Source organism: Pelodiscus sinensis, chromosome 4 (assembly GCF_049634645.1).
Source record: "Pelodiscus sinensis isolate JC-2024 chromosome 4, ASM4963464v1, whole genome shotgun sequence".
Classification (NCBI taxonomy): domain Eukaryota; kingdom Metazoa; phylum Chordata; order Testudines; family Trionychidae; genus Pelodiscus; species Pelodiscus sinensis.
Genome location: NC_134714.1, coordinates 132756082 through 132826612, shown reverse-complemented (window position 1 = coordinate 132826612; position 70531 = coordinate 132756082). Strand labels below are relative to the sequence as shown.

Below are 70531 nucleotides of genomic sequence, written 5' to 3'. Positions count from 1 at the left end.
TGGACAGAAGAGGGGGGGCGGCTCTATCGTTCCAGACCGATGCTCCAGTCTTTGGCAGGACCTACGTCCCAAATTATGGCAAAGCAGCTCCTCTTTATAGCACTTTTCCTGCATTGCGATCAGTGAGTTTAGCCCCACCATGCTGTTTTTCTGATAGATGTTTGTTATCTCTGGTTGTCTCTCTTGCGCCTTCTTGCCTCTGTTCTGCCAGGCTAAGGTGGCTTTGATCACAAATATCATGTGTCAGTTGATAAACGCTCACCCTTTCTCTCAAGGTCCAGGGTTATCCAAAGAGGGCAGATTGACATGCAGTCATCTTTGGCACTACATAGTCTATTGCTGGATCCTCCCATTAGCGTCTCTGGTCTGGTGGTGGCCTTCACACTTACCTCCCACACATGCCTTCCTCTCACACATAACAAGGGTAACAAGCCGAATTTCACAAGAGCAGATCATGAAATTCTTTCCCTCTACTATGTTACTGTTGTCAGTTAGGATTTACTACTGTGGTTCCTGGACAGGTCTCTGGCTCTGTCGATCATGACAGATCATGTTGTTGCAAAAAAAGCAAACCTGATTCTGGGATGCATTAACAGGTGTGTTGTGAGCAAGACACGAAGTCATTCTTCCACTCTACTCTGTACTGGTTAAGCCTCAGTTGGAGTATTGTGTCCATTTCTGGGCACTGGATTTCAAGAAAGATGTGGAGAAATTGGAGAGGGTCCAGAGAAGAGCAACAAGAATGATGAAAGGTCTAGAGAACATGAGCTGTGAGGGAAGGCTGAAAGAATTGGGTTTGTTTTGTTTAGAAAAGAGAAGATTGAGGGAGGACTTGATAGCGGTTTTCAGGTATCTAAAAGGGTGTCATAAGGAGGGGGGAGAAAACTTGTTCATCTTGGCCTCTGAAGATAGAACAAGAAGAAATGGACTTAAATTGCAGCAAGGGAGGTTTAGGTTGGACATTAGGAAAAAGTTCCTAACTGTCAGGGTGATCAAACACTGGAATAAATTGCCCAGGGAGGTTGTGGAATCTCCATCTTTGGAGTTATTTAAGAGTAGGTTAGATAAATGTCTATCAGGGATGGTCTTGACAGTATTTAGTCCTGCCATGAGGGCAGGGGACTGGACTCGATGGCCTCTCGAGGTCCCTTCCAGTCCTAGTATTCTATGATTCTATGACAACCAGAAGGCTGCTTATGTGTTTGCTCGGTGATGTGAACCAGGTCGACTTGTGCACTTAGTCTCCACAGCAGATCCCAAGAGAGCCCCCAAAGACCACAAATCAGATAAGGATCGAAGGTGCTCATCCAGGCTTATTGTTAAGCAAAGTACAGTCAGAGTTGTCAGTAGATTCTACTGAACCACTACACATCTGTACCCACAACAATAGACTGACTCAATCAGTGGGAGACCCCCCATTAAACTTCCAGTCAAAGACTGTGCCCCCAAGACACGACCGTACTGGACTAACAAGTTACACGTAGCTTCTTAAATACCACCCATCACCCTGTACCTTGTGGTTTGATTAGCTCATCTCTATCCCTCATACTGCCATTTTAGACTCTTTCCTGAACCTGGGTCTGTATCTGTGGGGAGCGTGGGTACCGAGGTCTTTTTTGAAGAGCTGGTGGTAGCATGTGATTTCAACTTATGACCAATACCAATTACTATTCTGCACCTGGGCCTATTCCCAATTATTGTTTTGCACTCTCAGCCCTGTTTATGCCAAGTTCTGTGAGCAGGGGCCTGCCTGTTGCTTACAGCTTAGCTGGTCTTTATGTTAGCCATATTTTGCCCATTGTTAGCTAGACCTGAGGCCTCTGACCAGGCCTGTGCTACATGGGCTTATGTTTTAGGCCTTCCTCCTACTACAGTTGCAATATCTACTCCAAAACTACAAACACAATAATAACCATACGAATCTAAATATCTTTTTACTTCCAAATAGTTTGGCAGTGTATACGGCAACAGACATATAAAGACTTAATACATTAAGACTTGAATGCTTAGAATGTCATTAAAAACAGGAAATAGGAATGTTTCTACTACAATTTCAGCAGCCGATCACAGAGAGAGGGAGCGGTATTGGTATTCCTCTGCAAATTTGACCCTGGTTCCCTGTGCTTGAACAAAGACATTAACAGGATGTCACATTTTAAAGCCTATCTCTCCTGCCTTTTACACTGCGTCGTTACAGCAAAAGCTAAGTATGGGACACCACCAGCCCTCTTAATTACCCTCATTAGCACCGGTCCTACAATAGATAGGCACCTTTTGTGACAAATCCCCTCCCCCATGCTTTATGAAATGGACTTACGGACACAACTACACATAACTGGAAGATGGTTGGGACAAATTACTTCATGTAACCTATCAATCTTCATAACATAATCCGCTGGGTCTCTTTATCTAATTGTGGTGTATGTATCATTCTTGAGCGCGAAAGGAGACATATGGAGTACGGAATGATTTACAGTTTTACATGTGCAAAGGAAAGCCATCAAGGGTGTTTCCATTGCCTCCATGTCTGGGCAGTCATATGTAAACATCCTCTTTTGTCCTTTAAGTCTTGGAAGTGGTTGGTCTCAGAAAGTCATATGGCCTCCCTAACTGGTAGGGACTGGCCAGGTAACTTCCCCAGAAAAAAGGGAATCTATAAAACAAAGAGAAGCATAGCAGGGTCTTTGGCTGGCATGACACACCCAAGAGAAGGAACCAGGGACCCCAGGGAGAGGCAAATTCTCTCCTTTTGGAGGCTTACATGGACTAAGAATAACTTTAGAGTGAGTTTGTAATACGTTTGCACTGAGGACTTAGTGTTAGCATTAGTTAAATGTTTTCCGTTATTTTAAGTTGATAATCTACTTTGCTCTGCCTTTTCTCATTTATTAGCACTTCAGTGCTACTGCCTGTACTTAATAAAATCACTTTGACTTACTATCAAGCCCAGTGAAAATAGTTATTACCCGGGGGAGCAAGCACTGTGCAAATCCCCCCTTTCTTTGCTAAAGGGGACTTCCCTAATTCAGTTGGGGTTTGATCCCATTTGGAGAGGGGTATCCCAGGAAGCTGGACCCCAATCTGCATTTTCCTTGGATGGACCTGAAGAGTTTCAGTGTCTGTAGTGCTCCTCGGGGGAGAAGGGACAGTGAGTTCAGTTCTGTGCCTTGACTAGGGGACAACAGGGAGCTGGCCCAGCAAGACAGGGTGGCAAGGAGCCCAAGAGAGTAGGAAGGCGAGTGGTAGGGCCTTGTTAGCCCTCCAGGAAGCCCCCCAAAGGGGTCCTCTGTGATTGCCCCCTCATTGCACCTTTTTACTGTTATAAATTACATGGGAGGTGGGAGCTCTGGGACATTCCAAACTGCCAGACCCCAGGGAAGATGCCCCCTTTGCCCTCTCTGCCAGTGGTACTAGAGGCACTAGATGTGATATTAAAGCCGGCAGCAACATACGAGCATTTCAAAGAGTGTAAACATTAAACGCGTCCCTACAAGGCTAACACCTAGTTGAGCCTTAGCAACACGCTGGAGAGCCAGACGGGTTCCAGCTTTGTATTGATCAGCGTTCACCACCAATCGAGATGGCTTGTGCTCTGTCAGCCTCCCAAGGCAAAGTAACATCGTTTGACGTGGCCAGGTTGGTCTCATAGTTTGAGCATGTGATGGGTACATGGCCAGGGCTCCTTAAGGGCTGAGCCAGAGCAGGCTTTTGAAGACCAGTCTGATCTGTTTCTATTTGAGACCTTAGAGACGTTTTTTTGTAGATCAGTGCCCATCCCAGCTACACATTCAGTGCAGCGAGTGTGTCAGGTCTGGCAGGTTTTGCTTCACCTGACATTGGACTCTTTGCCAGTAGGCACTAATGGTCTGTTAGGTTACAAAGGTACCCGTAGCTCAGTGGTTCTCAAAGTAGGGTCCGTATTCCCAACCCAGGGCTAAGGCTGCCTGGAATTTTTTCTTCAAAAGGTGATTTTCTTAAGAGTTAAATTGGATTTTCATGGAATTCTTTTCCATCACAAAACCAAATTCCCCTTCTTGCCAAACTGTGGCTGTAAGACTCTAGTGATGTCCCAGGACAGTTCTGCAGGAGGACAGACCATCATGCATCAGAGTGAATGAAGTCCAGTCTGGGAGCCAGGCCCATGGCAGAGAAGGATGGGATATGGTAACTGGTGCACCTCCATGTGTTTTTTTTCTGAGCTGAAATATTATGTTTTGAGCTGAAAGATATTGGTCTCCCTAAACACACTCTTTCTGGCCCAGCTCTACACAGGACCTGGCTTGCAGTGACAAGAGCAGAATGAAATAGCCCTCAGGCTTGGACTCTGCAACTCTGATAGAAATTGCACCATTTATTGACAAAAGGGAAAAGAGGAGCCAAATTAATCCCCAGGAAATAAGTTCCATGGCTGAGATACACTGAGCTCATTAATTTGTTGTTTCTCTCTGAGCTCAGGTGTTCCCAGTTGCTCTAGGGATCCTGTCCCATCGATCACAGATCTCAGTATAAAACTTCCCAATTGCACCAAAGTCTCACTTTTGGTCAATGGAAAAATGCTGCCACGTCTCTCTCTCCTGTCTGCAGGTACGTGCTGTTGTCCCGTGTCAGAGTCACACACCCTCACAGACACCATGGTGATTGGCAGGTGCTGACCTGATTCTCCAGCACTACGAACCTCATTCCCAGCTCCTACCCACTGAGCTAAAAGAATGAGAAATTTGGTTGGCCGAAATAGTTGTGTAGTCACAGAGGTTGGTGCGTTCATTTAAGTCTCAGACTAATGAGTAATGCTATTATCAGATGCCAAAAAGCTAAATTAGCACAGCACAACAGCTTTACTCAAACCGAGATGCTGAGCCACAAAGCTCCCCTTGCCCTAAGATAGTAGAGAGATTGACACTTGTTTACTCTCAGCCCTTCTTGAGTTAAGAATTAATCTCATCACACTAAACTGGTTTCACTCTGACTCTCTTACAGGAGAGACACACGTCGCTGTTCGCTGCTCAGAAAAAAAACCAGGAGCATTTGTGTATGGCATGATTAACCTGTGTCCTTGTATGTGTATAGTGTGTGAAATTGATCAGAGAAGTGGAATGACCAGCTGTGATCATCTGGTTTTGTTGAGTAAGCCTTTCCCTGAACTGGTACTAGTACCTTAAGAAACTGACCTCTATTTTTCTTTACTTATGTCATTACAGCAAAGGGACAAGTTCCCCAAGACATCCACCTGCCCACATTCCTGTAGCTGCCTGATCTTGGCTCAGAGAAGATGGAAGAGAGAAATCACTCGGAAGCAACTGAGTTCATTTTTTTAGGACTGACAGATAATCCAGAGCTGACGGTCCCTCTGTTTTGGGTATTTCTCCTGATTTATATCATCACTCTGGTGGGAAACGGAGGGATGATCTTGTTAACTACAATAGACTCAAAGCTCCACACCCCCATGTACTTTTTCCTCAGGAGTTTGTCTTTCTGTGATCTCTGCTATTCCTCGACAATCGCCCCCAAGATGCTGCAGAATTTCTTAGCCGAGAGGAAAAGCATTTCTCGTGCTTCCTGTGCTGTGCAAATGTATTTCTCGATCTCCCTTGCAGATATTGAGTGTCTCTTGCTGGCTGTGATGGCGTATGACCGTTATGTGGCCATCTGTAACCCGCTGCTTTATAGGGCCACTATGTCCCGGCAGCTTTGTAACCTGCTGGTGGCTGGGGTGTATGCCCTGGGGTTTGTGGATTCAATGATACACACATGCCTGACATTTCGGCTATCCTTCTGCCGCTCCAACATCATTAACCATTTCTTCTGTGATGTCCCTCCGCTGCTCATACTCTCTAGTTCTGACACCCGTGTCAATGAGGTTTTGATAATTGCCTTCAGTGGCTGCATTTTAATAAGCAGCATTGTGACCGTCCTCCTCTCCTACGTCTATATCATCTCCACCATCTTGCAGATCCGCTCTGCCGCAGGCCGGCGCAAAACCTTTTCCACCTGTGCTTTCCACTTGATCGCAGTGCTTATGTTCCATGGCTCCCAACTCTTCATGTATTTACGGTCCACCTCCAGCTATTCCATGGACAGGGACAAAGTAGTCTCGGTGTTTTACTCGGTGCTGGTGCCCATGTTGAACCCCCTCATCTACAGCCTGAGGAACACGGAGGTGAAAGACTCCCTGAAGAAAGCTGTGAACAAACTCCTAAACAATTCCTGAATCTCTTTAACTGGCTTAGTAGTGGGGAATGGAAACAGGTGTCTTCAATTTCCAGTCCATTGCAATGTCATTTCGTACAGCCTATGGTGTTATTGTTCATTATTATACTGTTGTTGTTATACATAAGTCTGTATTCCAACACGGGCTGCAGGTCCCCACTGAGATCAGGGCTTCCTTTGGCTATTGCCCTTCTGTGTACATAAGAATAAAGTTAATGTACTTTGAAAGCTGGGAGCTGTTTGTTTTGGGAAGGAAGGGGGGCTTCAAATCTCTCTCTTTCTTCTCTCTGCCGGTGTTGATTTCAATGTGCGCTTCCAAGATGATGCGTGATTTCTGTGGGTGACCCAAAGGGAGAGTGTCCACCTTCCTGCTACTCCGCTGGCCTTTCTGTGCTCTGTGGGATTCTCGTTCCTATTGTCACCTGATTTGTGTCCATGCATGAGCAGGAGAAACGTGATTTCCAACACACTTGTTGTTATTTGCTTTGTTGTGACCTTCCCTTAAAGTATAGGAAACAACAAAGCAAATAACAAGAGTAACATTTACAAGAGAGCATGGTGTGTGTGCCTCCTTTGCAACAGTCTGCACTGAACAGAACACAGAATAGCACAAAAAGTGTGAATTTTCTCTACCATGTGCATTAAAGAGAATGAACAATTAGTATCAAACACGCAATATTTTTACCCCATCAGCAGGTTTGCGGTGAGTTCTTCCTCTTGAAGCTGTTGCCAAGTATTATAGACGCTGAAGAACAGGGTTTGTGGGATTGGTAGGACTGCGGGGACTGGGCGTGAGAAATGGGAAGAGCTAGGCCAGTAACTGATTTGGGAGTTCACAGGCGGTTACAAAAAAATAAACAAAAATATTCCAAGCAACCTGACCCACACCTGAATATTTCCTACATATTTGGCCAAATGCACCCCTGGAAAACCTTTAGCAAAGAGGTTCGGGTGGGGAAGAAAGCAACGGTGCTTCTGCCCTTCTGGAGTTTCGGTCAATAGTTGTGTGGGGTGTGCCAGTAACTTCTTTTTGAGTTCACAGATATTTGCAAAAAAATTCCCTAAAAGTTTGGCCAACTGAATTCTTATAAAATATTTACAAACGTGGTTTGGGTGGGAGAGGAGGCGACAATGCTGCTTCCCTTGCCGAGTTTCACTCAATGGTTAGATCACTCATGTGGGATGTGGGAGACACGGGTCAGTTCTCCTTCTGTCTGATGGGGAGAAGCAATTGGGCAGTGGGTCTCCCACGTTGTCAGACAACGCCCTGGTGACAGGGCTCTGTTCTGTCCTGAATCTTTCTCTGGGCTGGTCTACGATTGTCCCACAATACTTCAAGTCATCCTAATTCAGTCTGTCAAAGAGGTGTTCACACTGAGCTAGGGCAATGGGAGAGTTACATCACTGAGGTATAGAGCCTTTAAATTTTAAGGTCCTTCCTATAGCTTGGCACCAATCCCTCCCCACTCCTAGACGAGGTGATGTTAGTGTCTCTAGGTAACATTGCAGAACTCATAAGATGCTCCAGTATTTGCTGATGCTCGCTGGAAAGGCAAATAGATTCTTCACTCCTGAGCTCCCCTGTCATTGTCTTTGCTATCAATACAAACTGTTTTTAAAAGGATCCTTTGTGTTTGCAACTTTATTTTTACTTTCCACATCCAGTGATGCTACTCCTTTAAGAATGGAGGAAAGGGAATGGAGCACCGGCGTGGGAAAGGATTCTGGCCAAAAGGAAGCCAGCCAGTAAAACTTCCAAAGGGGGTAGTGAGAAAAATGTTTGCTTGGAAATCATTGTGCTTGTGATGTTAAATATGAGTTGCATTTGGCCTTTTATTTATTGGTAATACATTCACTTCTGACTTTTATGCCTCATGACTTGCAATCCCTAAAAATCTCCCTTTTTTCCTGCCGTCAATCAGTGTGGTCTGATTTTTGTATCTAAACCAGCGTGGTTCTGGATTGGAATATTTGGGACCTTCTGTTTCTGAGTGCAGAGCTTGTCGGCTGTTTCTACTGGTGCTCAGGGAAGCGGGACTTTGCATACGTTCCTTGCAACGCCTCCTCCATGAATTGTACAAAAGAATAAAGCTGACTTGGACTGTCATTTCCCCCACGTCGGCAATCAACTCTGCAATACTTCACTAGTTGGCACCACGTAGAACAGGGCAGGTCCAACATGCAGAACTAATGCCAGTGAATCCTGCAATAATTTTGCTACACCAGTGAGAAGGGTGGAGTCACAAATAGGCCTGCCGTGATTCTCCTTGGAAGTAGATGATGGTCATAATTTCCTTGTGCCTATGCAATGTGCTTGTGCGTGTGCAGCTGTGGAGAGAGGCTGTTCTCGGTGGTGGCAGATGGCAGAACAAGGAGCAATGGTCTCCAGTTGCAGTGGGGGAGGTCTACGTTGGAAATTAGGAAAAACTATTTCCTTAGGAGGGAGGGAAAACACTGGGATGGGTTCCCCAGAGAGATGGGAGAATCTCCATCACTAGAGGTGTTTCGGTCCCGGCTTGAGAAAGCCCTGGCTGGGTCGACTGAATTGGGATTGGCCCTGCTTTGGGCAGGGGGCTGGACTCAATGAGTCTTGATGTCTCTGCCAGTCCTAGGGTTCTATAATTTTTCAGCTCAGTGCATTGGCCTATTCCTGGGAGGGGGTCTCATCCTTTCCTTTGAATCAAGCACTGCAATCAGTCAGCATCACGCATCTGGTTCTCAATAGGATATTTTCTAGCTGGGTGGCTATGAAGTTATCCAGGTACAACAGTGGATAACAGTGGATAACTGTTAAGGAACACTGTTAAGGAACTGTTAAGGAACAGTGGATAACTGTTAAGGAACAGTTGGGTTGCCCCTACCGCCAACCTTCACGCCAGGCAATGCCTAGATGGACCACTAACAACCAACCTTCTAGCGTGCCAGTCACCCCGTAAATATCTGTGATAGAGATGCAGATGTGTTAGTCTGGTGTAGCTGAAACAAAAAACAGGACTATGTAGCACTTTAAAGACTAACAAGAAGGTTTATTAGGTGATGAGCTTTCGTGGGCCAGACCACTGAGGAAGTGGGTCTGGCCCACGAAAGCTCATCACCTAATAAACCATCTTGTTAGTCTTTGAAGTGCTACATAGTCCTGTTTTTTGTTTCACATTTAAGCATGAATGACAATTCTGAAACTCCTTGTTGAAGTCTGGAGTTAAAGACTCTTTGATGCAATATGCATGTTTTAATCATTGAGGGAATGGTCAGCGGGTGGCCATGTTTATGCTAATGAGGTGCTAGATATTTAAATCTCAGCTTCATTATCAATTTCGACTTGCTTGATTTGCATCCCTCTGTTGACAGAGAGATGCAGTCTACACGTAGCCTCAGGCACTTCAATTTAAATTCACAGGTGAGACAAAGCCCATAACACAAGTGTATTGCCAACAGACATAGATTGTGCATGAGGACAAATAATGAGAAATAGAAACCAGGCACAGTCACAAGATGCTAAAATGCAGCTTGTGCCAAACTTGACAAAAAGTGGAAATTCAAGAGGAGAGACCATCACTAGGGGTGAAATCCAGCCTGGGAGCCTGGACCATGGAAAAGAATAGTGGGATGAGGGACTCCTGTGGTATTTCAGAGCAGCAACATTTGATTTGTAGACAGACATTAAAGTCTCCACACACACAGGAAAAAAACCACACAACCCAAATCAAGACTTAGTTGTCCATCTCTGTTCAGTATGAGCCTGAACTGAAAACAGCAGGACAAAACATGCCCCTAACTTCAAACTCTTTAACTCTGGTAAAAGTTGCATCATTTTGTAACACAGTTGGAAGGAGTGAGGCAAATTATTCCCCAGGTTACGAATTACACAGACGATGGGGTTGATTCACCGAGCACATTTATTAGTTGTGACTCTCTGAGCTGAGGTATTCCCAGTTGCTTCAGGGAGCGTGTTCCGTAGAGCACAGCTATTGGTATAAAACATCCCACTTGCTCCACACTGGCAGTTTCTGCCTATGGGAAAACACCACGTCTCTCTCTGCAGTCAGCAGGTATGTGCTATTGTCCAGCATCCCAGACACATGCACGTACAAACACCGTGGTCTTTGGTAGGTATCAAATTGAAGACTTTCGGCATTAAAATCATCAGGTTAGCTCCTACGCCTGGCGTTAACAGAACTACCTCTTTGGTTGGAAAAAAATAGACTGACATGGAAGCCATTACCCTATATGATACGTCTGGGTTTTCATACAGATTAGAGCAAACACCATCTTCAGCTTTCATAAAGCTTAATTAGCACAGTGAGTGAGCTTTACCCCAAACCGCGATGTGGAGCCATAGAGCTCAGCCTGTCCCAAGTGGGTAGAAAGACTAATGCTTGTTTACTGAACAGGAGTGTTGGTGTGTGTCTGTGTAGAGGAGCAGGAGTCACCTGGGGGTCATTGTATTTGTACACTGTGCGCATTTTAACGAAACACTGGAATGACAGTTCTGTGGACTACACCTTTCTCTGAGCGGGTACTGGTGTCCATTAGGAAACTGATCTCCATTTTTCTTCACTCACTTCATTACAGCAAAGGGTTAGTTTTCCCCACACCATCCACCTGCACATATTCCTGTGGCTGCCTGATCTTGGCTTAGAGGAGATGGAAGAGGGAAATCACTCGGTGCTGACTGAGTTCATTCTCGCAGGACTGACAGATCGTCCGGAGTTGCAGGTCCCTCTTTTTGTGCTGTTTCTTCTGATCTATGCTATCACCCTGGTGGGGAATAGGGGGATGATCTTGTTAATCACGACTGACCCCCGACTCCACACCCCCATGTACTTTTTCCTCCGGAGTTTGTCTTTTTGTGATTTCTGCTGTTCCACAGTAATTACCCCTAAAATGCTGCAGAATTTCTTACTGGAGAGGAAAAGCATTTCTCGCGCTGCCTGTTCTGTGCAAATGTATTTATTCATCGCTTTTGCAGATATTGAGTGTCTTTTGCTGGGTGTGATGGCGTATGACCGTTATATGGCCATCTGTAACCCGCTGCTCTATACAGTCACCATGTCCAGGCAGCGGTGTAACCAGCTGATGGTGGCTGTTTGTGCTGTAGGGTCGGTAGATTCTATGATACACATGTGTCTGACATTTCGGCTGTCCTTCTCTACCTCCAACGTTATCGGTCATTTCTTCTGTGATATCCCCCCGCTGCTGGCACTCTCCAGTTCTGACACCCACCTCAATGAGATTGTGCTCGTTGCTGGTACATGTTCTATTGTAGCGAGCAGCTTTGTGATCATCCTCCTCTCGTATGTCTACATCGTCTCCACCATCCTGCAGATCCACTCCACCGAGGGCCGGCACAAAGCCTTCTCCACCTGCACTTATCACTTGATCACTGTGGTTATGTTTCATGGCACCCAACTCTTGGTGTATTTACGGCCCTCCTCCAACTATTCCACAGATATGGACAAGATAGTCGCAGTGTTTTACGCCCTGGTGATCCCCATGTTGAACCCCTTCATCTACAGCCTGAGGAACACAGAGGTGAAGAATGCCCTGAGGAAAACAATGAATAAACTTCTAACTGATGCGTGAATCTGTCCAGACTTACTGACGGGGCTTGGACACATTGGAATTCAATTCCCAACCCATCATAATTTGATTTCCACAGCCTGTTCTAGTATTGTTCTTTATTATAATGCCTTATTCATTTTTTTTGTATTCCAAAAAGGCCTGCAGTCCTCAATTGAGGTCTGGACTTCCTTTATGAGGCTGTTTCTGCTTCAAAATTCAAGGTGGCTCCTGTTTCGCGTGTGTGAGCTCAGTAATAGTTATCATGTTATTTGAGAGCACGGAGCTGTTTGTGTTGGGATCAAAGAGCGGGGCATTTAGCTCTCTCTTTTTTGTAGCGGGGTAGGTTTCGTTCTGCATTTGGGAGTCTGAAGTGCCTGATGTCTATGGCTCAATGAAAGCAAGTTTTGCACTCTACTGGTACCCTACAGCCCTTTTGGGGGGGTTCTTGAAGAGTTTGTCCCCTGGTTTGTGTCCATGAATCAGAAAGAAAAAAGTGATTTCCCTCAAAATGGCTTTCATTGTAAGTGAAGGACTAGCACAACACAGTTCTGTGAGTGTGCATCTTCTGTGACAGTCTACGCTGAATTGAATAGGTGCTAGTATGGAAAGGGCGAGCTTTTTCTTCCATATAAATTAAACAGAAAGAAAAGTCTTCTCTGGCAGCACTTATTTATATCACATCAGCAGGTTTGCTATGCATTCTTGCTCTTTGTTGGGTTGGAAAGTACCATAGACTCTGAAGAATGGGATTTCTGGGAATATTATGGCTCATGGGACAGGGAGGGAGAAGTTGTGGCAGTGGGGACGATCACAGAGTTAAGAGGTGGCCGCACATAATTGTAAAAGCAATTCAGTGCGACCCACTGTCGGGGCCCAAAACTGATTTTTTTAGTTACCTGGTTACAAAGCATTGAAAAAAAACACAATTTCAGAGCAATCTGATCCAAAATTTCAGAGCAATCTGATCTGAAAATTCCCTAACTGTTTGGCCAGATGAAAACCTGGACCGAAATTTCATCTGGGTTCGAAGGAAACATTTAACAGGACCAGAAATGGGTCATTTCCTTTCCTTCACTGAAAGAAAAAAGCAAAGACAAGGAAGGGCAAGACTTCCAGAATAGATGGGTGTGGAAGAGGCGACGATGCTGCTACTTCCCTTGGAGACTTTAACCCAGTGATCAGAACACTCACATGAGCTGTGGGTGACACAGGTCAATCCCTTTCTGGCTGGTGTGTTGAAGCAATTTGAAAGTGGGTCCCATACTGCTGGGGAACACCCTGGAGACAGGGCTATGTTCTTTCCTGGATCTTTTGCAGGGCCAGTCTACGCTCAACCTGTCAATCAATCTAAGATTATGTCTACACAGCAGCATTATTTTGGAATAACTGATGCTGTCCGAAATAAGATCATCCGTGTCTACACACAAGCTGTTATTTGACAGAATGTCGAAATATTATTGAGCTGCTTACTCCGACTCCTGTAACCCTTATTGTAGGAGGAGTAAGGGAAGTCGGGAGAAAAGCATTCTATCTCGAAAGAAGTGTTGTGTAGACAGAGCCAAAAGTCAAAATCAGCTATTTTGACTTAAGTTATGCAGTTAGTGAAGCTCCAGTTGCGTAGCTTATTTCAAGTTTACCCTGTTGCGTAGACGCGCCCTAACTTATTCTTTTGCAAGTTGATGTAATGTTAGTCCAACTTACTGTGATGTTCCCACCAGGATGTGTCAATGGGAGAGTGATGGAACTGAAGGGTGAGGTCTTTGAATTTCAAGGCTCTTGCTACATCTTGGCACTAAATGGCTATAGGAGTGGACTGTCACAACTGCCAGAGTGGTTGATCTTAGCTTCTATAGCCAGTAATAAAGAATTGATTGTATGCTCCAATATTTGCTGATTCTTATAATAAAGGCAGATAGATACTTCTGCCCTGAACGCCCATATAATTCCACTCATTATTAATACAATATTTTAAAATAATGGTCATTTTCATTAGCAACAATGATTTTAATGTACATGTTCACTGGTGAAAAATTAAAGATATTTCTTTCAATGTATATGAATTATTTGGCATAAGAAAACCTGGCACCCTGTACAGTGTGCAATTGCCTTTTCTCATTCCAACGATCCAGAGGCAACGTTTTCAAAAGCATTTACCAAATCATGGTGCCTATGGACAAGTGTGAAAAGTTGGGTATTGCATTCTGCCCCCCTTGGCCCATCTCAAAATGGGACTAACCAGAGTTGCCTGCCTTATTACAGAGTTTAGAAAGGCTTCTACTTCTTTCTATGTCTCTCATCAAGTCCCTCACGGTCTTGATTGTAGTTATCATCACAACGTCCATGTTAGGGAGTGCACTGTTATCTCCTTCTAACATACGATGAGTTGAAGCACAGAGAAAGTAAATGTCTTCTTCAAGATTGCAGAAGAGGTCTACAGTGGAGCCAGAAACTAAGCCTCAGTTTACAGACTGCTAGACTAACACTCTACTTAACAGATAATCATTCCTTCTCATGGAGACAGAGGAACAGAGGTGTATAGCCTATAAGTAGAGGAGTGGTAACCCAACCCCTCAATTTGTATAGTAATGCAACCTTCTTCAGATTCACCATGTATGTCTCACATATGTTATGGGGCTATCTCTTGTAGTCTCCAATACTGACTTTTTTATATATTCAAGAGAATTTGGTGGATTCCATCAGATTGCCCTATATTTTACTGGTGAACCAAGTTGAGACATGTCTTCCTGATACAGTCTCAGATGTCAGGCTGTTGCAACAGACTCATTTACCTTCAGTCCTGTTGATACTTCTCATATTAAAGACAGCAGAGGCAAACAGGATAGAAAATAAATTATTTACAAATTATGACAATAATTATGACAAATTAAAGTATTTACAAATTATGACGCTCCTTTTGCATAACGATGATAAATTTTGTACAAATCATGCCTTGTCAGGTATCATTCAAAAGCTCATAATCCGCTGATCATCATTGTCCTCTTAACATTTGTGACAACACTGATTGTGAAGTTATAAGATTCAACTCATCATATGTGAAGGGAAAAAAATGAAGTCACACCAAGTCATGGGCAAATGTGTCAATTTCAGGACATTTCAGCTTTTAATTGAAATGACATCAAGCCTTTCCAGGGAAGGGAGGAATTATCCTAAGAGGAGAAATTATAACATTTCTGAATGTATTCGCCAATAAAAAAGGAAAGACCTTTAGCAAGAGGGAGAAGTGTGACAGGAAAGGGGGAGAGAAGTAGCCATAAGAGGCAGGGGGAAAGCTCCTCCATCAATGCAGGGAATGTCTATACTAAAGTCACCAAAATGACTCGGGAATGGAATTGAAATAGCACCGTAATGTATAGATGCTACCCACATTGTTGCAAGGGGATTCTCCATCAATTTGAAAGGCAGGAGCTATGTTAATGGAAGAATTACACTGAGGGTGAGCGCAACTTGACTGCCACTGACAGAGTGTGAAAAGTTTCTCAGCCTTATGTAACAGAGCTCGGTTGATCAAATGTTTAAGCAAAAACCACCAGGCCTCAGGGAAGGTACCGATGGAAAAAAACAGTTGGGAAATCTAGTCCTGTCTCCTTCCCAGGGCAGCAGAATCCCCTTCCGTTCTTTTCCTTCAGACCAGTTGGAAATAGCCCAGCTGTTCCAGCTTCCCAGTGTCAGGCTGTGCGTGTGCCGTGCGCACTGTGTGTGTGTGGTGTGGGGGAAGCTGAATGTTGAGCCTACACATGTGTGTGTCCCTTGCCCTGACCATTGCCCCGGCCAGCATCCTTTACCCCACCCAACCATCGATCCAGGGCTTCTTGCTGTAAAGGAGTCCACCCAACATAGAACAGCAAGCAGCTCATGCAAGGGTGTGATCTGGGCCAAGCTGTGGGCCCTGAGGAATGGAACATACCATTGACACACCTGAGGTTTCAGATAGAGGAACCAGGTCCCATAACCAGAAGGCTCCTTGTCCACAAGAAGACCACCTGGTGCCTAGTGTTTAGTGAAAGAGGGTATGGCCGTGGGCTCTCTGATGCCTTGGTTGGGGCAGGTCAGATGTTCTCAGCCTTTTTTCTTTCTGAGGATCTCAACATGACCCACTGCCCAACTGTGCCACACCAACTGTCTCTCTGCGTGTTAAAGCCAGGGCCAGTGTGAGGGGGTAGCACGCAGAGGCATATCGACCTAAGCTGCTCAGGTTTCAGCGCTGGGTGGGCGTCTTCGGGGCTCTGGACTTCAGCTCCATGTGATGGGGCATTAGCTTTCTGCCCTGTGCTTGGCCAAACCCCTGAACCCTGCCCCCGGGCGCCTTGGTGGAGAACCCTGGTACTATTGGTGGGATGGCCACGCACTGATAAGCTCTGCATGAGGGGCAGAATAAGGGTGTGTCAATCAGATCATGTGGCCCTGACAGAGCCGGCCTCACAAAACGCACAATCCCATTTGTGCTCCTTTGATCCTGATGGTTCTTTTCCCTCTGCACACACTCGGGCTACGTCTACACTGGCCCCTTTTCCGGAAGGGGCATGTAAATTTCACTAGTCGTCGTAGGGAAATCCGCGGGGGATTTAAATATCCCCCGCGGCATTTAAATAAAAATGTCCGCCGCTTTTTTCCGGCTTTTAAAAAAGCCGGAAAAGAGCGTCTAGACTGGCCCCGATCCTCCGGAAAAAGTGCCCTTTTCCGGAGGCTCTTATTCTTACTTCGAAGTGTCCTCTCTATGCCAATATCTGAATTGTTGATGAAGATCTTGAACAGAACCCATCCCAAAACAGATCCTAGTGGATCCACATTTGTTATCCCCTTTCAGCATGACTGTGATCCCTTAACAACTATTCAGCAGAACAGGGTGATTCTGAACATAGGAATGATGGAGAAGATCTCAGCTAAAGCTGCAAGCAGTTAGTCTGTTATGGTTCCATCTCAATTCCTCCTCCTTTAACTCTAAATTTGTTGCTAAGGCTGGATAAAATTTTTGTCTTTAAATATTTTTATGGATGGGAAGTTGGATTTTCATTTCAACTGATTTATTGCCATGGGGCTTTCTGTTGTATGAAAATTAGCAACTTTCCATCAAAATAGCAAACTCCCCTCCTTCCCCAAACTGTGGGTCTTTGGTGATCTTCCAAGGCAGGTCATCAGGAGGACAAACTAGCTCATGCTAGAGCGGGTGAGCATCAGCCTGGGAGCCATGGAAAAGAAGGATGGGATGGAGTATCTGAGGGACCCTGCAGTAGTCAAGATTTTGGTTTCCATAAACAATAGGCCAAGCCTATCCTTTGTGAATCAGCTCTGCTCAGTACCAGCTTGAACAGAAAAAAGCAGGATGAGCTATACCCCTAACTTCATATTCTGTAACTCTGATAGAAATTGCATCGTTCAATAACACGGGAGGAAAGAGGGGGACAATTAATCCCCAGTGTACAAATTACAGAGAGAGTGGCTTTGTTCCACTGAGCGCAGTAATTAAGTGTCATGTCTCTTGGAGCTCAGGTACTCCCAGTTGTATCAGGGACCGTGCCCCATAGATCACAGATCTCAGTATAAAACTTCCTGAACACTTAAAACTGTCAGTTTCCATCGAAGTAAAAAAACGTACCAGGTCGGTCTCTCCTCAGCAGGTACGTACTCTTGCCTATTTCATAGTCACACACATAGAGACACCATGATCAGTGGGTATTGAATTCAATATGCCATCACTAAAAGCCTTAGACTGGCTCGTACCCTTCAAGATAACAGAATGATCTTTTGGTTGGGAAAAAATAGGCAATTACATAGACAGTGTCACTCATTATGTCTCTGGGTTTCCATAGAGACCAGCATAAATGCCATTTTCAGATACCAAAATCTTAATTCGCCCTGCAAGCAAGTTTTAGCCCCAATGGACATGCTGAGCCCCGGAGCTCCCTTTGCCCAAAGCGGGGAGAAAGATGGATCCTCATTGACTCTCACCCCTTCCTGAGCTAAAAAACAATCTCTCTGTCAGAGACAGTTTTCACCCTGATTCTCCCCCAGCAGAGAAACGAGGTGCTCTTTGCTGCTTGGAATAGTGCACGGGAGTGTGTGGGGTTGTTTTCACATTGGTACATTGTATTAGTGGGCATTGTACGGTACAACTGGCATGACCAGCTGTGAACATCTAGCTCTGAGGACTATGCTCTTCCTCAGTCTTATACTGATACCCACTGAAAAACTGATCTTCATTTTTTTGTTCACTTTCTTACAGCGTAGGGACAGGTTCCCTGAGCCATGGACCTGCCCACGTCCCTGTAGCTGCCTGATATCGGCTCAGAGGAGATGGAAGAGGGAAATTGCTCAGAGGCGACTGAATTCATTTTCTCAGGACTAACAGATCGTCCAGAGCTGCAGGTCCCCCTGTTTGTGTTGTTCCTACTGATTTATATTATCACCCTGGTGGGGAACGGAGTGATGATCTTATTAATCACAATTGACTCCCGACTCCACACCCCCATGTACTTTTTCCTCCGGAATTTGTCTTTCTGTGATCTCTGCTATTCCACAATAATAGCCCCTAAGATGCTGCAGAATTTCTTAGCTGAGAAGAAAAGCATTTCCCACGCTGCCTGCGCTGTGCAAATGTATTTCTTTGTCTCTTTTGCAGATCTTGAGTGCCTCTTGCTGGCTGTGATGGCGTATGACCGTTATGTGGCCATCTGTAACCCACTGCTTTATAAGGTCACCATGTCCAGGCAGCTTTGTAGCCAGCTAGTGGCCGGGGTGTACGCTGTGGGGTTGGTGGATGCATTGATAGAAACATGTTGTACGTTCCGGCTGTCATTCTGCCGCTCCAACGTCATCAATCATTTCTACTGTGACATCCCCCCACTGCTGGCGCTCTCCTCTTCTGACACCCGTATCAGTGAGACTGTGATGCTTGCCTTCGTTGGCTTTATTATAGTAAGCAGCGTTGTGACCATCCTCCTTTCCTATGTCTACATCATCTCCAGCATCCTGCGGATCCGCTCCGCCGAGGGCCGGCGCAAAGCCTTCTCCACCTGCACTTGTCACTTGACGGTGGTGGGCATGTTCCATGGCAGCCAACTCTTCATGTATTTACGCCCCCCCTCCAGCTATTCCATGAACATGGACCAAATAGCCTCCGTGTTCTACACGCTGGTGATCCCCATGTTGAATCCCCTTATCTACAGCTTCAGGAACAAGGAGGTGAAGGGAGCCCTGAGGAAAGCCGTGATTAAACTCCTTAGCAAATCTGGTTAACTCAGTACAGACTTAGTGACGGGGAGTGGAAACATGTGAATTTAATTCCCAGCTTGTTGTAGTTTGATTTCCAGAGACCATGCTAATATTGTTCTGTGTTACATTGAATTATTCATTTGTTTGTATCCAAACCGGGCCTGTAGTCCTCCATTGAAAAGAGCTTCCTTCATGAGGCTGTTTCTCCTTCAAAATTCAAAGAGGCTCCTGTTTTGTGTGTGTGAGTCCAGTAATATGTGTGACGTGCTGTCACGTTACTGGATTTTGAGGGGAGCAGACAGATTACTGCTGCACCCATGTGGGGGTGTTGGCCCCAAAAGTGGCACAAAGAGGGGCCATGCGAGGTGTCAAATAGAAGCTTTCTTTCTTCTGATTCCATAAATGCTATTCATGTGATTGTATAATGTCGGTATGTGAAGATATAAGCATGTATTTTGTGTGGATACCAAATGTTTCTCTATATGTGGTTGAACTATCGGCAAAGTAGCTCAGCCTATGGACATGCTAATGAGCAAAGCTCTGGAACAATAGCCCCCTATAGGCCAAGGACACACCTCAAGAGTGGTGACTCATACCTAGGGGCTACCAGCAGGGAACACAGGGATAGGCCATGGGCCAGGTGACCTGCTGTAGCCAAGAAGAGACCAGGGATCTGTGGACCCTGTTAGCTGTGCCACTGTGACACACCGGGCCAAGTCTGGGCACAGCTCTGGTTCCAGAGCTTTGCTCGTTAGCATGTCCATAGGCTGAGCTACTTTGCCCATAGTTCAACCACATATAGAGAAACATTTGGTATCCACACAAAATACATGCTTATAACTTCACATACAGACATTAGACAATCACATGAATAGCATATATGGAATCAGAAGAAAGTAGGCTTCTATTGGACACCTCACATGGCCCCCTTTGTGCCACTTTTGAGGCCGACATCCCCCCATGGGTGCAGCAGTGATCTGTCTGCTCCCCTCAAAATCCAGTAACGTGACACGTGCTTTGACAGCAAGGGATTGTGTTGGGTTTGAAGAGCGGGGCATCTAATCTAGCTCCCTCTTCTCTGTAGCGGGGTAGGTTTTGTTCCGTAGTTGTGAGTCTGAAGTGCCTGATGTCTAAGGCTCAATGAAAGGGAGTTTTGCACCGTCCTGCTACCTTGCAGCCCTTTGTGTGCTCTGGGGGGTTGTTGTAGAATTTGTCTCCTGGTTTGTGTCCATGAATTGGAAAAAAAAAGTTATTTCCCTCAAAATGGCCTTTATTGTAAGTGAAGGCCCAGCACAACACAGTTCTGTGAGTGTGCATCTTTTGTGACAATCTACGCTGAACTGAATAGACACTAATATGGAAAGGGTGAGCTATTTCTTCCATATAAATTAAACAGACAGCAATGGCTTCTCAGACTCTTCATATTTACATCACATCAGCAGGTTCACTGTGAGTTCTTCCTCTTCATTCTGCTGGAAATTATAGACTCTGAGCAATAGGGATTCTGGGAATTGTACGGCTCAAGGGACTGGGCGTGGGAAATGGAGACAGCTTAAAAAAACTGCACTTTGAGTAAACAGGTGGTGATAAAAATGGAAGAAATAAATTCCTCCCAATCCAAATATGAAAATTCCCTACACGGTTGGCAAATTGAAAGCATTGTTGGAAATCTCCTGTGAGGTTGAAGAGAAGCATTCGTGTGCTCAGCAACGCTTCCCTTCCTACGTTGTTTTCAATGTCAAAGAAAAGCCAGTGAAAGGCTAGACCGAGACAATGGATGGATGTGTAAGAGGTTGGGATGGTGCAGACTTCAATCCAGTGGTCAGAGCCCTCAGGTGGGAGGTGGGTGACACAGGTCAGTCCCCCTCTGTCTGGTGTGGTGAAGTCATTTGAAAGTGGGTCTCCCGCACTGATGGACAGTGCTCTGGGGATTGGCTGTGTCGTGTCATGAATCTCTTGCAGGGCTGGTCCACCCTGATCCTGTGAGGCTACCTGTGTTATGCTACTTAAGCCAATGTAGCTCTCATTTGACTCACAGCTGTGCTCTGACTGTGCTACCTAGATGGGAGAGTCCTCTAAGTGATGCGTGGAGTCTTTGAATGTCAAGGGTCTTTCTATATCTTGGTACTCAAGGGCAAAGGGAGGGGAGTGGCACGACTCCCAGACTTCCTGACTTTAGCTGCTCTGTCTAATATTAAATATGATCACATGCACAGGCCCTTTTACAGCCCTCATCCATGCAGTACCTCTGAGCACCTCGCAATCGGGACTGTATTTATTGTCACACCTTCCATATTGACTAGGCCATCATTAGCTCCATTTCACAGAGGACGAGCTGAAGCACAGAGAAAGTAAATGTCTTGTTTCGAGGATCCATGAGGGGCCTACATTTCAGCCAGGAATTAAGCCCCAGTTAACAGACTGCCTGACTCTAAAGCTCTATCCAGTAGATTAACGTTTCCCAACCACGGTTCCGCAGAACGCTGCGGTTCTGCAGACCATTGTCAGGGGTTCCGTGAGAAATCGTGGAATAAATAAATTAAAAAAATGTTTTCTTACAATGTAAGTTAACATATATATATATATATAACAGCCCTTTACAAAGACATTTTCTCGACAATAATTTAGAAGTAATTGAATTGCGCTCCCCGCTGTCAACTTTTTCTGGCCAAGCAAACATTTTCATAGGTTCCTTGGGATATGAAAAATTATTTTAGGGGTTCCTCCATAGGAAAAAGTTTGAGAATCACTGTAGTAGATAAATGTTCCTTCTCATGATAATGCAGGAACTGATGTATCAAACCTGTAGGTAAGGGAGATATCACTCATCACCCCGGTCTATACAGTAATGCAACCTTCCTCAGATTTACCATGTAAGTCTCACAATGATATCAGGTTGTCTCTTGTGGTCATCACTACTGACTTTTTTAAATATTGGAGAAAATGTGATGGATTCCATCAGCACACCCCATTTTTTAAGCTGTGAATTGTTTTCCTGATACAGTTTCAGATGACAGGCTGTTACACAGATTTCTTCAGCCTATGTCCTGTTGGTACTTCTGAAATTAAAGACCACTGCAGCAAACAAATAGGATGGAAAAGAAATTATTTACACTTTTTGATGGTGTGTACCCTTATGCTCACCCCCTGTTGCCTGATGATGATGATACTTGTTGTACAAATCATGCCTTATGAGGTATCATTTGAAGCTCATAATCCGCTGATCATCATTGTCCTCATAAAATTTGTGACCACACTGAATGTAAAGTTATAAGATTCTATTGTATAACATTATTGAGACATTCCAAGTTTAGAAAAGCAGGCATGAGAGAACCAATTCCTTGGAAGCAAATGATAACATTGGTGCCTCAGAGTGGTGTAAAAAAATCAAATTGTATTTCGCTTGATAAAGAGCTCATTCTTGGGCAGGAAGAAGTTTGTGAGTGAGAAATCTACATTTGGACAAACAAGCCGTGCGAGCTTTCTGTCCTCTCAGTCTTTGTCTCTTGCATGTGAGTGGGAGATAATTCTTGTGAAAGAGAAATGACGATAAGAGGAGAAGACAACTGCCCGACATATACTCTTCCTCCTTTTCTCTCTGCTGACAACACCAACACTGTCTGACGGAAAATGAAAGGACATAGGGTTTGGGGAAGGTTTTGGCTGAAAGACAACCAGCAGGCGAGACTGATGGTAGTGGCGGTGAGAGAAATCCCTTTATTTTGAATTCATTTACCTCATGATGTGTTCAATATTAGTTACATTTTACCTTTTTTCCCCTTTGCAACCAATTCTGACTTTTATGTCTCATGACTTGTAATCACCTCTGGAGCCTCTTACAGGACCTAGCCTGGCCCTCATTGACTGGCTTCTACCTTCACCCCAATTCCCACACAAGGAAAGGACAGGGCTTGGCATTAGAGAGAAAGAGTCCACAGTACCCCTACATTGGCTGTGGATTTGGCATTCCCCTTGGAGTCAGGAGAACATGTTGATTCTGAACACAGGAATGATGGAGGAGAGCTCAGCTAAAGCGGCAAGCCGTTAGTCTGTTACGGCTTCATCTTGGTTCTGGCTCCTTTAACTCTATACTTGTTGTGAAGGCTGGCTGGATTTTTTTTTTCTTGAAATATTTTTTATGGATGGTGTGATGGGGCAGCGGAACCCCGCACTCGCACAGAGCCGGAGGCATCCTGCTGGAGTGTGGGAACACCCCACTCCCGGAGATGCATGCTCCCAGGCCGCCGGCCATGGCGGAGAGGGAGGGAGTGACCGGGTAAGGGCGGATGGCGGGGCCAGAAGGGGCAGGTCAGTGTCCTCGGTGCATCCCCGCCCTGCGCTGTTGGTGGGGAGTTTAAAAGCGGGCTGCCCCCTGGCGGGAGGGGGCGCAGAGGAAGTGGAATCCTGGGAGGAGCGGGCAGAAGGAGCACCACTGGGGAAGCTGGCAGGAGACCAGATGGCATGAGATACCCTGAAAGGGGGGGGGGCTGAAGATCTCTCACACCGTGGAGAGAGGTAGGTTGGAGAATAGAACCCATGGCGGGTGGGTAGGAAGTGGCCCAGGGCAGGGTGCTGGAAGGAACCTGGGGGGTTGGTGCATTATGGGAGACTCCCCACCAACCGGACAGGGCTTCGCCACCCTGTCCTGAGGGCCCTGGGCCGGGACCCGGAGTGAGGGCAGGCCCGGGTCCCCCTACCAGGCTCCAGCGGCTGTAAGAGTGGTGCACTCGGCGGTTGCAAAGTGGAATTATAGACTAATCCACCTGGGTCTGGCTAGGCGGAAAGACCAACCCATACGACTCGTCAGAATCATTGGTGAAGAGAGATGGGTGCGTGCTACGTTGTGAACCTTCTGAGCTGCTCTTGGACCCCAGTATTGTTCCCTGGGAGGACTAAGTGGGAAGGCTTGTTGGGCGTCCCTGGGGAGCGACACCCGGCTGGGCCATTGGTTGGGACCAGAAAACACAAGAAGCGACCCCAGGGTCAGGGTTCACCCCTAATGTGGGGTTCTGAGGGGTGGCAACCTGATAGATGGGATGTTGGATTTTCCATTCCAACTGATTTTTTTTTTAATGGAATGATCTGTTCTATGGAAATTAGCAACTTTCCATCAAAATACCCAAGCCCCCTCCTCCGTACAGTGTGACAGTGGGTCTCTGGTGATGTTCAAGGGCCGGTCATCAGGAGGACAGACCATGTCATGTTACAGGGGATGTTCTTCCACCTGGGAGCCATGGAAGTGAAAGGTTGCAAAGGGCTTCTGAAGGAACTGGGGGTATTTCAAGATTTTGGCTTCCACAAACTACAGACCAAAACAATCCTTGTGGATCAGCTCTGCTCAGTACCAGCTTGATGTGACCACAGCAGGACGAGCTATACCACTAACTCCATACACTGCAGCTGTGGTAGACATTGCGTCATTTCATAGCACAGGAGGAAAGAGCAGACAAATTAAACCCCAATGAACAAGTTACAGCAGGGATGTCTTTGCTCCCCTGGATGTGCTAATTAGATGTTGTTTCTCTCTGAACTCAGATATTCCCTCTGGTATCAGGGAGCATGTCCCAAAGATCACAGATCTCAGTATAAAACTTACCAAACACTTAAACCTGGCAGTTTCCATCAAAGGGAAAATCCAAGCCCATCTCTCTCATCAGCAGGTAAGTGCTATTGTTCAATACCATGGACTCTCTCTCTCTCTTTCTCTCTCTCTCTCTCACACACACACACACACACACACACCGGGATAATCAGCAGGTACGTGCTATTAGACTATGCCATGGTCACACACACACACACACCATACAGACACTGGGATAATCAGCAGGTATTGGATTCAAGACTCCAGCACTAAAAGCCTAAGTCTGGCTGAGTTAACCTAACAGAATAACCTCTTTGATTGGAAAAAAATAGGCAATTAGATAGTCACTGAAGCTGGACAAATTATGAAATACACTATTTCGAAAATGACATGAAATAAGCTACGCAATTTGCGTAGCTCACATTGAGTAGCTTACTTCGATCTAGCGGTGCACCCTTAGGGTGCATCTGTACTGCACCCGTCGCTCAAAATAAGCTATGCAATTTGAGCTATGGAAATTCCATAGGTTATTTTGAGTCAAATTCGAAATAGCGTTTTTCGTAATTTGGTGCTGTCTGCACCTAAATAGCACTGCAGTCTAGAGATAGCCCCACAGAGCTCCCTTTGCCGAAAGAGGGGAGAAAGATGGATCCTCATTGACTCTCACCCTTCCTTGAGCTAAGAAACAATCTCTTCTGTTGGAGGCGGTTTTCACCCGGATTCTCTCACAGCAGAGACACGAGGTGCTGTTTGCTACTTGGAATAGTGCACAGAAGTGTGTGTGGGGGGTGTGTTCTCATATTGGTACATTGTATTAGTGGGCATTATACAGGACAACTGGCATGACCAGCTGTGAACATCTGGCTCTGAGGACTTAGGCCTTCCCCAGTCTTGTACTGGGACCCATTGAAAAACTGATCTTCATTTTTTCTTCACTTACTTCCTTACAGCAAAAGGAAAAGTTCCCCAAGCCATCCACCTGCCCACATCACTGTAGCTGCCTGCTCTCAGCTCAGAGGAGATGGAAGTGGGAAATTACTCAGAGGCAACTGAGTTCATTTTTTCAGGACTGACAGATCGTCCGGAGCTGCAGGTTCCCCTCTTTGGGGTGTTCCTACTGATTTATATTACCAGCCTGGTCTGTAACGGTGGGATGATCTTGTTAATCACGATTGACCCCCGACTCCACACCCCCATGTACTTTTTCCTCCGGAATTTGTCTTTCAGTGATCTCTGCTTTTCCTCAGTAATTGTCCCTGAGATGCTGCAGAATTTCTTAGCCAAGAGGAAAAGCATTTCTCGCACTGCCTGCGTTGTGCAAATGTATTTCTTTATCTGTTTTTCAGATATGGGGAGTCTCTTGCTGGTTGTGATGGCCTATGACCGTTATGTGGCCATCTGTAACCCGCTGCACTATACGGTCACCATGTCCTGTCAGCTTTGTAGCCTCATGGTGGCTGGTATGTATGTTCTGGCATTGGTGGATGCATTAATAGAAACATGTTTTATATTTCAGCTGTCATTCTGCCGCTCCAACGTCATCAATCACTTCTACTGTGATGTCCCCCCAATGCTAGCGCTCTCCTCTTCTGACATCCGCACGAGTGAGACTGTGATTTTGACCTTAGTTGGCTTCATTGTAGTGAGCAGTGTGGTGATTGTCCTCCTCTCCTATGTCTACATCATCTCCAGCATCCTGCGGATCCGCTCCGCTGAGGGCCGGCGCAAAGCCTTCTCCACCTGCGCTTGTCACTTGATTGCGGTGGGCATGTTTCATGGCAGCCAGCTCTTCATGTATGTACGACCCACCTCCAGCTATTCCATGGACACCGACAAAATCGCCTCCGTGTTTTACTCGCTGGTGATCCCCATGCTGAACCCCCTCATCTACAGCTTCAGGAACAAGGAGGTGAAGGGCGCCCTGAGGAAAGCCATGAACAAACTCCTAACCTAATCTGGATAACTCCATTTAGACTTAGTGATGGGGAGTGGAAATGTGTGAATTCAATTTCCAGCCTATTGTAATTTAATTTCCAGTAGCCATGCAAATATTGTTCTTTGTTATATTGCATAATTGATTTATTGGTATCCAAACAAGGCCTGCAGTCCTCAGTTGAAAAGTGCTTCTTTCATTAAGCTGTTTCTCCTTCAAAGTTTAAGGATGCTCCTGTTTTGTGTGTGTGAGCCCAGTAATATATGTGATGTGCTTCGAGAGCATGGAGATGTTGGGATTGAAGAGTGGGGCTTCTAATCTATCTCCCTCTCTCTGTAGCAGGGTAGGTTTTGTTCTGCAGTTGTGTGTCTGAAGTGTGTGATGTCTAAGACTCAATGGAAGGGAGTTTTGCACTCTCCTGCTACGCTGCAGCCCTTTGTGTGTTCTGGGGAGTTCTTGTGTGTTCCTGGCTTGTGTCCAGGAATCGGAAAGAGAAATGTGATTTCCCTCAAAATGACTTTTAATGTCTGAAGGGTACAACACAACACAGACCAGCAAAGAACTTTGTGAGTGTGCATCTTCTGTGACAGTCTACGCCGAACTGAATAGACGCTAGAATGGAAAGGGTGAGCTTTTTCTGCCATATAAATTAAACAGACAGCAACATCTTCTCAGACTCTTCCTATTGATATGACAAACCACAGGTTCACTATAAGTTAGTTCTGCCAGAAATTTGTATAGACTCTGAGGAGCAGGGACTCTGGGAATTGTACGGCCGAGGAGATTGGGAGTGGGAAATGGAGAGAGCTTTGAGTAGACAGGTGGTGATAAAAATTGAAAAAAATTAATTCATTTCCATCCGATCTAAATATGAAAATTCCCAACGTGTTTGGCAAATTGAAAGCATTGTCGGAAATCTCCTGTGAGGTGGAAGAGAAGCGTGCCAAGCGATCCTTCCCTTCCCAGGTTGTTTTCAATGGAAAAGCAAAACCAATGAAAATAGATTGGTAAAATGGATGAGAGTGAAACAGGTATAATCCCTGGCAGACTTTAATCCAATGATTCGAGCAATCCCGTGGGATATGGGAGACATGTATCAGACCCCCTTTGTCTGAGGGCGAGAAGCAATTTGAAATTGGCTCTCCCCCAATGATGGGCAGTGACCTGGTGACCGGGCTATGTTGTGTGATAAATATCCCTGAGGACTGGTCAATGCTTATCCGGTCAGGCCATATGCTACTTAAGTCAATGTACCTTTCGTCTGGCTTATAGCTGTGCTCTTCCTGCGCTGCATGGATGGGAGAGTTATGCAGTATGGAGTCTTCCAATTTCAAGGGTTCAGGCTGAAAGTCAACTAGCCAGTAAGACTGGTGGTGGTGGAGAGATATCTTTGCATTGAATTAATTTACCTCATTAAGTTAGGCATTAGCTGCTATTTACCCTCTATTTCTCATGACTTAAGATCCTTCCTTCTGAAATCAATAAAATTGTCGTGTGGCTTTCTCTAAGCCAGCGTGTCTGCGAAGCTGTATTTGAAAACAGGATTTTTGCCTCTTATTTTCTATTGATTAATGACCCAATTTATATGCGTGGTTATTGTTTAAGGGGGTGCTGGACAGGACAAATCAGACATTCCATGCTGTATCCCTAGGCCTTGTGACCTACAGGTTCATGCTCTGTGCTGTCAGGATGAAAAACAGCAGAGGATCCCCTTGTTCATAGGGCTGCCAGAGACGGAACCCAGCGCTTTAGGTGTGAACTCTTTGCATAGCCGCGGTGCTGAGGCCAAAGCCCCAAACTGGGATTAATCCAGGTAAAAAGAAAACGAAAGCGAGCAGAACAGTTTATAGAATTGCTTAGAACTCAATGTGTGAAATAGTTGCAGTAGCCCATAGCCTTCGTAATCTACAGCTCTCAGAGCACTTTTCAGAGGAGTGTTCATTTCCTCTTATCCATTTGAATAACAGAGTATCTAAGATGTGAGAGGTTTGAAAGGGCGACCAGAATTGCAAATCAAGCCCGGGATTTAAATATCCCGTGCTGGATTTGCATGTTCCCGGCCGGTCGCCATTTTAGAAATTGACTAGCCCGAAGTAACTGCCCACATCTGCACGTGGCAGTGAAACAGGATTCTGATTTAAAGCCCCTAATTTGAATTAGCTGGTAAACCTCATTGCAGGAGGAATACCAGCTAATTTGAGTTAGGGTTTTAAATTGGAATCCCATTTCACTGCCGCATGTAGACACGGGCAATTACTTCAGGCTAGTCAATTTCTAAAATGGCGACCGGCAAGGAACATGCAAATCAAGCACGGGATAATTAAATCCTGGGCTTGATTTGCAATTCCGGTTGCCCTTGTTAGCCTCCCTAGATCAATCTAGGGTGCTAGTGTAGACGTACCCTGAGAGAGAAGAGCCCAAATCATACTTTCAAGGGTCCAGTTCACATTAAATAGGCCTCAGGGGAGATCCAGCCCTCTAGTTCCACAAGGAAAAACAAGGCAACAACATTTATTGCAAGGGCTCTGCACAGCTCCTCTCTAGGGAGCAAACCTGTAAGACTCCAAGCCAACGTTAAGACCTCGTATCCCAGGAAGCTGTTCTTGAGGCATTCACGGAGACATGGGCATGATTAGCAAACAGGGAAATGTCCTGCAAGAAAAAATAAAGGGTCACACATCAGGCATCAGAAATAGTAATACACACAAACCTGGAGGACATTTTCACTTAACCTGCCTGGCCATTCCATATTGCATTTAAGAGAAGCCCTTCTTCTACAAAGAGGTTTCACCACCCAATGACAGAGAGAGAGTGCAGGACTGGAGTTCATTGGCATGTGTGACACTGTCATCCTGGGCTTGAATAACGGTATTAACTGCATAATGCTCTACAAAGGCAATTTCCTATGCCTGTGACATTCACATTTCACATCTTCAGAGCGGTAGCCAAGTTAGTCTGTAACAGGAAAAACTTAAAAAACAACAAATAGTCCAGTAGCACCTTGAAGACTAACAAAACAAGTAGATGTGATCATGAGCTTTTGTGGGCACAACCCACTTCTTCAGATGACTGGAGTATTAAAAGTCCAGATCCAAGAATAAATAAAGGAAGGGAGCAATATGGGCGGGAGGAGAAAAAGACAGTGGGTATGTCTACACTAGCCCCCTAGTTCGAACTAGGGTGGCTAATGTAGGCATTCGAACTTGCAAATGAAGCCCGGGATTTAAATATCCCGGGCTTCATTTGCATGTTCCCGGGCAGGTGCCATTTTTAAATACCCTTATTTCGAACTGACTGCCCGTGGCTACACGCAGCAGTCAGAAGTTAATCCAAACTAAGTCCTTAGTTCGGATTAAGGAGTAACAGGAGACCCCAGTACTATGTCACTTCCTCACTGACTTGTCCACGACTTCAGCTCACAGCCCAGGAACTCTGAGAATAGCACTCCCCCATCACCATTGCCCTTCAACTAAACAGCTTTCAGGTCCCTCGGCTGCTCCCCTCTGGGCTCAGCCTTCACTCACACTTCAACTTTACCTCAGGGCAAATGTTCATTCCAGCCCAGCAGCCAGCCAGGAGCCCTTCCGCACACATAGCCCCAGTCCCACGGTGTTCAACTTGTTTTTCTCATGACCCAGTTGAAGAAAATTGTTGATGCTGCGACCCAACGTAATTTGACTAGAGTGTGGGCCTCGGGCTGGGGCTGAGGGTGAGACCTTTGGACTGTAGGAGGAGGCTGTGGCTTTAGGGGGTCAGGGTAGGGGGTGATTACCTTGAGTAGCTCCCGGTCATGGGTTGAGTGGGGTTGCCAAGGGAGCTCCCTGGCATTGCAGGCCATGCTGCCCCCAGAAGTAACCAGCAGTGGGTTCCCAGCCAATGGGAGACCAGAGCTAGTGCTTGAGACGGGACAGTGAACGGATTCCCGTGCCCTCTTCCCTGCCACCAGCTGCTTCTGAGGCGCAGCACAGTCTGTGGTGCCAGGATGGTCAGGGAGATGCCTGCTCCCCCTCCCCATTCACCGAACCCCCTGTAGCAAAAAGACCCTGAGCCTAACACTTCATCACCCATTCCTGTGCCAGGACCTATAGTTTGAAAGCCACTGGCCTAGTCCCGGCCAGCACAGAGCTGTCCATGGTGCTAAATGTCAATTTATCCAGTGAGGAGATCAATGGAGCTACACACATTGGCTACGTCTACACTGGCCCCTTTTCCGGAAGGGGCATGTAAATTTCACCAGTCGTCGTAGGGAAATCCGCGGGGGATTTAAATATCCCCCGCGGCATTTAAATAAAAATGTCCGCCGCTTTTTTCCGGCTTTTAAAAAAGCCGGAAAAGAACGTCTACACTGGCCCCGATCCTCCGGAAAAAGTGCCCTTTTCCGGAGGGTCTTATTCCTACTTCAAAGTAGGTCTTATTCCTTATTCAAAGTAGGAATAAGACCCTCCAGAAAAGGGCACTTTTTCCGGAGGATCGGGGCCAGTGTAGACGCTCTTTTCCGGCTTTTTTAAAAGCCGGAAAAAAGCGGCGGACATTTTTATTTAAATGCCGCGGGGGATATTTAAATCCCCCGCGGATTTCCCTACGACGACTGGTGAAATTTACATGCCCCTTCCGGAAAAGGGGCCAGTGTAGACGTAGCCATTTACACCAGTTAGGAATCGGGATTTCAGATTTCCATGCAGCTATGTCCATTTACACCACTTGGAAATTGGCTCATTGACGTCACTTAGACAGATTTTTCTAACGATCCATGACTGCTTGAACTGAACACGGCAGGATAAAATATACCCCTAAATTTACACCCTGTCTCTGTGATAGAAATTGCAGTATTTCATAACACAGGAGGAAAGAGTGGACCAATTCATCCCTTGTGGACAAGTTACATCAAGAGCGGCTTTGCTTCACCAAGTGCATTAATTAGCAGTTGTGTTTCTCTGAGCTCAGGTACTCCCAGTTGTGTAAGGGAGCATGTCCCATAGATCACAGATCTCAGTATAAAACATCTCAAACGTCTTAAATGGGCAGTTGCCGTCAAAGGGGAAACGCCACCACATCTCTCTTCATAGCAGGTAGGTGCTGTTGTACCACTCATGCAGACACCATGCTGATTAGCAGGCTTTGAATTCAAGATCTCCGGAACTAAAAGCCTCCATCCCAGCTCCAATCCCCTGACCTCTATGGTTGGAAAAAGGCCATTAATGACTCACAGAGGCAAGCGCCTCTCATTCTGTATCTGGGTTTTAGTACAGACTAATGTAAATGCCATTTTCAGATGCCAAACGTTTAATTAGCACAGCAAGCAAAATGTGTCCTAAACTGATATGCAGGGCAACAGAGCTGCCCTTGCACAAAGATGGTAGAAAGATTAAAATTCTTTTACTCTCACCCTTTCTTGAACTAAGGAATAATCTCTTCTCTCTGAGTTGGTTTTCAACTTGATTCTCCAAAAGCAGACTCACAAGTCTCTATTTGATGCTGGGATCAGTGAAGAGGAGTGTGCGTGTGTGTGTGTGTCATGATTAACCTGCGTGTCCTTGTATGTGTGCAGTGTGTGCACTGTACAGAACACCAGGAAGGATCAGCTGTGAACATCTGGATCGGTGAACTGATACTGGTGCCCATTAAGTATCTGATACTGACACTGGTCTGATACTAGTGCCCATTAAGAAACTGTTCTCCATATTTCTTCACTTCGTTACAGAGAAGGGATAACTCACCAGAGTCCTCCACGTGCCCACTTCCCTGTAGCTGCCTGATCTCGGCACAGAGGAGATGGAAGAGGGAAATCACTCAGAGGCGACTGAGTTCATTCTCTCAGGACTGACAGATCGTCCGGAGCTGCAGGTCCCTCTGTTTTTGGTGTTCCTCATGATTTATATTGTCACTCTGGTGGGAAACGGGGGGATGATCTCGTTGATCACGACTGACCCCCGACTCCACACCCCCATGTACTTTTTCCTCCGGAATTTGTCTTTCAGTGATCTCTGCTATTCCTCAATAATTTCCCCAAAGATGCTGCAGATTTTCTTGGCTGAAAGGAAAAGTATTTCTCGCACTGCCTGCGCTGTGCAAATGTATTTCTTTATCTATTTTGCAGATCTTGAGTGTCTCTTGCTGGTTGTGATGGCCTATGACCGTTATGTGGCCATCTGTAATCCGCTGCTCTATACGGTCACCATGTCCAGGCAGCTTTGTAGCCAGCTAGTGGCTGGGGTGTGTGTTGTGGGGTTGGTGGATGCATTGATAGAAACATGTTTTACATTCCGGCTGTCATTCTGCCGCTCCAACGTCATCAATCATTTCTACTGTGATACTCCTCCATTGCTGGTGCTCTCCTCTTCTGACACCTTCATCAGTGAGACTGTGATTCTTACCTTTGTTGGCTTCATTGTAGTGAGCAGTGTGGTGATTGTCCTCCTCTCGTATTTTTACATCATCTCCAGCATCCTTCAGATCCGCTCTGCCGAGGGTCGGCGCAAAGTCTTCTCCACCTGCTCTTGCCACTTGACAGTGGTGGGCATGTTTCATGGCAGCCAACTCTTCATGTATTTACGCCCTCCCTCCAGCTATTCAATGGAGACCGACAAAATAGCCTCTGTGTTCTACACGCTGGTGATCCCCATGTTGAACCCCCTCATCTACAGCCTGAGGAACAGGGAGGTGAAGGATGCCCTGAGGAAAGCAATGAAAAAACTCATCAGAAAATCTTGTTAACTCAGTACTGCTTCTGTGATGTGATGTGGAAACAAGTGAATTCAATTCCCAGTCCATTGTAATTTGACTTCCAGAGTCCATGCTAATGTTTTTTGTTATACTGCGTTTTTAATTTATTTCTATCCAAATCAGGCCTACTGTCTCCGACAGAGAGCAAAACTTCCTTTGTGCATCTGTTTCTTCTTCGATATTCAAGGAGGCCCGTTTCACATCTGTGAGCATAAAAATATAGGTGATATGCTTTGAAAGCATGGAGTTGTTTGCATTTGGATCAAAGCGCAGGGTATCTGATCTGTCCCCCTCTTGGTTGTACCGAGGTAGGTTTTGTTGTACAGTCACGAGTCTGAAGTATGTGATGTCTATGACTAAATGAAAGGGAGTTTTGCACCCTCCTGTTACCCTGTAGCCCTTTGTGTGCAGCTGTGCTCTTCCTGTGTTACATAGATGGGAGATATGCAGTTTGGGATCTTTCAATTTCAAAGGGTCTGGCTGAAATACAACTAGCCAGTAAGACTGATGGCGGTGGTGAAAAGTATCTTTGCATAGAATTAAATTTCCTCATTAAGTTAGGCATTAGATGCATTTTACCTTTTATTTCTTTGCAATCTATTCTGACTTTTATGTCTCATGACTTAAGATGTGTCCTTCTGGAATCAATAAAAGTGTTGCATTGAGTTCTCTAAGCCAGTGTGTGTTTTCTTTGACATGTTTGGGAACTTCTATTTGAAAACAGGATTTGTGTCTGTCATTTTCTATTGATTAATGACCCACTTGATATCAGTGGTTATTGTTTAAGTGGGGCTGGACAGGACAAGTAACACATTCCAAGAAGTATCCCAAGGCCTTTGACAGAGAGGTTTGTGGTCTGTGCTGACGGGTTGAAAAGCAGCACGGGATTCTCTTGTTCATGAGGCTCCCAGAGGTGGAACTCAGAGTACTGGGTGTGAGCTCTTTTCATAGCCCTGGTGTCTAGGCCAAAGCCCCAAACGGGGATCAATCCAGGTGAAAAGAGAAAGAAAGTGAGCAGAAAAGTTTATACAAATGCTGCAGAACTCACTGTGTGAAATAGCACACAGCTTTGGTAATCTACAGCTCTCAGAGCACTATCCAGGAGAATGTTAATTTCATATCATCCATGAGTAACAGAGTATCTGAGATGCGAGGGGTTTGAAAGGATTGATTCAAAAATGACCAGTTGTGGAAGGAACAGTGAGAGAGAGGAGCCCAAATGATACGTACAAAAGTCTGGTTCACCTTCCCCAGGACATGCTGTAGAATGGCGTGATTCTGAGCTAGAGCACTGGGACTCCAGGTTTAATTCTACTCAGATTACCGTCGTTCCTCAGTAGCTGGACCCTCATGTTTGGGTGAAGAGTTGCCTGTTCTATCAAGGCAATGTAAGGAAATGACTTAGGGACTTTTGGAGAGGTGGCCAACAAAGAAAGCGGAAACCATTCCCATCCTTGTACTATCATGTTCAATAGGCCTGAAGAGACACCTAACCCTCTAGTTTCACAAGGGAAAACAAGGCAACAACATTAATTGCATGGGCTCTGCACAGCTCTTCTACAGGGAGCAAAGGTTCTCCAGGGAGCAAACCTGTAAGACTCCAAGCCAAGGTTAACCCCTGCTATCCCAGGAAGCTGTTCCAAAGGCATTCACGGTGACATGGGCATGGTTAGCAAACAGGTCAATGTCCTACGACAAAGGACAAAGGGACACATATCAGGCATCAGAAATGGTAATACACCTAAAGCTGGAGGGGAACATTTTAACCTGCCCGGCCATTCCATACCTGATTTAAGAGTAACCCTTCTTCTACAAAGGGGTTTCACCACTGAATGACAGAGAGAGAGAGAGAGAGTGCTAAATTGGAGCTCATTTATATACTTGACACTGTCCCTGGGCTTGAATGACGGTATTGTGGTTTAAAGTAAAAGGTTCGGAAATGTGGCTAGTCCCAGGGAGGTGCAGAAACAGGCAAACTATTACCAAATATCTTTTAAACTTTTATTAAAGGGCTTCTACGTAAAAATTATGATTTTATCAATTTCTTACATATGTAGGCACCAAATAATTTTTAGAATGACCAATAAGCAAAATGCAATACAGTAAAGAAAATTCCCTGAGGTTTTTCTAAATCCCAATAGTTGTTAACAAGGGACCAGGGATTATTAACAGTTACATTTACATCAGTCTTACTTATAAGTGATTAGTCTTATCTAAAACTTTTAACACTACTACTTAACAATACCTCTAAACAATTTCAGATAACAATACTTATATTTAACAGACACACAAACTACAACAATAGCAACAACATATTTGGTATTCGTTATGTTTGGTATATGTTACGCTCTACAGGAACTCGTTTGATTCGGTGAGCGGGAGGTGGCCCTCGGGTGATCAGTCCTCGGACCTGGCTCATATTCCACCATCCAATGTTTATTCGGGATTCCTCAATTTGATACAGGAGGGGAAGCTGTTTTATAGAGAAAGATTTTGCACGCTTTTTGTGATAGGCTAGCAGACCCTGTCTCTTTATGTTGCTAAGTCTCTAAGGTGCCACAGGGACCACTCGCTGTTTTTAAAGTTACAGACTAGCATGGGGACCCCCTCTGAGGTAAATGTTCGACCAGGTAGTGCTTCTATTCTTCTCCACTCATAAGTGAAGGGAAGAAAACCAGTGTGGTACCAGCAAATCAGGGGCAAAGCGGTCAGTTGAAGAGCATTTCAGTCTTTAATTGAAATGACTTGAAGCCTTCTCCTCGGAAGAGAAATTATAACTGTTCTGAATATATGTACCAATTGAAAAACCAAAACAAAAGAGGAAGAAGAGTGACAGCAAAGGGAGAGAACAATAGCCTTATGAGAGAAGGGAAAAATTCCCTCTATCCATTGAGGGAACATCTATACAAAAGCCTTTACGATGACTTAGCTATAGAGCTGAACCAGCACCTAGTGTAGATACATTCCACATTGTTGCAAGGGGTTTTTCCAACCATATGGTTAACCCACCTCTCCAAGAGCTAGGTCAATGAAAGAATGACACCGAGGTTTAGTGCCACGCAGCTGCCTTGCCCAGGTTGTGAAAAGTTTCTCAGTCTTGTGTAACAGAGCTTGGTTGATGTAATTTTTGAGCATAAACCAGGCCTCAGACAAGCTACCAATGGAAAAGACCTGTTGGGAAATCTAGTCCTGTGTCCCCATCACGGCAGTAGAATCCCCTTCAATTCATTTTGCTCAGGGCTGTTGGAAATATTCCAGCTGTCTCCGCTTCCCAGTAGAGGTTCCTCTACGCTCCGGCTGAGCTCAGATGCAGGTTGTGTATGAGGAGTGGATGCACTGTGCATGCCTGTGTTGGGAGTGGGGGGTGACAGTGGAACAGAATGTGGAGACTAGATATGTGTGTGTCCTTGCCCTGACTGGTCCTCAGCCTGGTGTCTTTTGCCTCTCTGTGCCCCCTTCCTCCGGTGCCCGCTTCCTCGCCCTGTATCATGTGTTGCCAACACAGAAATTCAAGCACCTCATGCAGGGGTGCGATATGGACCCAGTTAAGGGGACTCAGGAAAAAAATGTCCCGTTGACACATCTGGGGTTTGAGACAGAGGAATCAGGCCCCTTAACCAGAAGGCTCCTTGTACATGAGAAGACAACCTGGTGACTAATGTTGATAAATAGAGTTTGTGGTTACAGGTCATCTCCTGTCTTGGGTGGAGTATATCAGAGGTTCTCAATCTTTTTTTTTCCCTGACCACTCAACGTATCTACTGCCCACCCGTACCATATGTGTAAGGGGATTGTGATCATAACCTCTCGCCAAGGTGAGCCATCGCTGGCCAAGTGATGACTTTTGCCTTCCTCACTATGGTAGCAGAAAACCTCCCCCAGGACTGTGCAGGCTTGTCTGCTGTTACACAGTGCTACAGAGCATGTTGGTGTTCCCTTGCCCGATGTGCTACAAACCTATGAAACCTTGATTCAGTGCGGCTGAAGCAATAAAGGATGTAGACATTGGATTGGGGAGGGGTCTTGAGTGTGGGTCTCAGATGATGTTTCAGGACATTTCAGCAGGAGGAGAGACCATCCTGTATCATAGAGGATTTAATTCAGCTTGGGAGACATGGCAGAGAAAGGTGGGATGCGGGATCTTAGGGACCTCTGTGACATTTCAAGATTTTGGTTTCCACGAACCACAAAAGGAATCCACCCTTCGTGGATCAGCTCCGCACAGTCCCAACTTGAACTGAACACGGTGGGATGAACTATAACCTAACTTCAGTCACTGTCACTGGGATACAAATTGCATCATTTCATAACAGAGGAGGAAAGAGTGGACCAATTCATCCCTCATGTACAAGTTACATCAAGGGCGGCTTTGCTTCACTGAGTGCGCTAATTAGCTGTTGTGTCTTTCTGAGCTCAGCTATTCCCAGTTGTGTAAGGGAGCATGTCTCACAGATCTCAGTATAAAACATGTCAAACGCCTTAAACGGGCAGTTGCTGACAAAGGGGAAAAGCCACCACAATTCTCTTTGCAACAGGTAGGTGCTGTTGTCGTGCATCACAGTCACGCTCATGTAGACACCATGCTGATTAGCAGGCTTTGAATTCAAGATCTCCGGCATGAAAAGCCTCTGTCTGAGCTCCTACTTCCTGAAAAAACAGAGTGACCTCTTTGGTTGGAAAAAATAGGCTATTACCTATCACAGAGGCAAGTTCCTCTTCCTCTGTATCTGGATTTTAGCACAGACTAATGTAGGTGCCATTTTCAGATGCCAAAAACTTACTTAGCACAGCAACTAAGTTTTGTCCTAAACTGATATGCCCAGCCACAGAGCTTCCCTTGCCCAAAGACTGTAGAAAGATTAAAACTCTTTTACTCTCACCCTCTCCTTGATCTAAGGAGTAATCTCTTCTGAGATGATTTTCACCCTAATTGTCCAAAAGCAGACTCACAAGTCGCTGTTTGCTGAACAGATTAGGGAATGGGAGTGTTTGTCGTTGTGACATGATTAATCACCATGTCCTGGTTTGTGTACAGTGTGTGCATTGTATGGAACACCTGGATTGACTGGCTGTGAACATCTGACTCTGTAGAAAAAGCCCTTCTTGGATCTTGAACAGATGTCCATTATGAAACTGATCTCCATTTTTCTTCACTTTATTACAGAGGAGGGATAATTCACCAGAGTCCTCCACCTGCCCACTTCTCTGTAGCTTCTTGATCTCAGCACAGAGGAGATGGAAGAGGGAAATCACTCAGAGGTGACTGAATTCGTTCTCTTAGGACTGACAGATCGTCAAGAGCTGCAGGTCCCCCTGTTTGTGTTGTTCCTACTGATTTATGTTACCAACCTGATGGGAAATGGGGGGATGATCTTGTTAATCACAATTGACCCCCAACTCCACACCCCCATGTACTTTTTCCTCCGGAATTTGTCTTTCTGTGATCTCTGCTATTCCTCAATAATTTCCCCAAAGATGCTGCAGATTTTCTTGGCTGAAAGGAAAAGTATTTCTCGCACTGCCTGTGCTGTGCAAATGTATTTCTTTGTCTGTTTTGCAGATCTTGAGTGTCTCTTGCTGGTTGTGATGGCGTATGACCGTTATGTGGCCATCTGTAACCCGCTGCTCTATAGGGTCATCATGTCCAGACAGTATTGCAGCCAGCTAGTGGCTGGGGTGTGTGTTGTGGGGCTGGTGGATGCATTGATAGAAACATGTTTTACATTCCGGCTGTCATTCTGCCGCTCCAACATCATCAATCACTTCTACTGTGATATTCCTCCATTGCTGGCGCTCTCCTCTTCTGACACCTTCATCAGTGAGACTGTGATTCTTACCTTAGTTGGCTTCATTGTAGTGAGCAGTGTGGTGATTGTCCTCCTCTCGTATTTTTACATCATCTCCAGCATCCTTCAGATCCGCTCTGCCGAGGGTCGGCGCAAAGCCTTCTCCACCTGCGCTTGCCACTTGACAGTGGTGGGCATGTTTCATGGCAGCCAACTCTTCATGTATTTACGCCCTCCCTCCAGCTATTCAATGGAGACCGACAAAATAGCCTCTGTGTTCTACACGCTGGTGATCCCCATGTTGAACCCCCTCATCTACAGCCTGAGGAACACGGAGGTGAAGGATGCCTTGAGGAAAGCAACGAAAAAACTCATCAGAAAATCTTGTTAACTCAGTACTGCTTCTGTGATGTTATGTGGAAACAAATGAATTCAATTCCCAGTCCATTGTAGGTTGACTTCCAGAGTCCATGCTAATGTTGTTTTTTGTTATACTGCGTTTTTAATTTATTTCTATCCAAATCAGGCCTGCTGTCTCCGACAGAGATCAAAACTTCCTTTGTGTATCTGTTTCTTCTTCGATATTCAAGGAGGCCCGTTTCACATCTGTGAGCATTAAAATATATGTGATATGCTTTGAAAGCATGGAGTTGTTTGCATTTCGATCAAAGCGCATGGCATCTGATCTGTCCCCCTCTTTGTTGTACCAGGGTAGGTTTTGTTGTACAGTCACGAGTCTGAAGTATGTGATGTCTATGACTAAATGAAAGGGAGTTTTGCACCCTCCTGCTCACCTGTAGCTCTTTGTGTGCAGCTGTGCTCTTCCTGTGTTACATAGATGGGAGATATGCAGATTGGGATCTTTCAATTTCAAAGGGTCTGGCTGAAATACAACTAGCCAGTAAGACTGATGGCGGTGGTGAGAAATATCTTAGCATTGAATTAATTTCCCTCATTAAGTTAGGCATTTGTCAGCCGATGGTCAGGGCAGTGTGTATGTGTATGTTTCCGAGAAAAGGGTTTAATGTTTGTGACTTTACTGCTAGGACCGGGGTCCCGTCGCAGAGGGCAGCCAACAGGCAGACAGACGCCCCGAGTTAATAGGAAGAGCTTATTACATTTTAGATTTTAGCTGCTAGGATACAGGATCCCTTCTCAGCGGGCAGTCTAGGGAAGATTGAGAGACGCCCCAATGGATTTGTCACCTGGGAGTGGCACGATTCAAACTTCCAAGCTTCTTCTATACCTGTTTTTTATGACCGGCTGAAGTTTTTTTAAATTGTGCTTGGTTCTGTTACAGCAACTGAAGGAGTCAGGTTAAAAACTTAAACAGTTACAGGTTTATTAAAAAGACTTATAAAAGCATATGGTTACAATGGCTATTGCTCTATTTTTTAACTGCTAACAAATACAGATTTTAAAAATGGTTACAAAGAAAATAAAGATAGAAAATAGAAATAATGGTACTAAGTGACAGCTTAATCTTTAAAGAGCTTTAAGTTTATGTGTACACTTAAGACAAAGGCCCACATTCAGGTACAATTTTTACCCCCTTTTGTGCCTCTCGACTCCAGCGGGTCAAGCCAGGGCCGGTCCCTTAATTTCTAGGAAAGAGGAATACGAGGTGGGCGTCCCCTTGGAACCTCGGGAGGGTAAACACCTAACCCGACCAGCAGATAGATGGTAGATTGACACTTAAAGTAAATGTGCTGCTGGACCCATCTTTATACCCCTTGGGGCCCGTATCCTCTTTTTTATCTTAAGATGCCAAATTGTACTGGTTCGTTTTGTGGCGCCAGTTCTTACAAGCAAGTTTCAAGTTAATTTACACTTGCAAAAGAAATAACTAAACTGTGAGTACTAGACTTTTTTTTACTGGGCGAGAGATTCCTCCCCCCGCGGACGGCTGTGTGTTCATATCAATATGGGATTTAGTCAAGGGCACTCCTCGGCAGCTTCTTGGTCAGCAATTGACATATCTCTGTTTACAGCCATTTATGGTCACAGCAGCCTGCCATATCCAGGCCTTCTGTTTTGTGTGCCCAGCATGCTCCAGGCAAGCAAAAATGAATGTTACAGGGGGGTTTCCTGTCTAGCTACAGCATTAGATGTATTTTACCTTTTATTTCTTTGCTACCTATTCTGACTTTTATGTCTCATGACTTAAGATGTGTCCTTCTGGAATCAATAAAAGTGTTGCATTGTGTTCTCTAAGCCAGTGTGTGTTTTCTTTGACATGTTTGGGAACCTCTATTTGAAAACAGGATTTGTGCCTGTCATTTTTTTTGGTTAATGACCCAATTGATATCAGTGGTTATTGTTTAAGTGGGGCTGGACAGGACAAGTAACACATTCCAAGAAGTACCTCTAGGCCCTTTGACTGAGAGGTTTGTGGTCTGTGCTGACGGGTTGAAAAGCAGGAGGGGATTCTCTTGTTCATGAGGCTCCCAGAGGTGTAACCCAGAGCATTGGGTGTGAGCTCTTTGTATAGCCCTGGTGTCTAGGCCAAAGCCCCAAACTGGGATTAATCCAGGTGAAAAGAGAAAGAAAGTGAGCAGAAAAGTTTATACAATTGCTGCAGAACTCAATGTGTGAAATAGCACACAGCTTTGCCAATCTACAGCTCTCAGAGCACTTTTCAGAAGAATGTTAATTTCATATCATCCATGAGTAACAGAGTATCTGAGATGCGAGGGGTTTGAAAGGATTGATTCAAAAATGACCAGTTGTGGAAGGAACAGTGAGAGAGAGGAGCCCAAATGATATGTATGAAAGTCTGGTTCACCTTCCCCAGGACATGCTGTAGAATGGCGTGATTCTGAGCTAGAGCACTGGGACTCCAGCTTTAATTCTACTCAGATTACCATCGTTCCTCAGTAGCTGGACCCTTGTGTTTGGGGGAAGAGTTGCCTGTTCTATCTAGGCAATGTAAGGAAATGACTTAGGGACTTTTGGAGAGGTGGCCAACAAAGAAAGCGGAAACCATTCCCATCCTTGTACTATCATGTTCAATAGACCTGAAGAGACACCTAACCCTCTAGTTTCACAAGGGAAAACAAGGCAACAACATTAATTGCATGGGCTCTGCACAGCTCTTCTACAGGGAGCAAAGGTTCTCCAGGGAGCAAACCTGTAAGACTCCAAGCCAAGGTTAACCCCTGCTATCCCAGGAAGCTGTCCCAAAGGCATTCACGGTGACATGGCCATGGTTAGCAAACAGGTCAATGTCCTACGACAAAGGACAAAGGGACACATATCAGGCATCAGAAATGGTAATACACCTAAAGCTGGAGGGGAACATTTTAACCTGCCCGGCCATTCCATACCTGATTTAAGAGTAACCCTTCTTCTACAAAGGGGTTTCACCACTGAATGACAGAGAGAGAGAGAGAGAGAGAGAGAGTGCTAAATTGGAGCTCATTTATGTACTTGACACTGTGTCCCTGGGCTTGAATGACGGTATTGTGGTTTAAAGTAAAAGGTTCGGAAATGTGGCTAGTCCCAGGGAGGTGCAGAAACAGGCAAACTATTACCAAATATCTTTTAAACTTTTATTAAAGGGCTTCTACGTAAAAATTATGATTTTATCAATTTCTTACATATGTAGGCACCAAATAATTTTTAGAATGACCAATAAGCAAAATGCAATACAGTAAAGAAAATTCCCTGAGGTTTTTCTAAATCCCAATAGTTGTTAACAAGGGACCAGGGATTATTAACAGTTACATTTACATCAGTCTTACTTATAAGTGATTAGTCTTATCTAAAACTTTTAAAACTACTACTTAACAATACCTCTAAACAATTTCAGATAACAATACTTATATTTAACAGACACACAAACTACAACAATAACAACAACATATTTGGTATTCGTTATGTTTGGTATATGTTACGCTCTACAGGAACTCGTTTGGTTCGGTGAGCGGGAGGTGGCCCTCGGGTGATCAGTCCTCGGACCTGGCTCATATTCCACCATCCAATGTTTATTCGGGATTCCTCAATTTGATACAGAAGGGGAAGCTGTTTTATAGAGAAAGCTTTTGCACGCTTTTTGTGATAGGCTAGCAGACCCTGTCTCTTTATGTTGCTAAGTCTCTAAGGTGCCACAGGGACCACTCGCTGTTTTTAAAGTTACAGACTAGCATGGGGACCCCCTCTGAGGTAAATGTTCGACCAGGTAGTGCTTCTATTCTTCTCCACTCATAAGTGAAGGGAAGAAAACCAGTGTGGTACCAGCAAATCAGGGGCAAAGCGGTCAGTTGAAGAGCATTTCAGTCTTTAATTGAAATGACTTGAAGCCTTCTCCTCGGAAGAGAAATTATAACTGTTCTGAATATATGTACCAATTGAAAAACCAAAATAAAAGAGGAAGAAGAGTGACAGCAAAGGGAGAGAACAATAGCCTTATGAGAGAAGGGAAAAATTCCCTCTATCCATTGAGGGAACATCTATACAAAAGCCTTTACAATGACTTAGCTATAGAGCTGAACCAGCACCTAGTGTAGATACATTCCACATTGTTGCAAGGGGTTTTTCCAACCATATGGTTAACCCACCTCTCCAAGAGCTAGGTCAATGAAAGAATGACACCGAGATTTAGTGCCACGCAGCTGCCTTGCCCAGGTTGTGAAAAGTTTCTCAGTCTTGTGTAACAGAGCTCGGTCGATGTAATTTTTGAGCATAAACCAGGCCTCAGACAAGCTACCAATGGAAAAGACCTGTCGGGAAATCCAGACCTGTGTCCCCACCACGGCAGTAGAATCCCCTTCAATTCATTTTGCTCAGGGCTATTGGAAATATTCCAGCTGTCTCCGCTTCCCAGTAGAGGTTCCTCTACACTCCGGCTGAGCTCAGATGCAGGTTGTGTATGGGGAGTGGATGCACTGTGCATGCCTGTGTTGGGGGTGGAGGGTGACAGTGGAACAGAATGTTGAGACTAGACATGTGTGTGTCCTTGCCCTGACTGGCCCTCAGCCTGGTGTCTTTTGCCTCTCTGTGCCCCCTTCCTCCGATGCCAGCTTCCTCTCTGTGCCCCTTCCTCTGGTGCCAGGTGTTGCCAACACAGAAATTCAAGCACCTCATGCAGGGGTGCGATATGGACCCAGTTAAGAGGACTGAGGAAAGAAATGTCCCGTTGACACACCTGGGGTTTGAGACAGAGGAACCAGGCCCCTTAATCAGAAGGCTCCTTGTACGTGAGAAGACAACCTGGTGACTAATGTTGATAAATAGAGTGTGTGGTTACAGGTCATCTCCTGCCTTGGGCGGTGTACATCAGGGCTGTGTCTAGCCTGGCCAGTTTTTCCGGAAAATCAGCCGCTTTTCCGGAAATACTTGACAGCTGTCTACACTGGCCGCTTGAATTTCCGCAAAAGCACTGACTTCCTACTGTAAGAAAACAGTGTTTCTTGCGGAAGTACTATTCTGCCCCGTTCAGGCAAAAGTCCCTTTTGCACAAAAGGGCCAGTGTAGACAGCTCAGATTTGTTTTCTGCAAAAAAGCCCCTATCGCGAAAATGGCGATTGGGGCTTTTTTTCGGAAAAGAGCGTCTAGATTGGCACGGATGCTTTTCCGCGAAAAGTGCTTTTGCGGAAAAGCGTCCGTGCCAATCTAGATGCTCTGTTCCAAAAATCCTTTTAACGGAAATCTTTTCCGTTAAAAGCATTTCCGGAAAATCATGCCAGTCTAGACGTAGCCCAGAAGTTCTCAACCTTTTTTTTTCCTGAGCACTTATGTTCAAGGAGATTGTGATCATAACCTCTCTGCAAGGTGAGCCATGGCTGGTCAAGTGATGACTTTTGCCTTCCTGACTGTGGTAGCTGAAAACCTCCGTCAGCACGTGAAGTCTTGTCTGCTGTTAGTGCTACAGAGCATAGACTCAGGGTATGTCTACACTACCCCGCTAGTTCGAACTATGTAGTTTGAACTAGGTTCCCTACTCCGAACTACCTAGTTCGAGCCCCGTGTAGCCGCGCTACACGGGGTTCGAACCAGCGGGGATTTAAAAATGGCGGCTCCCCGCTTATGTAAATGAAGCCCGGGAAATTCAAATCCCGGGCTTCATTTGCACGTTCGGTATGCATACATTACCCCGCTAGTTCGAACTAGTGTAGACATACCCTCATAGACTCATAGACTTTAAGGTCAGAAGGGACCATTATGATCATCTAGTCTGACCCCCTGCACAGTGCAGGCCACAGAATCTCACCCCCACCCCTCCTAGAATAATCCTCTCACCTATATCTCAGATATTGAAGCCTTCAAATACTTTGGAGACCCCAAGATGCAAAGAATCCTCCAGCTGTGATCTGTACCCCACGCTACAGAGGAAGGCGAAAAACCTCCAGGGCCTCTGCCAATCTACCCTGGAGGAAAATTCCTTCCCGATCCCAAATCTGGCGATCAGCTAAACCCTGAGCATGTGGGCAAGACTCATCAGCCAGACACCCAGAAAGTTCTCTATAGTAACTCCTATCATCCCTCCATCCATCCATCATGTTGGTGTCCCCTTGCCCGATGTGCTATAAACCTATGAAACCTTGATTCAGTGCGGCTGAAGCAATAAAGGATGTAGACATTGGATTGGGGAGGGGTCTTGAGTGTGGGTCTCACATGATGTTTCAGGACATTTCAGCAGGAGGAGAGACCATCCTGTATCATAGAGGATTTAATTCAGCCTGGGAGCCATGGCAGGGAAAGGTGGGATGCGGGATCTTAGGGACCCCTGTGACATTTCAAGATTTGGTTTCCACGAACCACAAAAGAAATCCACCCTTTGTGGATCAGCTCTGCACAGTCCCAACTTGAACTGAACACGGTGGGATGAACTATAACCTAACTTCAGTCACTGTCACTGGGTTACAATTGCATCATTTCATAACAGAGGAGGAAAGAGTGGACCAATTCATCCCTCGTGTACAAGTTGCATCAAGGGCGGCTTTGCTTCACTGAGTGCGCTAATTAGCTGTTGTGTCTTTCTGAGCTCAGCTATTCCCAGTTGTGTAAGGGAGCATGTCTCGTAGATCTCAGTATAAAACATGTCGAACGCCTTAAACGGGCAGTTGCTGACAAAGGGGAAAAGCCACCACAATCTCTCCGTAGCAGGTAGGTGCTGTTGTCCTGCATCACAGTCACGCTCATGGAGACACCATGGTGATTAGCAAGTTTTGAATTCAAGATCTCCGGCACGAAAAGCCTCTGTCTGAGCTCCTACTCCCTGAAAAAACAGAGTGACCTCTTTGGTTGGAAAAAATAGGCAATTACCTAGTCACAGAGGCAAGTTCCTCTTCCTCTGTATCTGGATTTTAGCACAGACTAATGTAAGTGCCATTTTCAGATGCCAAAAACTTACTTAGCACAGCATGTAAGTTTTGTCCTAAACTGATATGCCCAGCCACAGAGCTCCGCTTGCCCAAAGACTGTAGAAAGATTAAAACTCTTTTACTCTCACCCCCCCCCCCCTTGAGCTAAGGGGTAATCTCTTCTGAGATGATTTTCACCCTAATTGTCCAAAAACAGACCCACAAGTCGCTGTTTGCTGCTCGGATTAGGGAATGGGAGTGTTTGTCTTTCTGACATGTTTAATCACCACGTCCTGGTTTGTATACAGTGTGTACATTGTATGGAACACCTGGATTGACCAGCTGTGAACATGTGACTCTGTAGAAAAAGCCCTTCTTAGATCTTGTACAGGTGCCCATTATGAAACTGATCTCCATTTTTCTTCACTTCATTACAGAGGAGGGATAACTCCCCAGAGTCCTCCACCTGCCCACTTCCCTGTAGCTGCTTGATCTCAGCACAGAGGAGATGAAAGAGGGAAATCACTCGGAGGTGACTGAGTTCATTCTCTCAGGACTGACAGATCGTCCAGAGCTGCAGGTCCCCCTGTTTGTGTTGTTCCTACTGATTTATGTTACCAACCTGATGGGAAATGGGGGGATGATCTTGTTAATCACAATTGACCCGCAACTTCACACCCCCATGTACTTTTTCCTGAGGAATTTGTCCTTCTGTGATCTCTGCTATTCCTCAATAATTGCCCCTAAGATGCTGCAGAATTTCTTAGCCGAAAGGAAGAGCATTTCTCACACTGCCTGTGCTGTGCAATTGTATTTCTTTGTCTGTTTCGCAGATGTTGAGTGTCTCTTGTTGGCTGTGATGGCGTACGACCGTTATGTGGCCATCTGTAACCCGCTGCTCTATAGTGTCAGCATGTCCAAGCGGCTTTGTAACCTGCTGGTGTCTGCATGCTATGCTGTGGGGTTGGTGGATGCGCTGATACAAACATGTTGTATAATTCAGCTCTCTTTCTGCCACTCCAATGTTATCAATCATTTTTTCTGTGATATTCCTCCCCTTTTGGCACTATCCTGTTCCGACACCCGCATCAGTGAGACATTGATGTTCACCTTCATTGGCTTTATTATAGTGAGCAGCGTGGTGATCATCCTCCTCTCCTATGTCTACATCGTCTCCAGCATCCTACAGATCCGCTCTGCCAAGGGCCAGCGCAAAGCCTTCTCCACCTGCACTTGTCACTTGACTGTGGTCATCATGTTCAATGGCAGCCAACTCTTCATGTACTTACGTCCCCCTTCCAGCTATTCCATGGACACTGACAGAATAGCCTCTGTGTTTTACACAGTGGTGATCCCCATGTTGAACCCCCTCATCTACAGCCTGAGGAACAGGGAGGTGAAGGACGCCCTGAGGAAAGCCATGAAGAAACTCTTAAGCAATTAATGAATTTCTTTAATTCAGAACAAATTTATTGGTGCAGAGTGAAAACAGATGAATTCAATTCCCAGCCCATTCCATTGTTATTTTGCAGAGCCCAGGTATAGAATCATAGAATACTAGGACTGGAAGGGACCTTGAGAGGTCAACGAGTCCAGTCCCCTGCCCTCATGGCAGGACCAAATACTATCTAGACCATCTCTGATAGACATTTATCTAACCTACTCTTACATATATTGGTTATTTTAATATTGTTATTGTTATTAAATGGTTCATATTCCAACGAGGTCTGCATGCCCCTGCTGAGGTCGGCATCAGTAGGCTATTTCCTCTGCAAAGTTCAAGGAGACACCCTTTCCGCATGTGTGAGTATTAAAATATATAGGGAACACATGACCTATGTGGAAAAGCTGAGGGATTTGGGCTTGATCAGTCTGCAGAAGAGCAGAGGGAGGGGAGATTTGAGAGAAGCCTTCAACTTCCGGAAGGAGGGTTCCAAAGAGGATGGAAAGAAGCTGTTCTCAGTGGTGAAACATGACAGAATGAGGAGCAATTACAGTGGGAGAGGTCTAGGTGGGATATTAGGAAAAAGGCTTTCCCTAGGAGGGTGGGGAAGCACTGGGATGGGTTCCCTGGGGAAGGGGTTGAATTTCCATCCCTAGAAGCTGTTACGTCCCGGCTTCACAAAGCCCTGGCTGGGATGATTTAGTTGGCGTTGGTCCTGTTTTGGGGAGAGGGTTGGGTTCGATGACCTCCTGAGGTCTCTTTCAACCCTATGATTCTACAATTCTTTGCGTGTTGACAACATCCAGCTCTTTGTACGAGGTAAAAAGAGGGGCATCCAATCTTTCTCCTTTATATCAAGGTTGTTTTCGTTATGCAAGCGAAAGGCTAAAGTGTGTGATATGGCTCAACCAAAGGGAGTTCTGCACGCCCTCCTGCAACTCTGAAGCCCTTCCTGCACTTTATCGGGTCATGGTAGGGATTGTCATCTGGTTTCCATTCATGCATGAGCGTTAGAAAGTTGATTTCACTCTTAGGGTATGTCTAGACTACATGGCTCTGCCGACAGAGCCATGTAAACTAGTTTACCCAACATAATCAAAAAAGCGGGGATTTAAATAATCCCCACTTCATTAAAATAAAAATGGCCACTGAGCTGTGACAAATATCAGCTGATCAGGCACAGTGTGGGAGTCTAGACACGGATCAGTCGACAAGGGAAGCCTTTGTTGACTGCTCCGTTATGCCTCATGAAATGAGGTTAACAGGAGCGGTCAACAAAGGCTTCCCTTGTTGATCAATCTGCATCTAGACTCCCGCGCTGTGCCGGATCAGCTGATTGTCGGCACAGCATGGCAGCCATTTTTATTTTAATGAAGTGGGGATTATTTCAATCCCCGCTTCATTGACTATGTCGGGTAAACTAGTTTACATGGCTCTGTCAGCAGAGCCATGTAGTCTAGACCTACCCTCTATGCCCTTTATTTTAAGCTAAGGGTGCAATAAGACAAGAATTAGTAAGGGTGATGTTTCTAAGAGAGAGCATGGAGTGTGTACCTCAACTGTGACATTCTGCGCTAAACTGAATAATAAATAGTACAGAAAGGTTTGGTTTCCTCTTTGGTATAGATGAAAGAGAAAGTTAAATCACTCAATATTTATACCATATCAGCAGATAAGCTATGAGTTATTCCTCTTCCTTCTCTGGTCTTGTAATTTAGACTCTGAAGAACAGGGATAGAGGGAATGGTATGGCTGGGGGGATGGTGAGGGAAAAATAGAAGGCTGTGGGTTGATTTTTGAGGTAATGGGTTGGTTACAAAAATGCAGCTCAAGCTGATGTGAATTTGAAAATCCTCAAAATGTTTGGAAAATTGAAAATATCGGGGTGGAAGAAAACATCTAACACCCCCCAGAAATGGAATATTTCCTTTCCTTCCCAGGGACATCCCATTGTGAAAGCAAAGACAATGGAGGCCTAGGCTGACCAATGAGTGGGAGTGGAAGAGGCGGGGATGGTGGTGTTTCCTTTGTATCTTGTCCCCCAATGCTTAGAGCTCTCCCTTGGGATGTGGGACACACAGACCAATCCCCCTCTCTCTGATGGGGAGAAACAATTTGACAGTGGCTCTTCCACACTGCCGGACAATGCCCTGGTGACTGGGCTATGTCCCGTCCTAGGCCTTTTTCAGGGTTGGTCTACGTTAAAGCTGTAAAGTCAATCTAAGACATGCTAGTTCAATTGATGTAACTTTAACAGTGTCCTCACCATGATAGATTGATGGGACAAGAGCCGTTGACTTCCAAGGCCCATTCTCTAGCTTGGAACTAAAAAGCAAACAGAGTGAACCCTCACCACCCCCAAACTTGGTGATTTCAACTTCTAAAACCAACGTAAAGAAGTAATAACACACTCCAGTATTTGCTGGTTCTCACACTAAAGTCAGATCGTTACTTCACTCCTGGGCTCCCATGGAATTCCATTCTCTAACACCACAATTTATTAAAAAATCGTTATTTATGCAACAATTTTATTTTTACTGTGTAGCTTCAATAATGAAAAATTAAAGATATGGGAATTGTTAGACATAAGAATATCTGCCAGTCTCTCCCATTGGTAGTTTCCTCTTCTCTAACTGTCCAGAGGCAGCATTTTCAAAAGCATTCACAAATCCAGGACTTGAGTACGGACAAGTATGAAAATGGGGATCTGAAATTCTTTCTGCCAACCTTTGCCCACTTATGAATGAAGTGACTAGGCTTGGCTGTCTTATTACAGGCTTCATAAATGTCTGTAGGCCCTTATGGGGCCCTCATCAATGTAGTAACTTTGAGCACTCCACAGTCTTGATTGCATTTATTGTCACAACCTTCATGTTAGGTAGGAAAATATTTATCTCCCTTTCACAGATGAGCTGAAACACAGAGAAAGGAAAGGTCTCTGTTATACAAGACATCTGCAGGTGCACCAGTAACTAAAATCAAAATTACAGAGTGGTAGATTAAGGCTTAATGTAGTAAACAAACATTCCTTCTCATGGCGATAAAGGAACAATGGTATAAAACCGATATGCAAGAGTGGCACCGCAACCCCTCATTCTGTACAGTAGAGCTGCATTCTTCACATTCACCATGCATGTCCCACCAAGGAGCCGAGGGTGTCTCAGAGTTTCCAATACTGACTTTTTAACTATTCAAGATAACATGGTGAATTGTCTTTTTATAGACACACTGCAAATTACATGTGCTGCCATCAGGTTGTCCCCTGGCATTCAAAACTGAGACTTATCTTCCTGATATAGTCTCTGATATCAGGCAATTGCAGAACACACCTTTTATCTTCAACCCAGTTGCAACTTCTTAAATTAAAAACAGTAGCTGCAAGCCGATAGGACAGAAAAGAAATTATTTACACACGGTGACAGTCTGTACCCTTATGCTCATCCTTCTTCTAAGAAGATGATGCATTTTGTACAAAGCATGCTTTATGAGCTATCATTTGAAAACTCATAATCCGCTGATCATCAATGTCCTGATAAAATGTGTGTGGCTAAACAATATATAACATTATTGTATTCTGCTGTATAACATTAGTGAGACATTCTAAGTTTAGAAAAGCAGGCAAAAAGCAGTACCTAACAAACAAAAGGAAAACGGATGCCTCAACCAGGCATAAACAAAATCAAATGATATTTCACCTGATTAAGAGGCCATTTGGGGGCAGGAGGAAGGATATGAGTGAGATATCAAAATTATGACAAGGAAATTGCTGGTGTTTTCTGTCCCCTCATTCTTTGTCTCCTGAATCTGAGCTGTGAAAAAGAAATGCCTATAAATGGAGAAGGCAAATGCCCCAATAGTATTCCTCCTCCCTTTCTCTGCTCACTGCAGCAATATTCTCAGAAGGAACAAGATGAAACATTGGACTGGGTGGTGAATTCTGACTGACAGGCATTCATCACATAAAACTGCAAGGCCATGAGAGAAAAAGGGTGCTTTTAATTCATTTACCTCATTAAGCTAGGTATTGGTTGCATTTGACCTTTTAATTCTTTGTAACAATTTCTGATTTTTAGGCCTCATTTTGCAATCACTGAAAATCTTTCTTTTTGGAGTGTACACATGTGTTTTCTTGTGGTATCAAAGCCAGTGTGGTTTTGTATCGAAATATTGGGAAGTCTACTTGAGAGCAGGATTTGTCCATAACATTTCTAGGAAGAAAATGGCAGACTTTATGTGAGCTGGTGTTATACAATAAGGCTACATCTCCCCTGCAAGCTTCTTGTGCAAAGAATGGCTGGTCTTGAGCAAAAACTTGCAGAGCATCTACACTGCACGCTTGTTCTCGCGCAAGTAAATTTACAGTAAAGTGTCGGAACAGAGGGCTTCTTGTGCAAGAGTTATTCTTCTCCCCATGAGGAATAAGCCTTCTTGCACAAGAGCTCTTGTGCGAAGAGGCAGTGTGGATGGGCAACAGGGGTTTCTTGTGCAAGAAACCCCTATGGCTAAAATGGCCATCAGAATGTTGTTGCACAAAACAGCATCCACACTGCCATGGACTCTCTTGCACAAAAGCACATGGCAGTGTGGACATGCTCTTGTGCAAGAATTCTTGCACAAAACAATTCTTGCACAAGAAGCCTGCAGTGTAGACGTAGCTTAAGTGATTGGACAGTACAGGATGCACGTTCCAGTCAGCATCAGAAGGCTCTATGACTTAGAGGTTTACGCTCTTTTTGGATGTTTCTAAAAGCACCATGGCTACGTCTAGACTGGCATGATTTTCCGGAAATGCTTTTAATGGAAATATTTTCCGTTAAAAGCATTTTCTGAAAAGCGCGTCTAGATTGGCACGGACGCTTTTCCGCAAAAGCACTTTTTGTAGAAAAGCGTCCGTGGCCAATCTAGACGCGGTTTTCCGCAAAAAAGCCCCGATCGCCATTTTCGCCATCGGGGCTTTTTTGTGGAAATCAGTACTATGCTGTCTACACTAGCCCTTTTGTGCAAAAGTTTTGCGCAAAAGGGACTTTTGCCCGAACGGGAGCAGCATAGAATTTCTGCAAAAAGCACTGATTTCTTACAGTGCTTTTGTGAAAAGTCAAGCAGCCAGTGTAGACAGCTGGCTAGTTTTTCCGGAAAAGTGGCTGATTTTCCAGGAAAACTGGCCAGTCTAGACACAGCCCATGTGATTCTCTTGGTCACAGAGCTGCCAGAGACAGACTCCAGAGACTTAGATGTGAGTTCTTTGCATATCCTTGATGCCTGGCCCAAAGCCTGAAACTGGGATGAATCGTGGTGAAGTGGAAAAGAAACAGCAAAGAAAAGTAATGCAGTTGCTGCAGAACTGAAAGTGTGAAGTAGCCACAGTAGCATTCAGCATTTATAACCTATGGCTCTCAGAGCACTTTACAGAGGAAAGCTAATTTCATGTAGCCCCTTTTCACAACAGAGTTCCTGACATAGAAGGTGTTTAAGGGATTCACCCAAAATTGCCCAGTTATGGCAAGGTGTCGAGAGCAGAACCCAAACCTTATGCACCAGAGTCTGGTGTATGTTACACTGGGTATGCTGCGGGTTGGTCTGCTTATGAGCTAGATACAGCAGTGAGTATCCAGATTAACTCTACTGACATGATTGGTATTCCTCTGGAGTTACATAAGTGTAAATGAGAGACGAGTCTGGCCCATGGTTTCTGGACCAATCCTGTGAAATTACTTTAAGAGACTTTTGGAGAGGTGACTCCCCCCATAAAATGGAGACTATATTAACCTTATTTTAGTATTATATAAAACAGATCTCTCCTTGCTCTGGACCTCTGTGTTCCATGTCCACCAGGAAATACGTGGCAACTGTAACTCTGATAGAAATTGCATCATTTAATAACACAGTAGGAAAGAGAGCAACAAATTAATCCCCAGGGCATGAGTTACCCCCATGGTGGAGCTGGTTCACCAAGCACATTAATTGGCTGTTGTTTCTCTCTGAGCTCAGCTATTCCCAGTTGCTCCAGGGGCAATGTCCCATAGATCACAAATCTCAGTATAAAACCTCCTGAAGGCTCCGAACGGGCCGTTTTTGTCAAAGGGGAAATGCTGCCGCGTTTCTTTCTCCAAACCAGGTACGTGCGCTTGTCCTGCATCATGGCCACACACATGTGCAGACGCCATAGAGATTGATAGGTACAGAATTGAAGACCTCTCACACTAATACCTCAGCCTCAGCTCCTGCTCCTTGAGCTGGAGGATTGGAAAAATAAGCAAGCATCATTGAAGTCGGCACTTTTCCTTCAGTAGCTGGGTTTTCATCCTGACAAGTATAAATGCTGTTTTCAGATGCCAAAAACCTTCATTAGCCCAGTGAGAAAGCTTTTTCCTCAACTGATATGATGAAGCACAGAGCTGATGTAGTCCAACGTGGGTATAACAATTAAGACTCCATCTTGAGGCAAGAAAAAAAAATCTTCCTGAGATGAGTTTCACCCTGATTTTCTCATAGCAGACTCATAAATTGCCATTGGCTGTCGAGACTAGTGAACAGGAGTGTCCTTGTGTGTGTGGGGGGGGGGGGGGGGGAGCGGGAAGGTCTGATTGATCTACGTGTCCATGTACTGGTGGGTGCATTGTATAGCACCAGCAAAAAGACCAGCTGTGAACATCGGGCTCTGTGAACCAAGTCCTCCCCTGAACTTGTCTTGTGTCCGTTAAGAAACTGACCATCTTTTTTCTTCCCTTATTCCATTAGAGCAAAAGAATAGGTTGCCAGATCCATCCACCTGCCCACAACCCTGTAGCTGCCCAATCTCATCTCAGAGGAGATGGAAGAGGGAAACCACTCGGAAGCAACAGAGTTTATTTTCTCAGGACTGATGGATCATCCAGAGCTACAGGTCCCTCTATTTTGGGTGTTCCTACTGATTTATGTTGTCACTCTAGTGGGGAACGGGGGGATGATCTTGTTAATCACAGTTGACTTGCAACTCCACACCCCCATGTACATTTTCCTGCGGAATTTGTCTGTCTTTGATATCTGCTATTCCACAGTCATTGCCCCTAAGATGCTGCTGGACTTCTTAGCTGAGAGGAAAAGCATTTCTCGCACTGCCTGTGCTGTGCAAATGTATTTCTCTCTCTGTCTTGCAGATATTGAGTGTCTCTTGCTGGCTGTGATGGCGTACGACCGTTACGTGGCCATTTGTAACCCACTGCTCTATAGAGTCACCATGTCCAGTCAGTTTTGTAACCAGCTCATGGTTGGGCTGTGTGCTGTGGGGTTGGTGGATTCTCTGACACACACATGTCTAACATTTCGACTGTCATTCTGCCGCTCCAATATTCTCAATCATTTCTGCTGTGACATCCCCCCATTGCTAGCGCTCTCCTGCTCTGACACCCACATCAATGAGATTGTGGTGTTTACCTTAAGTGGCTGCATTTTTGTCGGAAGCTTTGTGATCATCCTTCTCTCCTACTTCTATATCATTGCCACCATCTTGCGGATTCACTCCTCCAAAGGCCGGCGCAAAGCTTTCTCCACCTGCGCTTCCCACTTGTGCGCGGTGGGCATGTTCCATGGCACCCAACTCTTTATGTATTTGCGACCCACCTCTAGCTACTCCATGGACACCGACAAAATCGCCTCCGTGTTCTACACAGTGGTGATCTCCATGTTGAACCCCATTGTCTACAGCCTGAGGAACACGGAGGTGAAGGACGCGCTGCACAAAATCATCAAAAGACTCCTAGGAAAGTCTTGAACTTCTTTAAGGGTGTACTAGTTTAATTTTGGGGAGTGGAAACAAGTGAATTTCATTTCTAGCCCACTGCAACGTCATTGCACACATCCCATGGCAGCATTGTTCATTATCAGGTTGTCATTTTTATTAATTTGCTTGTATTCCAACAAAGAGAGAAGGCTCCAACTGAGATCTGGGCTTCATTAGGCCACTGCAAAATTCAAAGAGTTGCCTGTTTCACATGTGTGAGCATAAAAATATATGTCATGTGCTTTGAAAGCATGGAGCTGCTTGTATGGGGGAACATTTTATTGGATTGAGACAAGGAGGGCAGCACATCTATCCTCTTTGGAGCAGGGTTGGATTTATTGTGCAGTTGCATGTATGACGTGTGTAATGCTTATGGCAGAACCAAAGGGACTTTGCACCCACCCCTCATATTCTGTTGCTCCTTATGTGTTCCAGGGGGTCATAAGCTATGTGTACACTTGCATGATTTTCCGGAAATGCTTTTAACGGAAAAGTTTTCCATTAAAAGCATTTTCAGAAAAGCGTGTCTAGATTGGCAGGACGCTTTTCCGGAAAAGCACTTTTTGCAGAAAAGTGTCCATGGCCAATCTAGACGCACTTTTCCGCAAAAAAGCCCCGATCGTCATTTTCGCGATCGGGGCTTTTTTGCGGAAAACACTATTGTGCTGTCTACACTGGCCCTTTTCCGGAACAGTTTTCCGGAAAAAGACTTTTGCCCGAATGGGAGCAGCATAGTTTTTCCGGAAAAGCACTGATGATTTTATATTAGATTGTCAGTGCTTTTCCGGAAATTCAAGCGGCCAGTGTAGACAGCTGGCAAGTTTTTCTGGAAAAGCGGCTGATTTTCCGGAATAACTTGCCAGTGTAGACACAGCCATAGAGATTGTCAGCTGGTTTGTGTCCATGCCTGAGGAGGAGAAAGGTGAGTTCTCTCACAATGGCCTGTATTTTAAGTTAAGGGAACAACAAAAGAAGAAACAGCAAGGTTGTTACTTTCAAGAGAGAGCATGGTGTGGGTACATCTACACTGCATGCTTATTTCAAAAAAGCTATTCTGGAATAGTTATTCTAGGGTTAACATATTTGAACTTTCAAAAAAGCGGACACTCCTGAGAGTGTATCTGTATCAGTATCTACCAATTCACATTGAATTCATGTGTTACAATATACAACACATTAATACAACATGAGTTGGAAGATACTGATACAGATACACTCCATCTCAGGAGTGTCCTCTTTTTTGAAAGTACAAATATGGCAACCCTAGTTATTCTGAAATAGCTTATTTCAAAATAGCACGTCTACACTGCAGGGAAGCCTCAAAATTAGTCCGAGGCAGGTTTCCCTGATGCAGATGTGCTTTCTCGATTTACAGCCCCAGGAGGCTCAACTTAGAATGAGGGGCTATTTCAAAATACGACAGTGGAGCATCTACACACACATCTTATTTTGAAATAGCTATTTCAGAATAGGCATTATTCCTCGTAGAATGAGGTTTACAGATTTTGGAATAAGCCATCCATTATTTTGAAATTACTTTGAAAGAAAGGAATGGCTGTGTAGACGCACTCATAGTTATTTCAAAATAACACTAGTTATCTTGAAATACAGCGGCTACGTCTAGACTGGCATGATTTTCCGCAAATGCTTTTAACGGAAAACTTTTCCGTTAAAAACATTTGAGGAAAAGAGCGTCCAGATTGGCACGGATGCTTTTCCGCAAAAGCACTTTTTGCAGAAAAGCATCCGTGCCAATCTAGACGCGCTTTTCCGCAAAAAAGCCCCGATCGCCATTTTTGCGATCGGGGCTTTTTTGCGCAAAACAAATCTGAGCTGGCTACACTGGCCCTTTTGCGCAAAAGCTTTGCGCAAAAGGACTTTTGCCCAAATGGGAGCAGCATAGTATTTCCACAAGAAGCACTGATTTCTTACATGAGATTGTCAGTGTTCTTGCGGAAATTCAAGCGGCCAGTGTAGACAGCTGGCAAGTTTTTCTGCAAAAGCAGCTGCTTTTGCGGAAAAATTTGCCAGTCTAGACACAGCCGTGCAGTGTAGATGCACCCCATGAAAGTCTGCACTGAGAAAGCTCTGAGAGGGTTAGATTTCTCTGCCATATGAATTAAACAGATGGGAAAATGTACATGAGACACACAATATGTGCACCACATCAGCTTTGAGTTTCCCCCTTGAATCTGTTGGAAAGTATTACAGGCTCTGAAGAATAGGGATTGTGGGAATGGTATGGCTCAGGGGACTGTGAGTGAGGAATGGATAAAACTGGGTGATTTCCTGATTTTCCAGTTCATTGCTGTTACAAATATTTGTAAAAAGAATTCAGTGCAACCAGATCCACACCTAAAGGTGATGTTTGGCAAATTTAAAACATTCACCAACATTTCCTTCGGGGTTGAAGGAAATACTTAACATGGCCAGAAACTGACCATTTCCTTTCCTTCCTGGGGAATTTTCAATATGAAAGCAAAGACAATAAAGGTCTATATGGACAAAATGGATGGAGGTGGAAGAGGTATTGATGCTGCTGCTTCCATTGTAGAGTTTAACTCAGGCCTTGATGGGAAACTTGATGGGAAAGTTTCTCCTGTTGACCTCCTGCAGGGGGGCCACCCCAGAAATTCGGCTTACGGTACGTTGACTCCAGCTACATAATTCTCGTAGATGCAGCTGTGCAACTTAAGTAAAATTTCTGGCTTAGTGTAGACCTGGCCTCTGTGATAGAGCACTCATATGGGATGTAGGAAGACACATTTGAATCTCTTGCCAGTCTGATGTAGAGAAAACATTTGAAAGTGTGTCTCACGCATTGCTGGACAATGCCGTGGTGAGTGGGCTATTTTCTGTCCTCGATCTTTTTCTAAGCTGGACTCCTGCAATTCTTTATGTCATTCTAAGCTATGCCACATTGATTCAATGGTGCTTTGTTGATGGAAGAGTTATGTAACTGAAGCACAGAGCCTTTGAATTTCACCGTCCTTTCTATATCTTGGTACCAAAGGGCTACTGTAGTGGAGCCTCACAACTCTCAGATTGGATGATTTATCTTCTATAGCCAGCATTAGCAAATTCATAAAATGCTCCAGTATTTGCTTATGCTGAAAGTAAAGGGAGATAGATACCTCACTCTCAGGCTCCCAAATAATTCCATTCACTATAACTAAAAATTAAAAGATGACCATTTGTATTAGCAATTTCATTTTTATTTTCTATGTTCAATGATGAAGAATTGAAGACATTGCTTTAAGAATGTTGGAGTTGTTTGACATAAGAAAATCTTCTAGTCTGTATGTTATTGCCAATTCTCAGTGGAACTCTCTGGAGGTGGTGTTTTCAGAAGCATTCACTGATTCAGGGTGCTAGTTGCAATAAATTCACCCTGTTGGATCGATCGATCACTGCCCCATTGATCTGACCCATAGCGAAGACACAGTCTAAGGCTCTATATACTCAATGGTCTTCCTTCTTATGGAAATAGAGGAACAGTTGTATAAAACCTATATGTAAGGGTAAGTCTACACTAGCCCCCTAGTTCGAACTAGGGAGGCTAATGTAGGCACTCGAGCTTGAAAATGAAATCCGGGATTTAAATATCCCAGGCTTTATTTTCATGTTCCTGTCCAGTCGCCATTTTTAAATGCCACTAGTCTGGACAAACTGCCCGCGGCTTCACGCGGCAGTTAAATGGTAATTCAAACTAAGTCCTTAGTTTGAGTTACCTGTTACACCTCATTCCAGGAGGAGTAACAGGTAATTCAAACTAAGGACTTAGTTCAAATTACCATTTAACTGCCGCGTGTTAGTCCGGACAGTTAGTCCGGACTAGTGGCATTTAAAAATGGCGACTGGATGGGAACATGCAAATAAAGCCCGGATATTTAAATCCCAGGCTTCATTTGCAAGTTCGAATGCCTACTTTAGCCTCCTTAATTCGAACTAGGGGGCTAGTGTAGACATATCCTAATAGAGTTGCAATCCAGCCCCAACCTCTGAAGAAGGTTGTATTGCAACCTTTTTCAGATTCACCTTGTGTGTCTCACACATGATGGAAGGTATCTCTCACAGTCTGCAGTACTGACTTTTTAACTATTCAAGGAAACTTTGTCAATTCCCATTTTGAAGGTATACTGTAAATTGCATGATCTACCTGCAGATTATTCCACGTTTAACTGGAAAACCAATTACATGATCTTTCTTCCTGACACAGTCTCAGATGTCAAGCTATTGCAAAAGACTCCTTTAATTTCAATCCACCTACTACTTCTTAAATTTAAAGACGGCAACTATAGGCAAATGAATGTATGCTCATCCTCTTTTGCAAGATGACAATACATTTTGTACAAAGCATGCCTCATGAAGTGTATTTGAAAACTCATAATCTGCTGATCATCATTGTTCTGGTAAAAAGTGTGTGGCAACATTATATGTAAAGTTATTGGATTCTACTGTATAACATTATTGTCCTGTGAAACAAACAAACAAAAAAATACCCCAGCTAAGGGCAAACAAAATCAAATAATATCTTTAAGAAGCCATTCCTGGGCAAAAAGTAGGAAGTATGCAAGAAATTTACCAACAGCTGGGGTCTCTATCTCCATGTCTCTATCTCTATGTCTCTGGGCTCTGCTCTGGCAGTTTTGTGAACATCAGATTTTGTCACCTGACCCTCAGTTGAGAGGATTCTTATGAAAGAGACATGACTATAAGAGGAGAAGGCAAATTCACCAAACCGTACTCTGCCTCCTTTTCTCTCTGTTCAAGGCACCAACACCTTCCGAGGGAAACAGATGCAGCAGGTTTTGGCTGAAAGGCATCCAGTCAGTAAGACTGCAAAAGCAGGTGATGAAAGAAATCTTTGCTTTGAATTCACTTTGCTTGCTAATCTAGTTATTAGTTGCATTTTACCTTATATTTCTTTGTAACCAATTCTGACTTTTATACCTCATGACACGCAAACACTTCACATCTTTCTTTCTGTGGTGAATAAAGGTGTTTTCTTGTTTTATCTAAGCCAGTGTGGTTTTGTATTGAAATATTTGGGAACTTCTACTTGAGAACAGGATTTAGAACATAAGAACATAACATAAGAACATAAGAACGGCCGTACTGGGTCAGACCAAAGGTCCATCTAGCCCAGTAGCCTGCCTGCCGACAGTGGCCAGCACCAGGTGCACCAGAGAGGGTGGACCGAAGACAATGATCAGACGATTTGTCTCCTGCCATCCCTTTCCAGGCTCTGACAAACATTGGCCAAGGACACCATTTTATCCCCTGGCTAATAGCCTTTTATGGACCTAACCTCCATGAAATTATCTAGCTTCTCTTTAAACTCTATTATAGTCCTAGCCTTCACAGCCTCCTCTGGCAAGGAGTTCCACAGGTTGACTACACGCTGTGTGAAGAAGAACTTTCTTTTATTAGTTTTAAACCTGCTACCCATTAATTTCATTTGGTGTTCTCTAGTTCTTCTATTTAGGGAACTAATAAATAACTTTTCTTTATTTTCCCTCTCCACACCACTTAGGATTTTATATACCTCTATCATATCACCCCTCAGTCTCCTCTTTTCTAAACTGAAAAGTCCCAGTCGCTTTAACCTCTCCTCATATGGGATCCGTTTCAAACCCCTAATCATTTTAGTTGCCCTTTTCTGAACGCTTTCCAAGGCCAAAATATTTTTTTGAGGTGAGGAGACCACATCTGTACACAGTATTCAAGATGTGGGCGTACCATAGTTTTATATAGGGACAGTAAGGGTACGTCTAAACTACATGGCTCCCTTGACGGGGCCATGTAGATTTGTTTTTTTAGCTAAGGCAAATGAAGCCACGATTTAAATGATCGCGGCTTCATTTAAATTTACATGGCTGCCGCACTGAGCCGACAAACAGCTGAGGAATAACGAGGAATAACGGGGCTGCCGACAAAGGCCTTTGATGTCAGCAGGGGAGTGTCCAGACTAGCGCGCTGAGCCGACAAACAGCTGATCAGCTGTTTGTCAGCTCAGCGCGGCAGCCATGTAAATGTAAATGAAGCCGCGATCATTTAAATTGCTGCTTCATTTGCCTTTGTCTATCTGTCTAATCTACATGGCTCCATCGATAGAGCCATGTAGTCTAGACACAGCCTAAGCTATTCTGTGTCTTATTTTCTATCCCTTTCTTAATAATTCCTAGAAAGAGTTTATGAGAGTTGGAAGTATCCATTAATTCCAATAATTCCTTGAAAGAGTTTATATGAGTTGGAATTATCTATTATCCAGGAGGGTGCTGGACAATACCGGACACACATTCATTCAGCATCACTAGGCCCTGTGACATAGACATTAGTGCTCTGTGCTGTCATACTGAAAAGCAGTGTGGGATGCACTTCTTCATGAATCTGTCCCAGAGCCTTAAGTGCGTGTACCTCATATAGCCCTTATGCCTCAAATAAAACCCCAAACAGGGATTCATCCAGGTGAACACATACGGGGAGATTTCAGCAAATCCAGTAATGTGCCTGAACCACTATTGCTTACTGCTTGAATTTTAGCAACCAAGCTAACAGGCCCAAAATAGGCCTAGACAGCATGGCCAAGTCAGGGAGCAGGAAGAAGGGGAGTTTGGGTGCCACAGAGAGGGCAGCTTGACCCTGCATCCTTCCTGAGACCCAAATCTCTAGTGAAATTACTGAGCTATACAGTAAGAAAAACAGGAAGTTTGTCTAAACGCCCTAAGACATAGATCTGTCAGGGCCCCCGAGCATGGTGCCTCTGAAAAAGAAAAAAACGTACCCGGTGAAAGTGATGATCAGAAGAAAACCTCCTGCCTAACCTTTAAAAAGTGCTTGCCTAACTAGCTTTTGAGTGACATGTTATTGTAACACTAATGGATAAAGAGGGAAGGAAAGTTTGAGTTGGGGGGCGACAATTTTGGCAACACTTGGAGGGATGCCTCGAGGACTCCTTGAGGACTCTTCACATCTGGACGCATTTTCGTCCCCACTGGCAGACGGAAAACTGGCCATCGGAAGACTGCTCGGTGTCACTCAAAAGCCACACTCAACTTCAGTAATTATCAAGGGTGGGGGTGTTTTACTAACTGTTGCAGATGTGTGTAAGTGCTTGAGACTAAGTAAAGTTTAGCTTTAAGTGAAAACACTCTTGTGTTGTCCTGTTTGTACCATCCATTTATCGGTTGGACGACCGTGTCTCCCCTGAATTATTTCCTGATACCACCTCACCGAGAGTAAAAGTTACCGAGAGTTTTGGGTTGAAAGAACCCCATGTAACAAAGAGGACAAAGAAGTGTGGAGAACTGGACGTGTGAAATAGTCACAGTAGCACATAGCGTTGATAACCTCTAGCTCTCAAATCAATTTACAGAGGCGTGTTAATTTCAAAGCATCCTTTTTGAAAATAGCGTTCTTGAGACAGAAGGAGTTAAAGGGATACGTCCAAAAATCTCTGGTGGTGGAGGAGCAGGATTGAGAGCAGAGCCCAAATCGTATGCACAAGGGTCTGGTTTCCCTTTACGCTACATGTGTTGTGTGATGGTGTGATTCTGAGTAAGGCAGTATCAGTGTGACTCCAGATTAATTCTGCTGATATTAGTCACATTCTTCTGGAGTTATACTGGGTGACTCTGAGAAGATCCTGGCCCATGGTATCTATGCCAATGATTTTTGGAGATCTGACCAACAAAAGAAGTTTAACACATTCCCATCTTTGAACATATTAAAAAGCCCTTACGGGAGATGCAGCACTCCATACCAGCTGATGCTCTGGCCTGCTGGGTTCCATTTGCACAAGGAAAGCCATGACAACTACAGTAATTGCATAGGCTCTGCACAGCTGTTCTCCTGGGAGCAAAGATGCCACAGCCAGCAAATCTCAAAGCCATCAAAGCGCAATTTGACTTCAGGGGCAGCAGAAGTGAAATTGCACTTAGATGACTTTGAGAGTTATTATCTAGAGAATGTGGGCATGGAGAGCAAACAGGGAAAGTTTGGACTCTAAGTTTCATTCTAGGGTCCTTCTCCTTGAAGGTGAAGGGGGAGAAAGCAAAGTGGTGCCACCATGACATGAGTGCAGAGGTCATTTTCAGTGCGTTTTGGCCTTTAATTGAAATGACAGTGAGCCTTTTACGGGAAGGAAGGAATAATCCCGAGAGGAGACATTTTAATTTTTCTGAATGTATTGACCAGTAAAAAAGGGAGAGTTTTAGCAAGGGAGGGCGAGGAGGGACAGCAAAGAAGAGAAAAGTACCCTTAAGAGGCAGGGGAAAATCTTTCCCATCGAGTCAAGGAATGTCTACATGGAAGTCACCACAATGACTTAGCTAAGGAACGGACCCAGAGCCAAAATGCAGATACCCTCCCCATTGATACAAGGGGGTTTCCAACCGTATGATTTTCCACATCTCCGAAAGGCAGGAGCTATGTGAATGGAAAAATTGCACTGAGGGTTAGGGCAACCCACCTGCTTCCCACAAGGTGTGAAAAGTTTCTCGGCCTGGTGTGACGCAACTTGGTTGATGTAATTTTTGAGCATGCACCAGACCTCAGAGAAGGTAGCTACACTAATTGGGAAATCGACTCTTATTTCCTTACCAGGGCAGCAGTATCTCCATCAGTTAGTTTTGTTCAGGTTGGCTGGAAATAGTCCAGCTGTCCCTGATCCCCACCAGAGTTTATTCTGAACTCACGATCAAGCTGTGCGTGGGCCGTGGATAGTGTGTGTGTGTGTTTGGTGCGCAGCCTGCATGTGCATACTGTGAGGGTATGGTGATGTTGAATGTTGAGTGTAGGCATGTGTGTGTCCTTACCTTGAACAACACTCAGGCAGGTGCCCCTCTCCTCTCTGCCCCCCTCTCCGCTGGTGATGGCCTCTTTACCTTAAATCAGGCCTGGCCAACACAGCTCACGCAGGAGGATTCAGCCATGGGAGGATGGGTTTTGGCCTCTAGACTTCAGCTCCATGTGGCGGCTCTTCAGCTTTCTGCCCAGTACTTCTGCCAACCCCCTGAATCCTATTCGTGCCTCACCCCCCCCGGGAACCCTGGAGTCTTGGTTGAGAATCAAAGTATTATAGGTATGATAGCTGTGGTCTGATAGGCTTTGCATGATGGGTAAAAAAAAAATTAAAAAAATTAATGGAGATTGCCTAGCTCCTAGAACTGGAAGGGACCTTGAAAGGACCAAGTACTACCCTGATGAATTTTTGCCCCAAATGGCCTCCACAAGGATTGAACCCACAGCCCTGGGTTTACCAGGCCAATGCAGCCTGCTAAGGGGGATCCAGGACAGGAGTCAAATTCAGCAGACCCAATTCTCCTCCATCAATGTCTCTCTTTGGATTTGACAGCCCTGCATGCTTGTTCATTAAGGGAGGAGGACAGTACTATATTTTTGGGAGGATATGTCTAATGAAATGGCAAGTTCCCCAGAGGTTGCATCTTTTATGGAATGAAGCAGGTTTCAGCGATGCCCCGTCTTCTTGTATAACAACACTAGAGGGCAGGAGTTTAATAAGGGGGCTGGAGCACATGGCCTATGAGGAGAGGCTGAGGGATTTGGGCTTGTTTAGTCTGCAGAAGAGAAGAGTGAGGGGGGATTTGAGAGCAGCCTTCAACTCCCTGAAGGGAGGTTCCAAAGAGGATGGAGAGAGGCTGTTCTCAGTGGTGGCAGATGGCAGAATGAGGAGCAATGGTCTCAAGTTATGGGGGGGGGGAAGGTCTAGGTTGGAGAGTAGGAAAAACTATTTCTCTAGGAGGGTGGTGAAGCACTGGGATAAGTTCCCTAGGGAGATGGTGGAATCGCCATCCCAAGAGGTTTTTAAGTCCCAGCTTGACAAAGCCCTGGCTGGGATGATTTAGTTGGGGTTGGTCCTGGTTTGGGCAGGGGGCTAGATCGACCTTCTGAGGGTCTCTTCCAGCTCTTGGAATCTATGATTCTATGATTCTAATGCATGATGTCTCTTCCCTTGCTAGACTAGGTTGCTGTCTCTTAGGACAATCTCCAAGGGATTCCTTTAAAACTTGAGTCTTCTGTGTAACAGCATGGTACTCAGCTCTCATAAGCACCTCTGGTTGCATGGTTCCATAGTCTTTAAGCAGTCATAGAATGATAGGGTTGGAAGAGACCTCAGGTCACTGAATCCAACCCCCTGGTATCAGGCCATACCCCCATGGTTTTCTTCCTGGAGGTAATAGGCTTGCAAGATGTGTCACTAAGTCACACAGATCCCTTTTACTGTTGTCCAGTATTATACCACATCACCAGTGGCCTATCCATCATTCCAAGTCCCAGTCAGGGAGCCCAAGCAGAGCAGCTACACATTAACATGTCCATTTAACTCAAGTGCATTCAGTTCTCAGGGATATTTCCCCACAGAATGAGCCTTCATTGATGTTTCGCCTTTACTTCAGGATAAATGGGAGTTCCGTCCTAGGAGCCAGCCACGAGCAGGGTCTCACTGAACTGTCCATGGTGCTGAAGGTCAATTTCCCCAGCCAGGAGTTTAATGGAGCTACACTGATTTGCATTAGCTCTCTGGACTATGGATTTCTATGAAGCTATGTCCATTTACACCACCTGGGAACTGGCTCAATGACTTGGTTTAAGTGATGCAGATTTTCTATAGATGTATTATTTCTTCTCTGACCTTTGGATAACAAAGGGCATGGAACCTTTCCCACGAATTCAAACTAGAACCTCTCTTTTAGATAGCCAGCCACTCTTGATTTCAATATGTCACATGATTCTGTCTTGGAGTGATGCACTCTTCACAGTTGAAAAGATGCTCAGATTCACACCAGTTGAAGATCTGGCCCTTTTGTGTCAGCGGATCTATGCTGATTTACATCAGCAGGGAATGTAGCCCAAGGACTCTGATGGGGAGACATCTCATAGACTCATAGACTTTAAGGTCAGAAGGGACCATTATGATCATCTAGTCTGACCCCCTGCACAGTGCAGGCCACAGAATCTCACCCACCCCTCTTAGAATAATCCTCTCACCTATATCTCAGATATTGAAGCCTTCAAATACTTTGAAGGCCCCAAGATGCAGAGAATCCTCCAGCTGTGATCTGTGCCCCATGCTACAGAGGAAGGTGAAAAACCTCCAGGGCCTCTGCCAATCTACCCTGGAGGAAAATTCCTTCCTGACCCCAAATATGGCGATCAGCTAAACCCTGAGCATGTGGGCAAGACTCACCATCCAGACACCCAGAAAGTTCTCTGTAGTAACTCATAACATCCTTTTACACCAGTTGGGGATGTGGCTCAATGACTCCAGTGAAGAGACATCCATTACACCAGCACAGAATCTGGTCTCATGGGCAGCATCCATGTGATGGTTACCTCTTTAAGAATGTCTGTCCATATCAATCTGACTTGAGCATCACTGGTAAGCACAAGCTGAGGAATGTAACAAGTCTAAGGAGACCCCGTCTGTCTCTGTGACATCATTACAAGGCAGGGGAGAATCCACATCTCCTTTTCCTTAGCTTGACAAGGCTGCTAGGCAGGGCAATCTTCACGCAGGAGATTATGGAGGAAGAGCTCATCCCTATTTCAGAAACTATCTGGTACCTGTAGGAAGAGAATTGCTATTTACAAGGCATAAGAGCTGCTGGTGTTATATCTGGGTCCTTACACAAAATAAAGATCCTGGTCATGCAGGACACTGTATTGGTGAGATATCCCCATGGTAGGGCACGGGAACTGAATTGTCCCCTCATTCATGGGGACTGTACTATTTTTCGTTCTTGAATTGCTTCAGGCTATGAAATAAAATGTGTTTGCCAAGAAAGTTGAAAGTTGCTTTTGGCATCGCGGACTGTGAAAATCAAGGGAATAGGGCTCATTTTCAGCATTAGGGATCAGAACTCAATTAACAATGGAGAGCAGATGACTGTGGTCTCCTCTTGAATGTCTATGGGTGTCCAGTGGTCTTCATCCAGCACAGTGAATGAATCTATCTGTCCTACATTGGGGAATAAACTAGCATGGGAAGGACATACAATATAAAGGTGTTTGGTGTGTGATGAATAAATAGCTGGATAGCAATTAGTGTGTTTCAGCTCTACCTTCCAATGTCTTAAAACCCAAATTGTCCTTAATGCTCTCTGAAATCTTTTCTTTGAAAATGTTTATTGATGAGAATTTGGATTTTCATTTAAACTAATTTTTTGTCACGGAACTATTTTTTCCATAGGCATTATCAGCTTTCCATCAAAATACCAAACTTCTCTGCTGCCCAGACTAGGTGTGTGGGACTCAGATGATGTTTCAGGAGAGTTCAGCAAAAGGAGAAGACCACCCAGTTTTATGGGGGGTGTAGTACAGCTTGGGAGCCGTAAAAGGGAATGGCGAGATGGAGTATTTGAAAGTTATGTCTGAGATTTTGCCTTCCACATACAACAAAGCAAATCAACTCTTTATAGAAATTGCATCATTTAATAACACTGGAATAGGTGTGGGCCAAATTAATCCCTAGGGTACAAGTTATACTGAGGGTGCTTTGGTTCACTGAGTGTATTAATTAGCTGTTGTATATCTCTGGGCTTAGATATCCCCACTTGGTTCAGGTATCCTGTCCCATAGATCACAGATCTCAGTATAAAACCTCCCAACCACGCCATAGTGGCAGTTTCTGTCAAAGGGGAAACACCACCACATCTCTCTTCTCAGCAGGTACGTGCAATTGTTCTGCATTTCAGTCACATGCTCATACCCAGACCATGGTAACTGCAAAGTGTTAAATTGTTGACCTCTAGCACTAAGGGCCTCAACTCAGCTCCTACCCCATAGGATAATAGAATGCCCTGTTTAATTTCCATTATGTCCCTTAGGGTATGTCTACACTACCCCGCTAGTTCGAACTAGTGGGGTAATGTATGCATACCAAACTTGCTAATGAAGCCCGGGATTTGAATTTCCCGGGCTTCATTAGCATAAAGCCGGCGCCGCCATTTTTAAAAGCCGGCTAGTGTAGAACGAGGTGTACAGATAGTTCGGAATGGCTACCTAGTTCGAACTATCTAGCCCGTGCCGCGTGTAGCCGCGCGGCACGGGGTTCGCACTAGCCAGCTTTTAAAAATGGCGGCGCCGGCTTTATGCTAATGAAGCCCGGGAAATTCAAATCCCGGGCTTCATTAGCAAGTTCGGTATGCATACATTACCCCGCTAGTTCGAACTAGCGGGGTAGTGTAGACATACCCTTTGTTCCAATATAAACTAACGGAAATGCCATTTTCACATACCAAAAATCTCAATTAGCAATCCAGCTTTGTCTCAACCCGACATGCCAAGCCACAGAGCTCACCTTCCCCACAGAGGTTAAAAAGATTGACGCTCATGTACTCTCACCCCTTCTTGAACTAAGAAATCACCTCTGCAGTTTGAGATGCTTTTCATCCTGATTCTCTCACACCAGAATCACAAGTCGCTCTTTGCTGCTTGGATTAATAAACAGGAAGGTTTGTCTTTTGGGGCATGATTGACCTACATGTATTTATATGTGCACAGTGTCTGCATTGTTTGGCACAACTGGGATGACCATCTGTGAACATCTGGCTCTGTGGAAAAAGCCCTTCTTGGGTCTTGTACAGGTGTCCATTATGAAATTGATCCCTATTTTTCTTCACTTACTTCCTTACAGAGAAGGGATAAGTCACCTGAGCCATCTATCTGCCCACATCACTGTAGCTGCCTGATCTCTACTCAGAGGAGATGGAAGAGGGAAATCACTCGGTGGTGACTGAGTTCATTCTCTCAGGACTGACAGATCGTCCGGAGCTGCAGGTCCCCCTGTTTGTGTTGTTCCTACTGATTTATGTTATCAACCTGCTGGGAAACGGGGGGATGATCTTGTTAATCACAATTGACCCCCAACTCCACACCCCCATGTACTTTTTACTCAGGAATTTGTCTTTCTGTGATCTCTGCTATTCCTCCATAATAGCTCCTAAGTTGTTGCTGAATTTGTTGGATGAGAAGAAAAGCATTTCTTACACTGCCTGTGCTGTGCAAATGTATTTCTTCTACTCTTTTACAGATATTGAGTGCTTCTTGCTGGCTGTGATGGCGTATGACCGTTACGTGGCCATCTGTAACCCGCTGCTCTATAGGGTCACCATGTCCAAGGAGTTTTGTAACCAGTTGGTGGCTGGGATTTATGCTGTGGGGTTGGTGGATTCAATGATACACACGTGTTATACATTCCGGCTGTCATTCTGCCGCTCTAATGTCATCAATCATTTCTTCTGTGATATTCCCCCACTGCTGGCGCTCTCCTGCTCTGACACCCGCATCAGTGAGATTTTGTTATTTGTCTTCAGCGGCTGCATTTTAGTGGGCAGCATTGTGACTGTCCTTCTCTCCTACATCTATATCATTGCTACGATATTGCGGATCCCCTCTGCTGAGGGCCGGCACAAAGCCTTCTCCACTTGCGCTTTCCACTTGATTGTGGTACTTATGTTTCACGGCACCCAACTCTTCACGTACTTACGACCCACCTCCAGCTATTCCATGGACAGAGACAAAATGGTCTCCGTGTTCTACACACTGGTCATCCCCATGTTGAACCCCCTCATCTACAGCCTGAGGAACAGGGAAGTGAAGGACGCCCTCAGGAAAGCCATCAATAGACTCCTTACTAATTCTTGAATATTTGTCAGTCCTGTTTTTTTGATGGGGAGCAGATACAGGCAAATTCAATTCCCAGTCCATTAGGATGCACAGCCCATGGTAGTACTGTTCATTGTGAGATTGTCTTTCATTTGTTTGTATTCCAACAAGGCCTGCAGGCCTCCAGTGAGATCAGGGCTTCATTACGTATTGACCGTTGAAAATTCAAGGAGTCACCTTTTTCACATGTGTGAGCATAAAGTGATATGAGATGTGCTTTGAAAGCATGAAACAATTTGTATTGGGATTGCATTGCCTTGACTTGAGCATAGGGGGCACGGAATATATTTTCCTCTTCTTTGTAGTGCAAT

General features: G+C 44.9%; 9 protein-coding genes across 9 annotated transcripts; all 9 read left to right on the top strand.

The window, feature by feature from the left end:
* The first annotated feature begins 5269 nt into the window (after positions 1 to 5269).
* On the top strand, positions 5270 to 6208 carry LOC102447141 (olfactory receptor 5AS1-like). Its single transcript, XM_006136534.2, has one exon. It carries the CDS (start codon positions 5270 to 5272, stop codon positions 6206 to 6208), a length of 939 nt encoding a protein of 312 aa, XP_006136596.2.
* Positions 6209 to 10851: 4643 nt separating this feature from the next.
* LOC142829025 (olfactory receptor 5AS1-like) lies at positions 10852 to 11790 on the top strand. The gene has a single exon (XM_075926085.1). The coding sequence runs from the start codon at positions 10852 to 10854 to the stop codon at positions 11788 to 11790; it is 939 nt and encodes a 312-aa protein (XP_075782200.1).
* A 6291-nt stretch (positions 11791 to 18081) lies between these two features.
* LOC106732907 (olfactory receptor 8U9-like) lies at positions 18082 to 19023 on the top strand. Its single transcript, XM_014580293.3, has one exon. The coding sequence runs from the start codon at positions 18082 to 18084 to the stop codon at positions 19021 to 19023; it is 942 nt and encodes a 313-aa protein (XP_014435779.3).
* Positions 19024 to 25601: 6578 nt separating this feature from the next.
* LOC102446653 (olfactory receptor 5AR1-like) lies at positions 25602 to 26534 on the top strand. Its single transcript, XM_006136532.2, has one exon. It carries the CDS (start codon positions 25602 to 25604, stop codon positions 26532 to 26534), a length of 933 nt encoding a protein of 310 aa, XP_006136594.2.
* A 5751-nt stretch (positions 26535 to 32285) lies between these two features.
* Positions 32286 to 33227, top strand: LOC142818194 (olfactory receptor 5AR1-like). Its single transcript, XM_075928843.1, has one exon. The coding sequence runs from the start codon at positions 32286 to 32288 to the stop codon at positions 33225 to 33227; it is 942 nt and encodes a 313-aa protein (XP_075784958.1).
* Positions 33228 to 38471: 5244 nt separating this feature from the next.
* Positions 38472 to 39413, top strand: LOC102446414 (olfactory receptor 5AR1-like). The gene has a single exon (XM_075928842.1). The coding sequence runs from the start codon at positions 38472 to 38474 to the stop codon at positions 39411 to 39413; it is 942 nt and encodes a 313-aa protein (XP_075784957.1).
* Positions 39414 to 46834: 7421 nt separating this feature from the next.
* On the top strand, positions 46835 to 47770 carry LOC102445939 (olfactory receptor 5AR1-like). The gene has a single exon (XM_014580292.2). It carries the CDS (start codon positions 46835 to 46837, stop codon positions 47768 to 47770), a length of 936 nt encoding a protein of 311 aa, XP_014435778.2.
* Positions 47771 to 54581: 6811 nt separating this feature from the next.
* On the top strand, positions 54582 to 55520 carry LOC142829352 (olfactory receptor 5AR1-like). The gene has a single exon (XM_075928841.1). The coding sequence runs from the start codon at positions 54582 to 54584 to the stop codon at positions 55518 to 55520; it is 939 nt and encodes a 312-aa protein (XP_075784956.1).
* A 12145-nt stretch (positions 55521 to 67665) lies between these two features.
* LOC106732906 (olfactory receptor 5AR1-like) lies at positions 67666 to 70199 on the top strand. Its single transcript, XM_075928625.1, has 2 exons — positions 67666 to 67693; positions 69247 to 70199. Exons 1-2 carry the CDS (start codon positions 67675 to 67677, stop codon positions 70197 to 70199), a joined length of 972 nt encoding a protein of 323 aa, XP_075784740.1. The 5' UTR covers positions 67666 to 67674.
* The last annotated feature ends 332 nt before the right edge of the window (positions 70200 to 70531 follow it).

What these genes read in the sequence shown, in the direction of transcription:
- LOC102447141 (XM_006136534.2), top strand. Translation starts at nt 5,270, where the DNA reads ATGGAAGAGAGAAATCACTCGGAAGCAACTGAGTTCATTTTTTTAGGA.
- LOC142829025 (XM_075926085.1), top strand. Translation starts at nt 10,852, where the DNA reads ATGGAAGAGGGAAATCACTCGGTGCTGACTGAGTTCATTCTCGCAGGA.
- LOC106732907 (XM_014580293.3), top strand. Translation starts at nt 18,082, where the DNA reads ATGGAAGAGGGAAATTGCTCAGAGGCGACTGAATTCATTTTCTCAGGA.
- LOC102446653 (XM_006136532.2), top strand. Translation starts at nt 25,602, where the DNA reads ATGGAAGTGGGAAATTACTCAGAGGCAACTGAGTTCATTTTTTCAGGA.
- LOC142818194 (XM_075928843.1), top strand. Translation starts at nt 32,286, where the DNA reads ATGGAAGAGGGAAATCACTCAGAGGCGACTGAGTTCATTCTCTCAGGA.
- LOC102446414 (XM_075928842.1), top strand. Translation starts at nt 38,472, where the DNA reads ATGGAAGAGGGAAATCACTCAGAGGTGACTGAATTCGTTCTCTTAGGA.
- LOC102445939 (XM_014580292.2), top strand. Translation starts at nt 46,835, where the DNA reads ATGAAAGAGGGAAATCACTCGGAGGTGACTGAGTTCATTCTCTCAGGA.
- LOC142829352 (XM_075928841.1), top strand. Translation starts at nt 54,582, where the DNA reads ATGGAAGAGGGAAACCACTCGGAAGCAACAGAGTTTATTTTCTCAGGA.